This window comes from Phodopus roborovskii, unplaced genomic scaffold (genome assembly GCF_943737965.1).
Source record: "Phodopus roborovskii unplaced genomic scaffold, PHOROB, whole genome shotgun sequence".
In the NCBI taxonomy this organism is placed as follows: domain Eukaryota; kingdom Metazoa; phylum Chordata; class Mammalia; order Rodentia; family Cricetidae; genus Phodopus; species Phodopus roborovskii.
In genome coordinates this window covers 5252918-5325006 of record NW_026126447.1, presented here as the reverse complement: position 1 = coordinate 5325006, position 72089 = coordinate 5252918, and positions in this window count along the sequence as shown.

Here is a 72089-nt window from a genome sequence, read left to right as displayed (position 1 = left end):
TGCAGGATTAATTACATGTCATGTTACATGTACACAATCAGGAGAGGAGGCATTTTATGACAATAAAAGAGCTAAGAGAAAATAAAGGAGCAATCTTTAAACAGTTGCAAAATGTATATGCATTATTCACTTTCTACATAAGGAATCAAACATTAATTTCTACTCAGTCAATCAAGAGACATTTATTGAACTAGCATTGTCAATTTATTTTAACCATGTATCCTACATCTAGCCTTTCCTTTACATTTTCATGATCATTAAATTCATCCATTGCTTGACTGACAATCTGAGGTAATGGGGACAACACTGGATGCAGATGTTCTCAGACTGTACTCTCTTCTAGGCTAATACTGATTTCACCTGCATAGACACCTAACAGATTTCTCTGTGCTAAGGTCAAGATAAGCTTTAAATAACTTGGATTTGATAATCTTCTAGTTGAAGTTGGAGTTGATAAACTCCTAGTTGAAGATCTTCAAATGACATTGTTTCTCTGTTTTGAATGAAGCCTGTCATTCTAAGAATGAACTTCAAGTCTCTATATCCTGATACCTGCTCACCTCTTCTGCTTCTTTTCCACTTACATTCTCCAAATATTCCTCCCATTGAAGTCCAATGAGCACTCCTCTCTCCTGAAGACTTGATGGCACATATCTATCCTTTTTGTAAAGTAGCCTCTTTTTACTCATCTCATAAAACCCTACCCAATATCTCATTTAAAACATTTCATCTCCCAAGAAATTATTCGCTATTGACTTGGGTCATGTTGTATCCTAATACTCTGCCCTGAACTTTCCCACACAAAATATCATCATGATATACTTGGGGCTGGAGTGGTAACTTTGTAGTTAAAAGCACTTTACTGCTCTAGCCAAAGACCTGGGTTTAAATTTTAGCACATATATGGTGGCTTACCAGCTACTGTGACTCCAGGTCCAGAGGATCTATTCTTTCTTCTGACCATAAAGAATCCCATAAACACAAAAATCAAATAAATTTAAGAATAAAACTTCACAATGTCCTACTTAGAATCTCTCATATCATGCTTTCAGTCAATGCCTTTCTCAATCACACTGTTCCACCAAGAATCATATTTCGATATATTTCATACCTCATGACTTAGTAAAACGCTGGCATATTGTGGGACCCAACCAGAGATGATACATCTACAACACACAATGTGACTTTTACATCTGAGATCAAGGAACATTATGGAAGAGGAGGAAGAAATATCAAAAGAGAAAGAGCACTAGAATTTCTGCTTCAAGGTGTTATCTTCTAGACACGGCATGGAGGCCATGAAATTTCCACAATATGGCTACCTAAGCACAACCTGCACAATGACAATATTAATTGAAATGCCAAAGTGGATACTAAAAGGTATTTCTCCCTGAATAAACATCTATTCAGCCTGTCTCTATTTTTCCTGATCCTCATTAAACCACAATATTCTATTTTTTCCAAACAACCCTCTCTTTGGATGCTTATTACATGATGATTTAGTGGGCAAATAAATGCATAAATAAATTGTTTACATTGATATTCAGAAGTTGGTTGCAATTCACCACTGGTTCTTATCTTACATTTAATAATTACTTTATTTCTCCTCATAAAGTTCAATTACATATTTCTCAGGCTCTTAGAATTTTAGCATGACATGATAGAAAGCATAGGCCAGGTCTGTTTCTAGAACTTTATAATAGCCTAAATTTCCCATCAAATTCCTTCAAATCAGCCTTTCCTTCCTTCCTTCCTTCTTTCCTCTCTTCCTTTATTTATAATCCATGCCTATCCATTATATATATAATATTATAAATATATATATTATATATATTTATAAATGTGTGTATCATCCATGTCATCTGTCATCTACCTTTTTTACCATCTAGCTATCATAAATCAACCAATCTATCTGTTCTCTACAACTAATCTATCATTTCCCTATCTACCACTTATATCTTTCTTTGTATCTACCATCAATTCCTTATCATATATCTCTATCATCTATGTTTTGACTATATATCATTATCTACCTGTTATTCAGCTGTCATATATTTATCTACTATTTCTTAAACATTGTTTTGATATATGACTTTGCTCTGTTGCCCAACCTTGCCTCAAATACTTCATGTCATCCAGGTTTACCTCATAATCATATTGCATCATCTTCTCAGCTGCTATGCACCATAATGTCATATATATCATGTTCCAAATTCTAAGTCTCTCTCTCCCTCTTTCTCTCATGAACCAGAAGAATTTTACAATTTTAGTCTTTCTTTTTTCTTATACTTCTCTTTGTTCTTTGTAATCTGATACTTTTATATCTTGTATATAATAGTCAGGACTGAGCGTGATATGTAATGGTAATATTTAAAAAATCAAAATCAATGCCAAAAAATCCATGATGAATAAAATATTAGAAGTTTAAATAAAAGCAGAATCAGTGTTACTGATTTTATTCTTTTGCCTCAGGCTCAAATATGACTTGGCACAGAAATTTTATATAAACTTTTGATGTTTTACTCATCATGGGCTTACTTGAATTGATTGTGTTCTTTTAAAGTATTAAATTAGTATGCTATTTGTCTTGATTACTGAATGTTTTGGCATGCCCTGCCATTGTGCTCCCAAGATAAGTGCCTCACTGATCTCATTCTAGTCTTTGGTGAGATAAAGCAAGGACAACTTTTAGAAAGAAGTGTACAGTAGATTGAAATTTTCAAACCACAAGGACCAAAATTATAGTATAGTTTATCCTTAGGAAAAAAAAAGAGGACTGGAGATATTTTGAGCCAAGAGACAAGGAAAAAGAAAGGAAAGTTGGAATTTCCAGTGTTATTCTTGCTACTGGTTTGGTGCAGAGAATAATGAATTATGAATAGTGTCTATGGAAAGAAATTCATGGATTTGTCATGTGTGAAATGAAGAAGAAAGAAAAAGTGACTTTAGGAAATAACATAGATAATGCAAAATACATTTTTTTTTCTGACCAGAAGGAGAACATGTTACTCTCATTTTTCTTCACTTCTTGGCTCTTCTTGAACTAGCCAGCTTATCATATTGTTTTGTGACAGAGCAGAAAGGGAAGGCACACAGAGGTAGGGCTTGTTAGCTTCAATACCTAGGATTTTAACTACATAAATGTGCCCTGATTTATTTGCAGACCTTCTAGGCATTTTCCAACCCCTACATAAATTAGTTCCCTAGAGATCCATATACTGAATATCATACACATTATTCCCTGAATCATGTTCCCGCATGTGGGTCAACTAATCAAGTTTCTGAAATGATGCTGGGGGAAAAATGTGTTACTGACTTTCCTGCAATATTTATATTTCAAAAAGAAACATGTTTAGGTTTCCTTCATTTGATTAAATCTCATCAAGACCTTTATGAAAAGAAATATCAACAATACAAAGTACCCAGTCCAAGAGGACACAACTTTAGCTTTCAAGCTAAACTGAACATGGACTTATGGACTTATGGATTCATATGAATGAGGGTATGTACGTGGACATTTCTTCCCACCAGCCAGTTCCAAAATCATGACCCAGAGACCTATTTTTAATTATAAATGTCATATTCTGTCGATCTTTTAAGTGTTTAAAGATCACATATTTATCTTAAGTATATATATGTGTGTGTGTGTGTGTGTGTGTGTGTGTGTATGACTTTGGAAATATACCTAACACATCAATGTTTGATAATTATAAATAGCTAAAATTAACTTGTATTTATTATCCTATATAGCTTTTAAAAACTAAAACTTTATATAACCTTTTTGGAATGACCTACATATGTACAATACCTTAAACAAGAATAAAAACATCTATAGTGTAAAATAATCCTAAATTTGTTATCAATATGAAAATATATGCCAATGTGAAGTATTTCAGATCAGTGATTGTTTAAAAGTAGACTCAACAATCTACCCTTTTATCTCATCATTACACTACTATATCCCCCTTTTTGTTCTTCAGAAAGAGATCCCGAGTCTAACTCCCTTGTTTAGATTTTTTATTGACCACGAACAATAGCAACTTATAACCAACTCCCACCAGGACAAACATTAATAATCCATCAAATGTCCAAAAACAATCTATACTACTGCTTGGGAATGTGAGCATCATGTTTTGTATACTGCTTCCTGGTGTCTGCAGAAGTGCTGACATCTTTGGGAGATCCTGAGAAAACTGAGATAGTGATCAAATCTTGGAATAGTTAACTGCATTATTTCTTGTCCACTCTCTGTGCAATGAATAAGTGAAAGGCTTATCTGAAGTCCTGCCTGGAATAGTCTGTGAGGATGGATCATCTCAACCAGCAGTCTTAAAGCTATTTTGGATGCAGAACTTCGAGGAAACTGCAACAGAGGTGTTCTCAGAGGCTGGATCTCCTGGACCACCCATTTTTATTGGTGTCTGGTCCCCTTGCTCAGAAAATTCATAAACGTTCAAAGGTAACATACATATCTTCATAAATATAGGTATGAAATTTTTGGTGTACACAAGTCATTTAAAGATTTTTTTTGTTTCATGTTTGAACAGGTAAAAAGCATATATCATCTTTATAAGTCATTTCATTTCCTGTGGAAACAAAAGCATAACCTCTCTACCAATGCAACATGTTGCTGACTTTTATTTTTAAAGTTAAGACATTTGAAAAATATATAGGTTATTTTATTTTAGCAGTTTCTAAAATCCAGTGTTTCTTAGTAGCTATTGTTTTTCTGTATATTAGCTTTAAAAAATTCAAAGTTAACAAGATACCATATAGGATCCACATTCCCTGTGTATTTTTTACCCTTATTTTCTTGGAAAATATTTGAATTTTTGATTCTAATACTGTGTCCTTTTGACTATGGTAGAAATGTTTCTCTCCCTTTTGTCATTAGCAGGCATTTGCTCCATAATTACAAATGCACTTTTATGTCAAACAAAAGTAAAATTATATAAGAAAAGCTATCTTATATGTTATAATTGAACTTGTCCCAATTATTTTCAAAAACCAAATAAAATTAAGAAGCAATACATATGTATTAAAATAATTTGAGCCTAGTTTGGCTCCTGCTCCCAGTATGAACTTATTAGATAGGAGAATCTGGATTTCAAATGGCTTAATTTTAGGACATGATTTGGTCAAGTTTCTCATTCTGTGTTTTGAAAATGAATCAAATGAAAACTAAAACAACTGGAGAGACTACAGAGCCATGCAGGGTTGTCTATACATGCATCATTCTCCCAAGTCCTCTATAGACCAGCTGACTCTGAAGGTGATCTTGCTTTGTATTCTATTGAGCTAAAATTGTTGTATTTATTAGCTGAATGAACAGAGAAACCCCCTTGGATATAATGTAGATTCCTAGTCTTAAATTAGTGCTTGGTACATGCATGTGTGAATTGGTTAAAGACAGAAATGTCTTGGCCACATGCTTAGCTGTTTCTTAAACTCCAGATGAGAAAATAAAAAAAAAAGAATTATCTAAATGTGTATAATAATTACTAGAAAATATACAAATGAAATTTTATAAAATGCATAAACTCTGATACTTTAATGAAAAATTTAAGTTAAAACATACTAATAGGTATTTCGAACCTGATATGGTCTAGAAATTATGGTTATAAAAACTAGCTAAATAGCATCTCTCTGAGAACAAGTTGTTTAAGATGAAAGATACCTATGTAAACTCTACAGTGTTCTAAACTTATGATAATAATACAATGTTTGATTTCTGAAAGAAGTAAAGTTGGATATTGTTTGGAAAACAGAGAGTCCTACATTCAAATCTTGACTTTAAACCTAGATTCATAGGCTTTCATGGTTTTCTTATAGTAATATATTAATATCCAATCTTCCACCATAGAGTGTTATTAACACATAAACTATTTAGTATAACCCTGGCATATAGCAATGTTGTTACCAGATAGTGTTCACAATGCTAGGAATAGGCACAACATACTCTGTAATTGTCCAGTGTTGAATTGTGTTCTACCTGGAAGTACAAAATTCTGAGAGATGTACAGATGAAAGGGGGTGTGTTCATGAGTAAGCATTGCAGAGAAGTGTGTATAAGACTGATTCTTAGAAAATGAATGGATGGGAAAGTGCTGAAACAGGAAAGTTGCTACACAATGGGTCCTAAAATATGACTAAAGAGGAGAAAGAAGTTTGTGTACCCTAAAGCAAGCATAGGAGAGTGTCAGCAATCAACAATAACTTGAGGAAGTTTATAAAGAAACAGAACAGTATGAAGGCAAACACAAAGAAATGATAAGACAGTATTAGAACATAAACTGCTAATAACCCTGATTTGATAATTGTACATTGAATATATTAGTTATGTTTCAAACTGGGCTCAAAATATGTGAAATTATTTGTTCCACTTTAAAATAAAAAAACAAAAATAAATTAAGAGAAGATGATAGCTGGTGCTTAGAACCAGGAATGTGATCAGCTTTCAAACTTTGTCAAATGCATGGATTGAACTAAGATTGTTTTCTTTTTAGTATTTTGAGTCAGTCTGTTATAGTTTGCTTGGTGGTGAACACAGTGGGCAGGAGAGTGTGACCTAGGAATCACTTCCTATGATGAAAGCATACAAACATTGGATTTCTGTACTAATGGTCAAGGTTTTGTGGAGCACTCCTAAGATGAGGAGTTCTTTAGAATAAAGAAACCTACGGATTTCCTATACATAAGGTAGCATGATAGGTAGGATGTAGTATTTTGAATACTTCCTTAGGGACTTTATATGAGTGAATACTTAGAGATGATCAGTGTTACTGGTGACTGTTCCCAAGCAGGAAAGTGATTCATGCTCCCATCTAGCTCAATCTATTTATCTTTGCTCCCAAGGCATGAACCAAATATCTACATATTGGATCCATTCATCTTTCCTATATTGGAAAGTTGGGGATGGGGTTGCATTTGGCTAACAAACCTCTTTGGAAAAGTGCACTTCTGCAAGTCATGTTCTAATTAAGTTGAGAAATGGCAATTGGTAGTGAACTGTTACTATTTTAGCAAAGTCCCTCAACCTGAGTTATTAGAGAGCTGGCAGCCTTGTAAAGGGACAGGCTGGGCCCCAGATTAACCTTATATTCAGCCTTACCCTTTTCCTATCTCTACCTCCCTTTTAGGAAATCTATGTGTGTCTAAGCTTTAATAACTCCAGTGTATCAAAACTGGGTAATAATGAAATTGTAACTTCAAAAGGTCTATTGTCAATCTGGATTACTATTATGGACCCACAATACTTAGTTCTTCAAGATTAGAATGCCTTGGGACATTCTGTAGCCTGGTCCTTCATATAATCAATTAGCCTGCTTGTCAATATCTCTGTGCACTGGATATAATCTCCTTAAAGCTTCCCCCAAAACAGGTAACTTATCACCATCAGAAAATTCTCTTTTTGTACAGTTTGAAGAGAAAGTTAGAGAGTTCTGATTGATGCCAGACCAATAGGATATGCTGAGTTCCTTTGGGAAATACTTTTAAAACAATAATTATAAAATTTTCATTTATAGAATCCTCACTACCAATTAAAATTTTTAGTAAGAACAATTTCTCATTCAATTCTGTTTAACATACTTTGGTATGCATACTCTTTATGTATCTAATGGAGTAAGAAACTGAGGCCCAATGTTTCCAGGAAGTTTATTGATATGTGTCTACTAGCTATTTATATTTTTGAGTAAACCGGTGAAATTATATTTATTAGACACAACATGGTGTTCTACATAAATGATGATATATAACTCATAAACATATGCATTATATTACATGTTTATCACTTAGGGGGGCCACCTATCTTTTTTCAGCTATTTAAAGTCTATTATTACTACACTAAGTATTATATCTCTTAAACTTAGTGCCATTTAACTATTATTCTATACTTTTATATTGTTTGTCCTGATTCTTTCCTTAAACTTTCCTACCTTTTTGTTAACACAACTCTACTCCTTTTATGAAATCAGCTTTTTTTATTTTTATTTTATGTTGTTGTTGCTGCAATTTAAACACTTAGCATCCTTCATTATAGCCTATACTGAGGTATGTACCCCCAGATGAATCCAGTATTTTAGGTTCTACACTAGATTACAGGGGCATTCCATGTGCCTTGCAGCACAGGAAACTGATTAAGCTAGCTAATCCTAACTCTGCCTATCTTGTTGCCACAAGTCCATCCCACTGAAACCTCAATATAAGAACTTACTGGTGCCTTTTCTCCTTCAAATTTATGCAAGTGACAACCTATCTCTTCATCCTGTCATCCAAGGCTTCTGTGATATATTCCATCATTCTCATGAATTAATTTTAAGAAAAAATAATTTAAAAACTCTTTCTCTGACTTTGGCTTCCTTCTTTCTACATTCTCAAAAGTCATTGCTATCTAAGAACCAAGAACTACATCCAAGGATTTTCACTTCTAGCAGAACCAGAAGACAATGTTTCCTTGTAGATTTTAGATAGCCCATACTTTTGTTTTTTCATTGATAGATACAAATACATGCATATAAACAAGCATATCCTCCCCTATCCTTTAACATTTACCACTGCATCTTTCAACATCACAATTATATGTACATTTTGTAGATCCTAGTCATTTTGGCTTCTTGAAATATACTCTCCATTTTATTTGTAGTTTTATCATTATTTGTAGTCTTTACCTAAGCAGTTTCAATGTTATGGGAGGTGATCCTAAAGTAAGTGATTGTCCTATGTTTGTCATTGAAGTCCTCATATGACCTTTGTTATGGGTTGTCCTGATTGCTTTTTACTACTTGAAACACCACGTACTTGTAGAAATAGTGTCAGGATGGGACCTAACTTACAGTGAACTTGTAACAAATATTACAAGCTTTTTTTTCATTAGTTTAATCAATAAATGAATGAATATGATTCATACTCCTTGTTCGTTTCTCTTCCTTATCCTTTCATGAGTCCTTAGTTACACACACACACACACACACACACACACACACACACACACACACACACACACACCCTATGGCATTTTTCCCATACTGACTCTCCCTTACTTCAAAATGGTGTCCCTATAGTAAGTATATAGTCTGAACAGCCCAAGTGAGCTTTTACATATTATTATAATGATTTTAGACAGTTTGTCTTGAACTGAGTGTCTGAAGAACTCAGTTTTCCTTAATACAGGAAGATATATACAATATGAATTTCAGTTCATAAGAAAGGTGAGTATTGAAAAAAGAATAGAAACTAAGAAGTGAAACAATATAATTGAAGGGACAAAGAGATGATGGAGAGAAAGAAGAAGGAAAAATATGTTGACTGATGACTAGTAAAATATGTCCATTATTTGGTTGTTTGTCTGGTGGGTTGTGATATGGGTCTTACAGCTGGGTAAAATTTCTGCTGTTATAGCTAGGATTTTCTTGAACAAGACTTAGCTTTAGTGCAAATATGCATTGCAGACATATGCTGTGACTAGAGATGGCTTTTAAAATGGATCTTCACTCTGGAGTTGCAGGCATTTGGCTAGGAAGTGCTGAAGTTGTAAATGGCTGATGATGTACCTTTTGGAATCTCCCAGATGAAACCATTTTCTGTGTCATGATTTCACTATACTTTTGTACTCAGTCTCAAAGATAGGTGTAGGTCTAGGTATCCCACTGCTTTCAGCTTCTTTCTCTAAGTCTAAAGAAACATGAGAGAAATGTATGTCTTCTTTAAACTCCATAAAGCAGCTGGAATTGAAACAATGGGCAAGCTTAGGATGTGCCAAGTGAGAAGATTGGGAGCTTTTCCATTAAAGAGAGTTGTAAAGCATTCCAGGCCTTTCACTCTACTTCTGTAACTCATGGATCCAGAAACTATTCCACTAGTCCTGTCCTACCACCTGCAGAGCCACATACCTTTATTTGCTATCTCAACAAAGATGCTCTTTTCTGAAGGAGGGAATAAGGAGATCTAGGTCTTCTAACTCATCTGCTTCCTTAAAAAGAGGAGTTATTCCTTGAGTCTTTCTGGCAATTGTTTATCTCTTTCTTCCCTTGCTATGTTTTGTTGTAATTTTGGTCATGAAGGAAGGAAGAAAAAATCAGATATGGAGATATAACTGCAAGCAAATGACATTTACAGTTAATGTGGCAGCAAACTACCTTTTGTCTGGCTTGGCTATTTTAGCTCTCTTGAGAAAGAACAAGATACTGCAATTCTCTTCTCCAGACCAAAGGTCAGAGAAAATTGTCCACCTGATCATTAACCCTATGCATGATTTCACCCACTGCAATAGTCTGCAGGGAATCTGCAGCTGGCAGTGGTGATAGAAAACATTTACTTACAAATCTTAGGTAGGAATCTCAGTTCCCAACTGCACCACTGCTGACAAGGTGTGAGATGCTAGTCTAACTCTAGAGTCTCAGTTTTGTCATCTGGAGAATGGAGATGATTTCTCCTGTCTTTCTTGGCATGCTGGTGCTGAGCTCATGGGATCCTCTCTAAGATTTTGGAAGCAATAGCACTACCTAAATATAATATTTGTTATTATATTAATATAAGTACTGTATTTACATAATTTCTTTTCCAAACTCTTCTCATATCCCTCCTAAGTTCACTTAAATACATGACCTCTTCATCTTTGAGTATTACTGTTATACATGCACACATGTGTGTAATAGTGGACATGCTGAGTCCACTGAGTTTTTCTAGCATGCATGTCTTTATAGTTCTTCATGTAGAGCTGGGTCCTTAAGAGATTTCCCATATCCTTTTCATGGACATGAGCTGGTATTGTCATTGTCTGGGCCTTACTTTAGCAACCATATTTTTGAGATTTCATGGGTGCTGTTTCTTTGTCAAATGTGGAAGATAAAATTATTCAGGGGATGTCTTGGTTCTTTGGCTCTTACAATCTCTCCATGTCCTCTTATGTGATGCTTTCTAAGCTTTAGGTATAGAGTTTTGTTGTTATGGATATATCAGCTGGGGGCAGGCACCTCACATCTAGTTTTTCTCTTCATTTTGATCAGATGTGAATGTCTGTAATGGTCTCTGTCTGCTGCAAGAAGCAGCATGTTTGATGCAGATTGAGAGCTACAATTCCTTCTTGCTGTTTTTTTTTTTGGGGGGGGATGCCTGCACTTTTATTTTCCTTCCTTTCCAATACCAAGTGTCTATCACTCTTCTAGATTTGGATTTTCTGATAAAATCCTTCTCTCAGAAGAGCTTCTCATCTCAGTCATTTCTATGCCACATCATTCCTTCTCTCTGGTTAGATGGATCTTGTGGTAATCCTGCTGAATTATTTTCCTGAAACACAAGCTTGATCCTGTTCATATATTATCTCTGTGATTCTACCTGCTCAAGAGTTTACTCACTTAATATGGTCTGGCAAATTTAACCATCATCTACTATGCCTGCCAGCCACAGGTCTGCAAGGTGATTGAATTAACACCACTGGGAATTATTGACCAACAACAAGAAGAGTTAATATATAAGCAAGAGGGAACTGGGAAGCAATGCAGATTGGGGGATAAGCAAGGTAGGACCCTGGAGACTAGTGTGAATCTCAATTATGTCTTACTTTCTAGGGAAATGTATTCAGATTATACGGTAGAATGACATGCTCAGATTTTACCTTTGGAATGATCACCTTGGCTGCACAGTAGAGAATGGAAATTTTGTGGCAGAAATGTCAGAATGATATTAGAGCCTTTCAACAGTCAAGTCCAATTCCCATACCCAGCACATGCCTGCTGTGGGTATACCACCTTGTGCTCTTAGTACCATTTTTCTACCTATTAGTATCATCCATGGGTTCAGTTATACAATGGCTGTCTCATCTTTGGACCACACACTCTCTGATGTCCCAGGTGGCCTGATACACCTGGCCATATATTCTGCATTCTTTAATGTCGGCCTATAGTTTGAGTATATTTTCTGAGGTTTCATCAGGGAGATATTTGCAGAGTAGATATTCTACCACTTACCCATCCTATAAGACTGGCACTATCCTTAGGTCCTGAGATACAGGTGGAAGGAGACAGATCTAGTCTTTACCTTCCTGGAAGTTCCAGTCTAAAGGATGAGGGAAAGTACAAAAGAATTCTAAAACATCTTGTGAAATCTTGAGCTAATTGAATCAAATCACCCAGACAGAGAAAAAAATGAGGAATTAGAAAGTAACATTTATTAGGTCTCTGGGGGATGAGTGGCTGTATAAGGTTAGAACTGATAGAAACCACAAAAGCAAAGGCATAAAGCAAACTAGGAAACTACGGCAAATATAACAAAGAATCATATCTTATTATATAAGGAGCCCATGAAAATCAATAAATTCACTAAGACCCTACTAGATAAATGAACAGAGGGCATGAGCAGACGATTGCCTAAAGAGGAAATACATTTCACCAGTTAACAAGTACAAGAAAAAAGAAATGACTCACCCTCTAATAATCAAAGAGAGGCTTACTAAAGCCACGAGATAACATTTTTGTCTTTTGAATTGGCAAACCCAAAGTTTAAAGCAAAGCTGTGAACATGCAATGATGTCAAAATTCATGTGTTCCTGGCAGACATATGGACCAGGGAAATTGCTTTGGAAACAGTTTGGCATTGTGCACAAAGGATCTTAAAATATGATTTAATTTTGGTAATTTAATTTTAGATTTTTTGATAAAATAAGAATCCCCCCCCAAAAAAGGGGGGGGGAAGTACATAGACACGAAGTTTTGTTTTTCCCCTTGAGAACTATTTATAGTAGATAAAATGCTTGTGGAGGACATCCAAATAGAAAACTATAGATGCACATACCAGGAAACGGTCTGTGGCCATTTAAAAGTATGTTTATGAAGTTGTTAAGCTCTGTACTAGTGAAGTAAAAGGAGGAGGACAGAATAAAGAGTCCTTATAGTTACTACGACCATACTCACAGGGAGACATTTGCAGATGTGTTGTTAGGGTTTCAGCCTGATAGATAGGTCTGAGAGTCTTAGTGATACCAATGTGACCTGGGGACAAGAATGAGCTATCTGCAGATCCCTTGACCTAACTTCCAACTGAGGACTTAAGCCTTCTAAATTTTAAGACTGTAAGAAACCAAACTGGGCTGGGTCTTCCATTTTATACACGAAGAAACTGAGGCTCATTATAGTCCCTTACCTTGATCAGGATTGCGTAGCTTTATGCTGTAAATGGGAAAAGAATTAAGATCTTCTGAATGGAAACCAGCAGGACCTGCAGGACCTCAGTATGCATGTGAATTGGGGGGGATGAACCTTTCATTTTTTTTTCTTCGTTTGGTGTGTGTGTGTGTGTGTGTGTGTGTGTGTGTGTGTGTGTGGTAGTTTGTGAATGTTCCCTGTGTGTACATTAGTGGGAATGGACAAATAGCCAAGCATATGATGCGCTTGGAATTGTCTGGGTTTCCACACATATTGTTAAGTCCAAAATACTGAGTTTTCAGCTGTTAGTGCACAGTCTTTGTGGAGTTCGTAAGCATTTCTTGGTGGGTCTGGGTTGGGTTTTCTGCTCCAAACCGTCTGCTCTTTTGACTCTAGGCACTCAGCTGGCTCCATTGCCTTTTCATCTCTGGGTCAGATTTTCCCTGCTTCCTGGGTCCTTAGCGTAAGCAGTGCAAGAGGAGGGGCTCTTGAGAAGGCCCTTGCACTTGTTCCCCGGGGACTGGGCTATGCTTGCAGCCACCAAGGCTCCATCCTGCCGGTTTCTTGGAAGCTGATAATCATCTCTCCCAGCGGATTCCCCGCCTTCCTCAGCCCAGGAGTACTTCTGTTTGCTTTCACGCTGCAGAAAAGCATTTGCCTCTTGTCTCTCGCGGCTTAATTAGCTCTAATGGGGGTGGAGGTTGTCCTTGGACGGCTTCCTGCAGCTGCCCTCTGCTGGTCGGGAGACGCATTGGCGGCTCGAGTCTAGGGACCCAGAAAATCATTGTCTAGGCTACTCTGAGCCAGGGAGGCAGTTAAGACAAAGGCACTTGTTAATGGTCCTGGCAAAATGAGCAGCTACGATTATTCCCCGGGGGCAAAAATATACACAAAACCCTTTCAGTGTATGGTGGGGAATTTGAAAATTAGTCAGTGTTTTGAAAGTCCAGTTCCAATATTTCTCTTCTTTTTTCAATAAATGGTCTTTATTTCTATCACATCCACGTGTCCCTGGCCCATTTCTTTGTTTAGAGACACAAGAGACTGAAAATCACAGCAGGTGCCCGTCTCCACTTAGTTCCACATGTGTAACATTGGCATCCATTGGACTCTCTTAGAAGCATAATTGAGCAAGGCCCCCAAAGAGCTGTGCCCAGTACCTGCCACACAAGTCAATTTAAGGGAATGGTTCTGTTATTATTAATAGAATTATTATCACTGCAATGAGCTGAGTGTAGATGGTGCAATGCTGTATGGAGGAAATATTTTCTAAGCTCAATGTGCAATATGCACAGTAATATCTAAAAGACAAAAAGAGTACAGAAATAATCGATCATCAAGCCAAAATCAGAGTAATAAAAATATTGCAAATAAGGTAGAGAAATATTATTCTCAAAGGAAGTAAGTTAAAATCAGAGGATGCGCAGCATAAAGATGTCCTCCAGACATGACAGGACCATTGCACCCGGGACATCACTATAGCTATAGCTTTCTGCACAAGATTGGGCCCATAGACATTTCATCATGGGTGAGGGGGTCTCCTTAAAGCCCTATAGGATGAGAGGGACTAATGAAATTCACTTTTGTTGGGGAAGCGATCGTTTTCATTGGTGCTGTGGCTACAATTAGGCTGTCCTTGTTCCACTGCCTGGCTTCCCTCCTATGCATTGGGGAAGTAGCTGGTTAAACCCAGCCAACCATTCACAAAACAAAGTCATTCAGGTAGAAGAGGGGCTTGTTGAGTAGGAGTGGGAGCAGGGGTGAGAGAGGAATATAGGGGTGGAAATAACTAAAATTCAACATATAACCTGTTTGAAAGTCAAACAATCTTAACCTAGAGACAGGAGAGAAGTCCTAGTCCGTACTTCAAATGACTTGACAGATTTACATGACCCCACCTGGATGGCATAGCCCTACATGTGGAATGGGAGTGGGGAGATGTGAGGGGAGGGTGGTCAGGGTGCATGTGATGGGGGAGACAGTGTAAGAGGGAGGGAGGGAGGGAAAGAGGGATAGGGGACTGGTATCCACATGTGAAATAAAAAAATAATTTTTAAAAAAGTGGATTATGATATAGAAATGAAAAAAAGAAAAAAGAAAAAAAAAAGTCAAACAACCCTTTCACATATTAGATATCTTTTTGTATCATATTTACAGTAAGATTCAAATTAGTGGCAAAATTACAGTTATGAAATAGCAGTAATTTTATGTTTGGGAAGATCACCACAACAAGGGGAATTGTATTAAAGGGTTCCAGCATTATGAATTTAAGAATTGCTGTTATATGTGTTGTATTTATTGAATGTGGATTACATAATTAACAGGGTAACTGCTACACAGTAACATACACAAGACTTTGATGTATTTTCATGTAGACAGCACATTCTAACAAAAAAATCACACATGAAAATTTTGCTTTTAATAAAATTATATTATAACCAAAATACTGAAAGTAAATTATGGGGGATTAAAGCATATTTTATGTGGGGTATGTATGTGTATATTATAGGAGCATGGCAAGACCTCCTCTACTAGGTCAGGAAAGAATTCTATTGGGCCACACAGGTAAAGAATAAACATTTCTAGAAGTGCCAAGGAAATGATAAGATGTATAGTAGACTCAGATACAGGAAAACACAAGTTATGTGGATTTAGTTGTAAATGAACAATGTGATAAAGAGTAGAAATTGCATGCACTATTTATATTTGCAAGTTTGGATACAAGGAAAGTGAAGACATTTATGGATCTATAAAGGTAAGTATAATATGAATTAGTTTATGTTAACATTATAGCTGCTTTGAGCTCAGAAAAATGGTTTAGCCTCACTGTTAACAGTATGTCCAAAAATGTATTAACAGAATATGCTTATTAATTTCTGAGAAGAACCAGAACATGTGGAGGTGTTGATAATGGAGTGCAAAGTTAGATGATAATGGAGATGTTGAGAAGGAATTTGAATTCAGAACGTAGGCAAGGAGACCTGACATTAGAAGAATGAAGAATTTATCCCACTGTACTGAAGGAAAGAAGTCAATAATAAAATGAAATCCTTACCCAATACTGTTTAAAAGCTAAGGTTATGTTATTAGATAGGTCATGGGTCCCGATCAGACCTTAATTCTATTATTATGCTAAGTGGACACAGTACCAAAATGATTCCTAATGGATTATTGCTAAACCCAAAGATAAACGTATCTTTCCAACATCATCAGAAAAATAGATAGTAATTATCACAGAGATCCTCAACTGGTCTAAGAATAGCCATTAAAAGACTATGCAATGCTCAACCCTATTCGGATGTACAAATAACACCCTTCCCCCAAGTCTCAGGCATCATTGTCAAAGATGAGTATAAAGATTGTAACAACCACAATAGCAGATAATCTCAATGAAATAGTATCTGCAACCCAGCAGTTGCAAATATGAAATCAAATGACTATAACAGCTTGTATAAGACCTATGCAAACTCAAACCATAGGAATCCCATCATAGATGGGAAAAGATGGGTATGAAATTCCACCAGTAGCTATGGAGCTATTGATATTTCACAGGTGCTTTGAGAAGGACATGTATTTATTTTATTATTATTAACATGATTATTATTTACTTGACTTTTTCCAATACAATTATGTCAAATTACCCTCTCCTTTATTTGTTACAAGCCTCCACTGACCCTCCTTCTGCTCTCTTCAAAATTCATGGATATCAATGATGGTACAAATTCTGTAACTAAGCACTGGCACCACAAGAAAACATTAAAACCTGTTTGAATAGTTTAAGATATGTGGGGTATATTCACTTTTCCTGAGTAAGCTTATTCTCTCTACAGTGTTCACAGTTTGTTTGAAATTCAGCTTCCTAGGAAATGACACCATAGAAACAAATTCTACCTTAAATGTCTTGCTAGCATGTCTTATAGATTTCTTATTTCTGTTCAAAATGCTGTGCCCTTATTCTATTAGCTTTTAGTTTTGTTTAGTTTTGCTTTGTTTTGTTTTTTTGTTTTCTACTAGATCTCAGCTCTCCATAGTTGCCTGTAGATTTTTGTTTTGTTTTTGTCTAGGGTTGAGGTCCCTTGAAATTTGCTGCATTTAATGTCCTTGTTCAGGTCATGTATAGACCAAAAATTTGGTGAGAGTTCATGTGGGGTAGATTCTGACAATTCTAGAAGATACTTCTTAGCAAACTTCCTGATCCTCTGGATCATACAATTTTTGACAATCTCTTCTGCAATGTTTTCTGAGATTTAGGTGTGGGAATTTTTTGTATGGATGTACTGGGAAAGGGCTCCACAGTTTGTATTTTCATTTGTTGTGGGTTTTTGCAATGGTCTCTCTCTGTCTCTCTCTCTCTCTCTCTCTCTCTCTCTCTCTCTCTTTCTCTCTCTCTCTCTCTCAATGTAATGCTGTTGACCAGTTACTAGTTTCTTATCTGCTAGCTGTATCTTAAATATTAACCCATTTCTGTCAACCTAAGTATTTCCACATGGTCTCATGTTACCAAGAGAGAGGGCCTGGTGGTCTGCTCTCTTTCTGTCCGACATCTTGAATCTCCTCCCTACTACTTCCCAAATCCTCCTTGTCCACTAGTCCCGCCTATTTTTCTTTCCTATTGGACAACAATGCTTTATTCATTAACCAATACGAGAAACATATTTACTGAATGACATTTCCCATCATCTCCACTTTTCTGTCTAAAATGAAAAGAAGGGTTTTAACCTTAACATAGCAAAATATATAACAAAACACTCATCAAATAAGAACCTCGGTTAACAATATTTAGTCCAATAATATTTAGCAAGATTTAAAGAAAATATTCCATTATCTATCCTATCTTTGTGACTCTAAAGTCCTATTTAACTTATCTTTAATCCTAACTAAGGAAAACTATAACCATAACTATCTGACTTCAACTCCATCAAAGACCACAGAAGGATAATATTTAAACTCCATATAAACTCTAGAAATGACAGAGACATCTTGCTACCTGGTCAGTCACCTGAAGTTTTTCTGTAATATTCTATCTTCAGACCATAGGTCATAATGTCTCTGGGAGACTCCTCAGCAAAGCAGGAAACTGTACTGGCACTTTGTCAGTCTGCTAGTGGAAACCTAGCCAAATGTTTGGTTATGTTATCTCTTTTCGGTTGACCATACTCCAAGACAAGTCCCATCCTTGAGGGTAGTTGAGTAGTTGGACAACAGAAATTGCACTCAATGAAAAAAATAAATAAAAACAAAAACAAAACAAAATAAACTTAAAGTTGAATAGGTATGGGAGGTTCTCAAAGGTAGTTATTAGAGGACTTGCAGGAGGGGGTAAACATATTCACTACATTGTATGAAATTCTCAAAAAATTAATAAAATTATCATGTAAAAAATGAATGGAGGCAGAGAGTATCCAGTCTTAAGGCTTACTGTAATTCAAAATTCAATGTGTATAATGGGTAAAGAAATCTGTGAGAGAATTAAAAACCTGTGAATAACTTTTGATTGATTAATTCATTGCTAAGAAGCAGATTGGTCCTCCCTGTCTTTTGATGGTAGATTTGTGTCAGATACCAAGGGTTCAGGATACAGTCTCAGGTATTGTTGGTGCATGTGAGCAGGCACAGCTAGGTGGGCACTCAGAATAGGGTTTCATAAGTGAGGCACAGCAGTGCACAGGTGATTAATCTCTTGTCTCCATTACTCTAAATGAGCTAAACAAATCCCTCACTGGGCCTGTCACACTGATGTTCTGCATGTAAATTGTTCCTAATGATCAAGGGCATAGGGCCAGTCCCCTGGCTGGTAAAGCCATTCATTTCATGACACTGTGTCTTGATCACACATTTCTGCAATAGCATCCATTTGGCAGAGGAGCTGTGAAAGAAAATGCTGGCCATTAAAAACTGTGCTTAGGGACGGGCTCTCCTGTCACATGTGACTAATGTCATGGTGAGCCTAGACCTTTAGACTGGGTGTGGTTTTCCACTGTACAAATCCATTTTTCAAATCTCTATATTTTTTCCTACAAAAGATAAGAGGCTTGGGCTAGTATTTACAAATGTTCACTGAAACAGTTATGGTTTTCTGTATAAAGCTTTTCTTTAATGTTCACTTGTTATGCTTTAATTTATCAACTTCATGTTGAACAATTTTCTAAGTGATGGGAAGTAAAACACTACTTGTTAGGATTCGTGAAATTTACTATTGGGTAAGACAAAACATGGTAGAAATAAGTAGGAGTGGGAATCAGGACTATATAAATATGAAAACTTGTACCTGTATTCAAAATAAGCATTCCTTAATCTTGACTAATGAGGCTTTGCAGTTTTGATGAGTTGTTTTAATGGTTATGCAAGATGGCAACATTCAGGAGGTACAAGGAGCAATCATGTGTGAATGGCAGGACCATGACAGGATCACCTGTTATTTTTATGCAACACAATTTAAAAACTTTGTGTCTTATATCTACTTATGAGTGAATACATACCATGTTTGTGTTTTTCAGTCTGGGGGTTTCCTCTTTCAGGATGTTTTTTTAAACATTGTGTGAATTTATTTGTTTTATTATTTTATGTATAAGAGTGCTTTGAGTGTGTGTGTGTATGTATCTCTTTGGTGTACACAGAGTTGAGAAAAGTGTACTGAGTTCCCTGAGACTGGAGTTAAACATAGTTTTAAGCCAACCTGTGCCATGTGGGTACTGGAAATTAAACTAAACCTCTACAAGAACAAGAGCTATTAACCTCTAAACAAACTGCCCAGACCCAATATTAACATGTTTAATAGTATAAATTACTCCTATAAAAATTTTATCCTGATCATTTTATGGCAATCTGAAAATTAACAACATATCTGTAGCTATATCATAACTGGATCATTAAAAAGTAAATAATTATAATTTTATAAGAAAATATATTACAAAATCCTAAAATATACATTTTTAAACTTATTTTAAATTAACTGTGTTTACATATATGTGGGTAACACTAACTAAAATTAATGGATTACAAAAAAAGACATGAAGTTGGAATGTATGTTGTATTGGGATATAGGAGAAGAGTTACTGGGAGAGGCTAGGGTTATAAATTATCATATTTAATTGTATACATGCATGAAATTCTAAAAAAAAATAGTTTTAAAATAAATTCCTAAAATGGTCATCTGTTTTTCAAGGGTCTAAATGTAGCACAGATTTTTAAAGATGCTCTAGTGTAATGTCAGAAATAGAGTTGTTTAGGCATGTTTGCTTTGTCTCATATTCTACTTGAATTCATTTCAGAGCTGTTAGTGTGTTAATTAGTATTGCATACATCTGATTAAAGTAGGATAGTTTAAAGTTGAACTTGTTAACCAAATTTTCTTAGTACTGTCTGTTGCAGTACTTACCTCCAACCCTTACCTGTCTATAACTAAAGGCACCTGTGGGTATTAGGCATAATCAGTGGAATAGAACAGAACAAGGTCAGAAAAGTTTACTTCCAGGACATGTATTGGGTACTTGTTCTGATCTGAGTCAGGTATTTTTCTCATCTCCCTTTCACTTCTACTGAATGTAAAGTAACTAAGATTGGAAAAGAAAGGAGGTTCAGACATTTGCCTGATTTTAATGTTTTTGTTCTTATTATGTTTGTACTGGTTGGATTGGATTGAGTTTACCCTCAGCTCTGGTAGCAGATCTTGCTGAGACCCATGTGACTCCCTCACCCCAACCCCCTTAAAATGGTTTCTGGTCTCATTTGTGATACCTTACCTCCATGGGCACAGCCCTTAACCTTTTCATACCTGCCACTGTCTTATCAAGGTCATTTTCATATAAAATTCTGGAAGGTTCTCTCTGACACTCTGAAGAAGACTGAGTACACCAAACAGAGTTCTCATGCAGAAAGCAATGAAGATACATAACTTGATTCCAAGTAAAGCTCTCATCACTTAGCCTTTGTGGATTTCAAATGTGTGTAATTTCTAAAATGTAACTGGAGACACTGCTGCATGGTAACTGAAGTCACAAATAAAGGAATATAATACAACACCATGCAATAGTCCATACTCACTAACGCTGATGGAAGAATATGACATCCAAGCAGAACTAAAATCTCTCATAATGAAAACAAGAATTCTATATATTTCTGTGTGAATTATATGTGACTTCCTTTCTGAGTTTACACACACACACACACACACACACACACACACACACACACACACACACACGAGAATTATGGCAAATAATTTTTAAGATGTGCAAGTCATAATTTTTTCATAAAGTAACTGAATAAAAAGTGATGTCATGGAATGCTCTCAGAAACAGAAGAAATACTGGATGCCCAGGGAAATATTATGTGATCAAATATTTATGATGGATGATAGAGAACCTTGCACGGTGATATAAAGAATAAAGATTTAATAACAATTAATTATAATTACTGATTCAATGACTACTATAATTCTTCACAGAATTACAGACATTGCACTAAACTGTGGGTACAACAATTAATAAGTAACAATGTCTAGTCTCATAAAACATACATGTAGTTATTTTATGTATGTGTGAGCAGATAAGACTGTGTGTACATGTATTAGGAAAGTGCCAAAAGACACCACTCAAAATTACTATCTAAATCTAAATGGCTTTATTTCTGCTTTTAGGAACTAGTGGTAAGATGTGACTGTGATAATAAACATGGGAGAAATAAGGAGCCAGTGTCACTGGCAGGATCCTTCCATATATCATTTTTGTCTGTGTTTTGCCAAGAGTCTGTAAGCTGGTTTACCACTTCTATGGCAGGTCCAATTATCTACAGATCACAGCAGCAAAAATACAGACCACATACCTTGACAAGTGCCATGGCTCATTAGGATGATTATACACTTCAGAAGCTGCACCCATTGGAAGCTCTCTTCTGTGAAATGACGAGGGCCATTCTCAGTTTAGAGAAGACTTTGCTCCCATGACTTCTGTCTGTCACTGCTTCCCCACACAATCCATTTGAAAATCTTCTTCAATTGGAAAACTCACAAGTATTTTATCTGTCCCTAATAGCAAAGAATTTGATGAGCCCAGCATCGAGATATTGTCCTCTTCTCTCTGGATATGTGCTGTGTGGGCCAAGTGGAACTGTGAATGTCTCTGGCTTCCAATCCTGATCTGTTGGATGAGGTCAATGGTATCTGCTTACCTCCCAGAGTTCTGAGGATTACTGTGGAGATTTTTGCACATCGAGTGTACTAATCTGCCAATAGGAAACTCAAAGCTCCAAAATATGCAAAATTTAAAATGTTGGCATTGTTGTATCATTGAAAAATTTCATGTTTGATTTCATATGACTGATTAGAGTCAAAATTTATGTATATTAAAGATGTAATATAAAATTGTTTTTAGTCTGCATATATGAAGAATATTGAAGCACAATTACTGCATTTAATATGCTCCAGTGATGTGCTACTATGCATTTTCAAATGTTTCAAAATAAAAAAATCCAACAACCAAATATTTGAAAATCTGAAACACTAACATTTCCATACTTAAGAATTTGAGACAAGGGATATTCTATGCATTTAATTGCTTATTGTTTGTAACTATATTGTATAATATGGAGTACAATGCATTTATCTTAAGATCTAAAGATTCATACTTACTGACTAAAGATAATTATAGGTTAAAATTCATGGTTAAAGAAATCAGTACTATTTAAAAATATCACTGACTCTATATCTGACATTTCTACTTCAAATAAGTCTTCTTTGCAATCTCCACACAAGACTTGATTTTCATGTCATATAGTGCATACAATAAGATTATCATATTAATATGTATCTATTAGACATGTTGTCTGTCCCAGTTAGGGTCATAATAAGGGATTTAAATTTTTTTTTCAAAGAGTGACACTAGCAGCAAATGCTTAGATAGAGTGAATAATGACTGGGGCTTTAACACTACCTACATTGTATTTTTTATTGTTGAAAAATGCTTGTTTTCATAAAAGATCATCCTAAGGAATTTACCTCCCATCAATTTTCACTAATTTCAGAGTATAGATTTCTGTTTCTCTCTGTATTTTTAACACAAGCCAGACATGAAACACTCTGTAATACCTAACTCAGAAAAGAGAGAACAAGCTTGGTGTACATTAGATTATTATAATGAGATGCCTATTTACTCCACAGAATTCTTTTCATTTGTTGAATTCTATTGTCTAGGCTTATTTTTCAGAAACTCAACCTCAGACCACAAAAACCTGCCAGTCCAGCACAGAGAGAAAGATGCTGTCCTTGAAGCCTGGCTCTGATTCTTTCTGGGATTTATCAAAATAACTGACCATCTCTCTTATCCTGTTTCCCTTAGCTATACTTTAGTCTCTTACTCTCTTGTAAGTAGGGTCAGAGAAGCAATGCCCAAACATCTTGCAGCACCATAATTCAATACATTCTCCATTGATTTCATTTCAATTAATCTAGATTCAATTCAATTTGCTATATTTCAATTCAATTATTTCCATTTAGTTTAGTAATTCCATTTCATTCAGCATGAGTCAATTCAAATAAACTAAATTCTACTGACTCCAATCACATCTATGCATTTTTGGTGTCCTGAGCAATTTGTTGGGCTTGAGAATTTTGGATTGTAAATGGAGACAAAGGGCAGACAGGACCTTCTCCAAAGTCCCTGCCTGGAACAGAGTAAAGTTTCCACAGGATTTCCTGGGCATCTGAAGAAGCTATGGGGAGTTTAAAAACCATGGGAACTGAAATAAAATGTGACTTCAGAGAATAAGAACCCACAATAGGTACTGAATAAATACCTAGTAAATGGATCCTTTTAAACATTTATTGAATGTGAGTGAGTAAATTTAAAAGAACTAATGCCTAAAGTTGACCTTTGCATCACCAAGCAGGCTAACTCTTCAACAAATCATATCACATTTTGATTGTCTGAAAGAACAGAAGGTGCGGAAGGAAGCAGGAAGTTCTAAGCCCCAAGTCTGGGATTCTGTGTGTCTCCCATTTTTCCCATGCTTGCTATCCTGACTTGGCTATCGTCATACTGATCCTCTAAGGAGAAGAGCTGTGTGAACAATGCCCTCTGATTGGCTCTGGCATTTTCCACAAGGGCAAAGCAGCAGGTGAGCAGGTGGAGCTCTGATTGCAAGTCCTATGATGAGTTGAGAGGGTTTGATTAGTTTGAGCCTCTTATATTGAATGGCTCCAAAATTCCAAAAGTGGGCACTCTCCTCCCCTTAGTTCCTGTCCCTGAAGCTCTGTGTTCCTTTTCCCACAATAGCAGTCTCTTCCACTGATGCTCCCCTTTTTATTTACTTAAACTGATTAAAATTTAAGGAGTTTACAAAAGAAAGAAGAAACATATACAGCTCTAACACTATCCTGAGAGAATTCTCTGATCTTCATAGCATCCTCATTACAACTCCTTCATAAGATGGTTTTTTTAACACCCCCAGTGTATGAGTGTCTCATTGACGCAAAGTCACACAGTTAATACTTAAAAAAAAAATCTTCAAAGATAAAGATATGATGCACACCCAACAGGGTGGCAGGCATTGTTTCTTTCACCATATTCCTCTGGTAAGAAATATCCTGTGGCCTAAGTCCACCATGCATGGCCTTTGGACGCTTTCCAGGATAACACTCATGATCTTTCTAGCTAGGCAACTGATTCTCTGTCATGGACTCAGAACCAATTCAGCCCAAGAGGCAAGTTCCAGTTAAGAACTCCTGTCCGTCCTCATGGGCAATCAACTCTGTCTGGCAGAGGGTGAGCCTACCTTCCAACACCAATGGGCTTATCATTCTTGGACCTAAATGACAAGTACAGCTTCCATCTCAAGAATCTTAGAACACATGGGCCTTGTCTACCTAACTGTATGCAAACAATGCCTAAGAGACTCCAAGAATTATTTCATCAAAATACATCTCTCAAAACCTACCCTCTGCAGCTCTGTCATTTCTACAACTGAGGATGGATTCTGACAGGTTCATCAAATGTAACTTTCCATCTTAGAGCTGTGTATCAAGCAGAATTATTGTGTGCTTTTAGACTAGTTAAAAATCAAACAAAGAAAATTCAAACAAATAGAAATAGACTGGAATGCTGATTAGTCCCGGTTAGGGTGAGAGGGGGAACAGGGAGAAGTAGGTAAAATGTTTTCAATGTCCAGTTCGGTAGAATGGAGAATCCTAGAGATCTAGTATACAGAGCTCAGAATTTACTTAGTCATACTGTGCCATGTTATAAAAATTGTTAAGATACTAGAACTTAGTTGTTCTTACCACATGTGAGCATGCTGTCAGAAACAGATAAAGTGTTTATAAGTGTCCATGTTCATATTAGCTAATTTTATGTCAACTTGGCACAAGCTAGACTCATCTGAGAGGATAGAACACCATTTGAGAAAATGCCTATAAGATCAGGCTGTAGGCAAATCTTTAAGATATTTTCTTTATTTAGTAATTGCAATATGAAGGCCCTGCCCATTACGAGTGATACCATTCATGGGCAAGTGGTGCTGAATTTTATAAGAAAGCAAGCTGAGAAATTAATAACGAGCAATTAAGTAAGCCACATTCCTATATAGCTTTTGCATTGGAGTCTGTCTCCAGGTTTTGCCCGAATATCCTTTAGTAATAAACTTCAACATAAAATATAAAGAAAAAAATCCCTGTCTTGTTATCTGTTTTTTGTCATGGTATTTCATCAGAACAGTAGTAATTCTAACTAAGGCAATAATGTCAGAATTTAATGAATAACAATAAAGTCACAAAGTGTGATTTTCATTGGTATAAATTTATGAAGTAATTCCAAATCCCTTGATAATCAATGGATGCAAATAAAACAGATTTTTTGTTATAATCTTAATTAATATTAACTCTTACATCACACATTACATATCACACACACACACACACACACACACACACACACACATATATATATGCCAGAGTACAAGAGGTTTCAGACATCCCAAGAAGCAAAGATATTGAATTAAATGCAGATAATTTGTCTTACTTTTCTATTGCTGTGAGAAGACACCATAAGCAGGATAACTTATAATCTAAGAAATTTATTTTGATCTTATACTTTCAGAAAGTTAGAGTCCATAGTCAACATGGTGGGGATCATGGCAGCAGGCAGGTATGGAGCTAGAGCAATAGCTGGGGGCTCACATCTTGACATAAATTCAGGAAGGCAAGAAAGAGAAAGAAAGAGCTAATTGGGAATGACATGGTCTTTTTAAATGTCAATGCCCACCCCAGTGACAAACCTTCTCTAAAAAGGTTCCCAACCTTCCCAAATACTTCTAACAAGTAAAAACCAAATATTCAAATATAAGACCTATGGGGGGTCATTTTTATTCAAACCATTACAGAATCTATGTAGGTGTGACAACTTACCAAGCCTAAGTAAGCCGCAGAGGCTAGAAAATCTGCTGTCACAATGAATCTGCCCATTGGCCTCTTGACTTACACACTAGTTCACCAGACAGAGGATCAGTGAGGGCCACTACTAACCCTGTGAGTCTAGTTTGGTTGATAATTCCCTGGGTCTAGTTTCCCAGAAATATTTTTTTTTTAATTTTATTGATTCTTTGTACATTTCACATCATGCATTCCAACCTCATCCATCTCTTTGCATCTGCCCTCTGCCCTTGCAACCCCTCCCCAGTCAAAGCCAAATTTAAAATAAAAGCCAACCAACGAACAAATAAAAGAAGAATCTTGTCATGGGAGCTGTAGTGAGACCTGCTAAGTCACACAATTTGCCCTTTCATCTATTCATCATTACTTGTGAGTTTTTAGTGCCATGATCTATAGGTCAGACTTCAGGCATCTGGTTAGTGCTATACCACTAATAATAGGCTAATACTGTGTCTCCTCCTGGATGTCATGTAATTGTTCTGTGTCATGGGCATCCTGCTGTTTTTGATCTTCAGTTTCATCCTGTTAACATACTCTATCAGTTCATAGATATGTTGGATATTGGGGTGGGGCCAACTCATAGCCCAGGTTCTGGGATTAGGTGATAGCTGAGTTGGTTATATCAACAGCTTCCCTCATCCATACTTGTTTGGTTGCTGTGGTGGGAAGGTAAGTCTTACCATACAACAGATCTCACATGAGAGGTTTATTGGGGGAAGGGAGAAGAGACACAGAGACAGGCCTCTAGAGACAAGAGCAGTAGAAGAGAGAGAGAAGGAGGGGTGAGAGAGCCTTGCCTTTTATGAAGGGATATAGCACATGCACACAAGGAGTGGCTGTAGCAGATGATTTATCCTGTCAGCACACTTAGTGCTCAACGTGTAAATGCTTGAGTACTAACAAGCACATATGCACAAAGAGTGCTCTTAGTGGCTGAAGTTGAGGACTCTAAGGCTCAGCCAATATAATGCCTAAATGCAAACAGACATTACCTGGGCAAGCTCTCCAACACTGCCTAGGCTAGTTCGCCCAATGCAACCTATAGCAAAGAACGAGGGCAGTTCGCCTGCCCCTGGGTACTCAGATCAAGGTTTCTGTCACTCATATCTCCAGGACTAAGTCAACTGTTTTGCCCAGGCAATGTGCAGAGCCCTGTCTCTGTATTGCTTTTAGGAGTATATGAGAAGGGTGGGACAACAAGTCAGCTTTCCTGCTCTCACAACCTCAGGGCAGACTCACCTGCATCCCCAACAACAGGGTCAGTTCTAGTATGCTGCCCAGTTGAGAAACAGAGGCTACTTCCTCATGTGCTACAGTGGGTGAGGGTCAGACCTAGCTCTTCCACAATTATGATCCTAGGATCAGCTCTCACACCTGCCACAGGTGGTAGTAGGTTAGGTGGGAAGGGCATTTTCCCTTATGCATGCCACTACATGGCAGACAAGGCAGGGTCAAGTTAATTATCCTGTTCTCATGCACTCAGGGTTGGCTCACCTGTGTTCTCCACCACAGGGTCAACTCTAGTTTCTTTCCCAGGTCAGGTACACACATATGGTTAGTGTGGAGGAACTTCTCTAAGAAGTAGGGCCAACTCACCTGCTGCAATATCCAGTAAGGAGCAGGAAATCCATCCCAGGACCAGCTCAGCATAGCACAATTCCAAGACTCCCATTTTAACATGGGCCATTGACATTATCATAAACCCCAGCAAGACCATGAACCCAGACATGGTCTTTAGCAGGAGCTCAGACCCAGATGCCATCATAGCCCCAGGGACAGCATAGTACACCGAGATAGGCATGGTCCTGATGTCAGCATGGCTGCCAGGAACCAACATGATCCAAGGTGGAACCATGGATACCACAGGGCTGTGGACCAGACATTGCCTTAGGCATCAGCCCATACAAAGATGTCTCCATAGCTCCAGGTGCAGCACTGCCTACTCAGATCATCATGGCCTCAGGTATGGCACAGACCTTGGACACCAACATAATCAAAAGTGACTGACCAGACCCTGCCATCCACATGGCCTTTAGTGCCAAAAAGAGCCTTTGACATCACCTCATACCCTGACTGCTGAAGGACCACAGAACCACACATGGCCTTATATAGAAGCTCTGGAACCAGATGACCCCGTGGCCACAGTTGACACTGTAGGGAAATCAGGATGTTCCTGGTGGCAGCATGGACCCCAGATGCCCTCCCTGAATTACTTGGCCACCTGGCCATTGATATCAGCTTGTTCTTCACCACCCTATTTCTCCAGATCTACCTTCCTCTTCATGCCCTGAACCATTCTAAATCTCTCTCTTCCACATCCTCACCCATTACTCTCTCACCAAAATAGTGCACAACTTCCCAGAACCAAGGCTCTTGGAAGGTTCATAGGTGGCATTTGGTTGAGTACTTCTTGTCCATGAGGGATGATACAGAATTAATGCCTTTCCTCTCTCTCATATCAGGCCTAGAGACTTTGAACAGTACTGGGTTTGATGGTACCTCTGTCACCAGGCAGGCTTCTGGTTGATTGTGACCCACAGAGCCAAAAGACTGGGGTGGGATGGAGGCCACCAACTTTATTGATTGCAAATTCAACAAAATAAGATTTTTAAAAAGATTTATTTTTATTTTTATTTGATATTTTGTGTGTGTGTGTGTGTGTGTGTGTGTGTGTGTGTGTGTGTGTGTGTGTTGTTATGTTATTTGAGTTCAGGTGTTATACAAAGCCAAAGAAGTTACCAGATGCTTGTGCAACTAGAGTTGCAAGTAGGTATGAGCTGACTCATGTGGGTGTTCGCACTAAACTCAGGTCTTACATAGGCAAAAAAATTCTTCATTGTTTTAATCACCAAATTGTCTCTCAAGCACATTCTGATATGATTTTGCTATGCCTCCATTCTTGTAAAGACTTGATTTACTCAATTAGTCAAAGAAATAAGGCAGTTATCAGTCTGTACTGCATTGATGGTGCTTGACAGTGCTATATGAATGTCCACTCAGTTACAGGATCATCCTCCACATGTCAAGATGGAGTCAAAACTGTTTATAAAATGGAGTCACAGGGCAAGGCACAGCTACCCCCAGACACACTCACAACAAAGTTATGGTTTGTTTGTAAGTGATATAGAATAAGTTAGAATAGGGCACAACACAATCTCAATACCAGAAAGTACAAACACAAACAAAATATCATTCTCCATGAATCTAATCATGAACTAATGGATTTGTAAACCTGATTACCTATGGCAATTTCACTACAAATATGAAAACATTGCTGTGAGTTATAGTTATAAGATATAAAATATATCTTTTTGGAGACACTTGAAGTTGGGGAGGGACCTTGTAATCTAAGAGTGCTCATTGCTCTCCCAAAGCAGACAAATTTACTACCCAGCAATATTCTCAGCACACAACCATGTGTAACTCCTCTTACCAGGGCTATAATTGGCTTTTCTAGTCTTTGCAGGTACCTAAAAACATTTGGAATACACTCACACAGACAAACACACTTACTCATAAAATTATTTTGTTAATGAAATCCCCGAAAGAAGTAGAGGGGAGAAAGAAAAATATCACCCATTGTGTAGCTTTCTTACAATTTCTCAAATTGAGAGTGTGTGAAGATTCCTCTGGAGATTGAAGGCTTCCATTCATATGTTCCCACTCATTCATTTCATCTTTTGTTCCTAATAAGGATGTACTGCTAAGAACTGGAAAGACATAGCCAAGGTATCTGGCACTGTGGATATCACATAAATATAAATAAAAGACAGTACAGAAGCAACAAGAAAAAGTCATCAATATTGTGGGGAAATAAGTTTTGCTCTTCTTCTTCTTCTTCTTCTTCTTCTTCTTCTTCTTCTTCTTCTTCTTCTTCTTCTTCTTCTTCAAAAATGCCTCATAGTTGGCTTAGATCTTACTGATTAAGTTGGTTAGCATAAAGAGTCATCTGTTTCCATCTTCCAACAGCTGGGATTACACCTTTACACCACCAAAACTAGCTTTTAAAATGTGGTTTCCATGTCTGGGTTACCTCACTCAGAATGGTTTCTTCTAGATCCATCCATTTGCCTGAAAATTTCAAGATGTCATTTTTTCCCAATGAGTAATACTCCATTGTGTACCACATTTTTCATCCATTCCTCAGTTGAGGGGGATCTGGGTTGCTTCCGGGTTCTGGTTATTACAAATAGTGCACTTATGAACATAGCTGAACAGATGTCCTTATGGTATGAGTGTACATCCTTTAGATATATACCTAAGAGTGGAGTTGCTGTGTCTCAAGTTAAATGTGACAGACTTTAATGTTTACGCATGGGAGGCCTCCCCTCTCTGAGGAATTGATGGGAGGTGTGGGATAAGGATATGGCAGGTGGAATGGGAGGATGGGAGGGATAGGGAACTGGGATTGGTATATAAAGTAAGATTGTTTTAAAGTTAAATTAAAAATAAAGATATGTTTTCTGAGGATGAAACACATATCCTCTTGAAGTCAAAAGATCATTTTTTTTCCTGTAGCCTGGTTTTACCTGCTTTTTTGATTCTCTCATCACTCTACCTTGATGCTAGTGTTATCATACACTCATTCACAGTTATGCCAACACAGTGTTATATCCTGCCTGCAAATCTCTAAAAGCCCCATACATCCCAAGATAAATCCATACTCTTGGACATGGTCAGATCTGGATATAGACAAGTAATTTTTGAAGGACATGAGAAACTGAAAAAAGAAAACTTTAGAGTTATACATAAGGGAACATTAAAGGAAACAGAAGAAATAGTACGATTTCTCCTCTTGTCTCCACATTCACAGAGATCCAAGCATGATTTGGGACATCTTCCAGACATTCCCAAATCAACTTCTTTTCAAGCAAAGTTAACAGGAAAAAAAAATAGGACATAATACTCTAAATACTGTCCCTTCCCATGCTGGTAAGCAGCTTATTTAGCCCAGTGTGTGGCCACCTTAAGAGGCTAGAAGAGAAAGCCTGCTGCTGGGAATTATCTCTGGGGGTGAAGAGGGTTTACCTGGATGAGTGAGTCCCTGAGATGATCAGAAAAGAAAAGCAAATAGAAATAGATGGCTTTGAAAAGACAAGAATCCCTGTTGGGTAGGGTGAGGAGGTGGTGGTATGGAGATGCAAAGGGTGTGTACAAATTTTCAGTAAGATGGGAGCTGGAGGCATGGAACATGAGAAGTGGAAAGGGATAAATGTTTTAATTCAACTCTCATAATTTCACAGATGAGAAAAATAAGCTAGAAGAAGAGGGAATGGAGAAGACTGGAAAATTGAAAGTCTACCCACAGTAATTGTTTTAGCATCTAAATCACAAAGATCAAAGCCCACATTGCTGTAGATTATAGGTACTCTTTATTTTATTTCAAATAAGGAAAGTGGGCTTCCAAGAAAGAAGCACACTGCTAAGAAATTAATTTGAAAGTAAAACTTAGAGCCAGGAGTTAAGTTTCTTTATTTTGTCTCTTTTACACATAGAAAGCCACAGGACAGATTAGCCTATACTTGACTCTCATAACAATGCTTTCCTCTGAGATAACAAGGATGCATCAATTTTCAGAAGTTAGAGCACACGTGTCTTTGAGAACAAGGAAAATAAGGGTAAAAAAGTGTGAAAATTATAAGAGTTGAAATTTTAAATTGAAAAATATATTATTCTCTTGAAGGAGTCAGTACCCCAAAAGGCAAAGTAACTATGCTTCTGGAAGGCCAATTCACATCAAGAAAAGAGCAAGGGCACATTGCCTTGTAAGAATAGAGGCTCACTTTTTAGCCAAGGCTAGACCAGATCAACAGCATCCAAATATCTCATACAGGCTACTAAATTTCCTCAAGAATTAATTTTTATGTAAATAGGAACAAAACAATTAATTTATATGTTCATTTTGGCAATTAAATGTAAAGCAATTAACATGTAGGAAGCTTCATAATTTTTCTCCTTATAATGAGAATCCAAGATATAAAACAGATCTTCTTAGTTACAATTCCTATGAAATTATCATTCCTATGTAAGATATATATATAATTGCCCTTTGAGGGGGTTCCACTTCTTAATTTATGTAATTACATATTAGTCAAATAAACACCCAGTCCATTACACTTCCTTTACACTGACCAATTCCTCAGCATATCTCTCTGGGGTGAGATGCTGATGGCTATGTGTGGTCTATTTCCTAACTCATAACTAATAGGCCCAGAATATATATCTATATCTATATCTATATCTATATCTATATCTATATCTATATCTATATCTATATCTATCTATACATATCTATATATCTATATCTATATCTCTATCTCTATCTCTATCTCTATATCTATCTCTATCTCTATCTGTATCTCTCTCTCTCTATATATATATATATATATATATATATATATATGCTGAGTCCAAGAGTTTGCATCTCCAATCTTTAAATAAGAAGAAAAGGAAAAGAAAATAGACTCAATTTCTCTATGCTGTAATGCAGTCATGACCCATGACACATGTAAACCAACCATGGAAGAAGCCATCATAAAGGAATGGGACTGACATGAAAAAAAAAAGACAAAAGGAGAGGCAATTCACGTTAAATAAATGGAATCCATGATCTGAAGCATCTTTAGGATCCAGATATACATATTACACAAAGTTTGCAAGATGATCCTGTTTCCTACTAAATTAATTTCAGGTTGCCTAAGGCAATGTCTCATCTAAGAATTTATCTCCATTGAGTTGATCATGAGATAATAATGTCTTCTTCATATGAATCAACTCTGACTTTAAAGATCCATAAAATACCTACTACACACTCATCTGGAAGTCCTAAGACATAAGAATAAAAGAAACATTAGCGATTCTGGGATAAGAAAGTCAAAAACATTTCTAGCATATTTTTACATGAACTTTCCTGTCATCTTGTCCTATCATCTAGTCTCCATTTCCTTTTTTTTTTTTTTTTCCTTTTGACTTTTATCTATGAGTAACAACCTTAGATAACCTGGAACCCACTTTGTAGACCATGTTGGCCTTGGTCTTTGCCTCCCAAGTGCTGGGATTAAATACATGTGCCACCACTGCCTGGCTTAGTCCCCACTTGTAAAGCCAGCTTAATCGTCCTACAATTAAACAGCATTTTATTTTTATATTGGTTACTTTGATGCTTGCTGTAACAAAATATATAATAAAAATCAATTTACAAGGAAAGGGATTGCTCTCTGTTCTCTCGGACCCAATACCCAGTGCTAGAACAGAGCACAAGCTGCAGCCTTCCTTCAGCCCTACTTACATCTCCTCTGGATCTTACGAACCGTCTGTTCTGAACCACCATTCCCCAATTCATCCCTATAGCCCAGTCCTCAGCTCAAGGAGATGATTCCTGCTCAACTGCAGGTCATGCCTGCCAGAAACCAGGAGGGATGACTGCAGAACTTTTCCACTCTCTTAGTTTCCTTAGAACCAATCCCTCAATATCCTCCCTAGCAATACAACAGATCAGCAGCTGTACTTTCCCTTCCAAGACCCACCTGACTCCCTTTCCTGACCTCCCTTTCTTCACTTATCACTGCATCCCAGCCACCAAAACCAACAGGCATTCCTTGTGAACACACTGGCTAAGTAGGTCAGTAAAACAGACAACACACAACAACCACACTCTCTGATAATCCAGAAAAGGAACATAAACCTAGGAACAAAACACTAACCCAGCAAGAAAAAACCAGAAATCGGTACCTATATTTGAAATCACCACAAACCCTAATGTCTAGACACCAGCATAAGAACACTATCAATAATAGCCAGGGAAATATGTCACCACTAGAGCCCACTGTCTTATCACAGCAAGTCCCAAATACTCCAAAATACGTGAAGCACAAGAAAAATTCCTTAATTGAAGATTATAGAGGTACTTCTCTTAGGGTTTCTATGACTGTAAAGAGACACCATGACCATGACAACTCTTATAAAGAAAAATATTTAGTTGTAGTGGTTTTCTTATATTTTCAGAGATTTAGTCCATTATTATCATGGTGGAAAGCCAGGCAGCATGCAGGCAGACATGGTGCTGGAGTTGACAACCCTTACATCTTGATCAAAGGCAACAGGAAATGAAATGTCTTATGAGTCATGACTTGAACATACACGAGACTTCAAAGCCCAACCCACAGTGATACACATCCTTCAGCAAAGCAACAGCTCCTCCAACAAGACCATATATTGTAATAGGACCACTCTCTTTGGGAGCCTTTTTCTTTTAAGCTACTGCAGTCTTTAAAGAGGAAATGAGTAAACCCCTCAAAAAAAATTCCAGAAAACACAAACAATTGGATGAAATGAATAAATGCATTAAATAAAAAAAATAAGCAAACAATTGAAAAAACAGAATAAAATTGTTCAATATATGAAAAAGAAATTAGTAGTGTTGCAAAAAACAGCAAACTGAGAGAAGTTTGGAAATGAAAACTTTAGGGATTCAAACAGGAACTACAGAAGGAAGCTTCACCACCAACAGAATACAAGAGATGGGAGAGTCTCAGATGATATGATAGGAAAAAATGTTGGACACATCATTCAAAGAAAATGATAAATCCAAAAAAATTGCTGATACAAAACATCAAAGCAATCTGGGAAATTATGAAAAGACTAAGAATAATAGAAATAGAGGAAGGGGAAGAATCTCAATCAATGGCCCAGAAAATATTTTCGGCAAATTCATGGTAAAAAAAAAACCAACCAAACAAACAAACAAATCTCCAAATCTAAAGAAAGAGATGACCATAAAGAAACAAGAATAAAGGAGATGCCTATAAAGGTATAAAAAACATACATAACAATAAATAGATTGGACCAGAAAAGAATGTCCCAACACCATATAAAAATCAAAATACTAAAGATATAGAAAAAAGGAAGACTACTAAAAGTCGTAAGAGGAAAAAGGCCAAGTAACATATAAAGGCAGACCTATTAAAATTAAACCTAAGTTCTCAATGGATACTCTAAAAGCTAGAAGGCCTTGACCAATATCCTGTAAATTATAAGAAACCAAAAATTCTGAGTCAGACTACTTTCAACCTTCATAGGAGAAAAAAAGGAATTCTGTGATTAAGTCAAATTATAGCAATATCCACAATTCTAGCCCTAGAAATGTTCTAGAAGTGAAAATGAGAATATCATTACCACAAGCAAAGAGTAAACAACCACAGGTCATTGATATCTCTCAATATCAATGCTCTCAATTTCTAATAAAAGGACACAGACCAGAAGAAGGGATGCAAAACCAGGATCCATCCTTCTGCTGCATTCAAAAAATATATCTCAACATTAAAAATCGGCATTACCTCAGAGTGCAAGCTTGGAAAAAAGATATAAGCAAATAGACCTAAGAAAAAAGTTTCTGTAACCATTTTAATATTTAACAAATAGATTTCATAACAAAACTAATCAAAAGAGATAGGGAAACACACTACACACTCATGAAAGGTAAAATATACCAAGATGACATTTCAATTATTTTTTTCTTTATTATTTTGTTCTTAGTTTACATATCTATCCCAGTTCCCTCTCCCTTCCATCCTCCCATGTCATCTTCTTGACCCTCCCCACATCCAATTCCCCAACCACTACCCAGGGAGGATTATTCCTTCCAGGATGGATCATGAAAATCTGTCAAGTCATTTGAAGTAGGGCCTAGGCCCTCTCTCATGTTTCTAGGCTAAGGGAGTGTCCCTCTATGGTAAATGTGCCCCTGAAGTCCTTTCTTGCACCAGGGATACTGGATCCTGGTTCCACTGACAGAGGTCCTATAGACTGCCTAGCTCTTCTAACTGAGACCTGACTTCAAGAGTTCTTGGTCAGTCCTATGCTATTTTCCCAGCTATCTGTCTGGGGGTCTATGAGCTTCCCCTTGTTCTGGTCAGCTGTCTCTGTGGGTTTCTGCTGCCTGGTCTTGACTACTTTGCTCATCACTCCTCTGGCTCTGCAACTGGATTCCAGGAGTTCAGTTCAATGTTTAGCTGTGGGTTTCTGCTGACGCTTCCATCAGCTGCTAAGTAAGGCTCTAGGATTGCATATAAGGTAGTAATAAACCACATTATCAGGGAAGGGCATTTAAAGTAGTCTCTACACTATTATTTAGATTATTAGTTGGGGTCATCCTTGTAGATCTCTGAACATTTCCCTAGTGCCAGTTTTCCCTTCAAACCTATAATGGCTCCCTCTACTATGGAATCCCTTTTCATGTTCTCCTCTATTTTTCCACCAACTTAATCTTCCTGCTCCCTCATGTTCTCTTTTCCTCTCCTCGTCTCCTCTTCTATTTCTCCTAACTCCCTCTCCACTCATTGCCTCCCCACCCGCTTTTCCCATTCCCTTTCTGTTGGGGACCTTGTATGTCTTGCTTAGGGTCCTCCTTGTCTCCTAGCTTCTCTGGCAATGTGAATTGTAGGCTGGTTATCTTTTATTGTATTCTAAAATCCATATATGAGTGAGTACATACCATGTTCATCTTTTTTTGTCACTGGGTTACCTCACTCAGGATGGATTCCTATAGTTCCATCCATTTACTTGGGAATTTCAAGATTCCATTATTTTGCTTTTATTCTTTCCAGCTGAGTAGTACTCCATTGTGTAAATGCACCACATTTTCTTTATCCATTCTTCAGTTATGGGCCATCTAGGTTGTTTCCAGATTCTAGCTATTACAAATAATGCTGCTATTAACAAATTTAAGCAGATGTCTTTGTTGCATGGATGTGCCTAAGAGTGGAATTGCTGGATCCTGTGGTATACAGATTCCCATTTTCCTGAGGAACAACCATAGTGATCTCCAAACTGGCTGTACAAGTTTGCACTCCCACCAACATTGGAGGAGAGTTTCCCTCTCTTTGTATCCTTTACAGCATAAACTGTCATTGGTGTTTTCAGTTTTAGCCATTCTAACAGGAATAAGATGCTATCTGAGAGTTCCATTGATTTGCTTTTCCCTGATGGCTAAGGATGTGGAGCACTTTCTTAAGAGTCTTTCAGCCATTTTGGATTCCTCTATTGAGAATTCTCAATTCAGTTGTATATCCCACTATTCAATTGGAGTATTTGGTGTTTTGGTCACTAGTTTCATGAGTTCTTTCTATATTTTGGATATTAGCCCTCTGTTGCTGAAGATCTTTTCCCACTCTTGTTGACTGTGTCCTTTCCATTTTTTTTTTATCTTGTTGACTGTGTCCTTTCCCTTACAGTAGCTTCTCAGTTTCAGAAGGTCCCGCTTAGTAATTGTGGATCTCAGTGTCTGAGCTACTACCGTTATGTTCAGGAAGCAGTCTCCTGTAGCAATTTGTTCTAGGGTACTTACCACTTTCTCTTCTAAGAAGTTCAGTGTGGCTGGATTCATGTTAAGGTCTTTTATCTATTTGGACTTAGGTTTAGTGCATGGTGATAGACATGGATCTATCTGTAGTTTTCCACACACAAGGATCCAGTTAGGCCAGTGCCATTTGTTGGAGATGCTTTCCTCTTTCCATTGTATAATTTTAGCTCTTTTGTCAAAAAATCAGGTGTTCATAGGTGTGTGGGTTAATATCAGGATTTGCAATATGATTTAATTGGTCTACCTGTCTTTTTGTGACAATACCAAACTTTTTTCAAAACTATAGCTCTATAATAGAGCTTGAAGCCAGGGGTGGTGATGTCTCTTAAAGTTCCTTTATTTTACAGGGTTTTTTTTTTCTTTTCGTTTTCCATATAAAATTGTGTATCGTGCTTTGAATGTCAGTGAAGAATTGATCTGGGGTTTGATGGGGATTACATTGAATCTGTAGATTGGTTTTGGCAAGATTGCCACTTTTACTATGTTGATCCTACCTATCAAAGTGCATGGGAGTGGATAGCATTCCCCAAGATATTTTATTTTGTTTATGGCTATTGTAAAGGATTATGTTTTTCTGATTTCTTTTTCAGCCCCTTTATTGTTTTTATATATTGGGGTTACCAATTATTTTTTTAATCTTGTATCCTGTCATTTTGCTGAAGGTGTTTGTCAGATGTAGAAGTTCCCTATTAGAGTTTTTCAGGTAACTATGTAAAATATTATGTCATCTGCAAATAGTGAAAATTTTATTTCTTCCTTTAAAATTTGTATCTGTTTTATCTCCTTTTGTTGTCTTGTTGGTCTAGCTAGACCTTCAAGTACAATATTGAAGAGATATGGAGAGAGTGGACAGCTTTGTCTTGTTCTTGATTTTAGAGCAATCACATTAAGATTCTCTCCATTTAGTTTCATGTTGGCTGTTTGTTTACTATATATTGCTTTTATTATGTTTAGGTATGTTCCTGTTATCCTTGTTCTTTCCAAGACCTTTATCATGAAGGGTTGTTAGATATTGCCTAAGGATTTATGTGCATCTTGTGAGATGATCCTATGATTTTTATTTTTCTGTTTGTTTATATGGTGGATTACATTGATAGATTTTCGTATGTTGAACCATCCCTGCATCCCTGGGATGAAGCCTACTTGGTTATTATGTATGATTTCTCTGATGTGTTCTTGGATTTACTTTGCCAGTATTTTATTGAGTATTGTTACATCAATGTTCATGAGAGATATTGTTCTGTACTTCTCTTAGTTTTGTCTTTGTGTGGCTTGGGTACCCAGGTAATTGAAGCCTCATAAAAAGAGTTTGTCATTGAACCTTCTTCTTCTATTGTGTGGGACAATTTGAGAAGTGTTAATATTAGAACTTCTTTGAATTTTTGATAGAATTTTGTGCTGAAACCATCTGGCCCTGGCCTAGTTTTGTTGGGAGAATTTGAAGACTGTTTCTATTTCATTGGGGGTTATAGGTCTATTTAAATTGCTTATCTCTTCTTGATTTATCTGTTTTGGTAAGTGGTAGCTAACCAGAAATTTGTCCATTTCCTTTGAATTTTCAAATTTTTTGGAGTACAGATTTTCGAAGTCTGGCATGAAGATTCTCTGAATTTCCTCAATGTCTGTTTTTTTGTCCCCCTTTTCATTTCTGATTGTGCTAATTTGCATGTTGTCTCTCTCCATTTGGTTAGTTTGCATAAAGTTTTGTCTATGTTGTTGATTTTATCAAAGAACCAACTCTTTGTTACACTGGTTCTTTGTATTGTTTTCCTAGTTTTTATTTTATTTATTCAACCTTCTTCTTTTTGTTCTAGGGCTTTCAGTTGTGCTATTAATTCTCTAATGTGACTAGCCTCCATTTTCTTCATATAAGCACTTAGTGCAATTAACTTTGCTCTTAGCACTGCTTTCAAAGTGTCCCATACTTTTGGGTATGTTGTGTCTTCATTCTCATTGAATTGTTGGAAGTCTTTAATCTCTTTCTTTATTTCTTCCTTGCCAAGTATATGGTCAGTTTTAGAGAAGGTTCCATGTGGAGCTGAGAAGAAGATATATTCTTTTGTGTTTGGATGGAATGTTCCATAGATGTCTGGAGCATAACTTATGGTAGTTCTTTTTTGTTGTTGTTGTAGTTATGTTTCTGTGTGGTGGTCCTGTCTAGTGGTGAGAGTGGATATTGAAGTCTCCCACTATAAGTGAGATTTGAGTTTTAGTAATGATTCTTTTACAAATGTGGTTGCCTTTGTATTTGGGGCATAGATTTTCAGAACTGAGACTTTGTACTGAGTGGTTTATCCTGTGACGAATATGAAATGACCTTCATCTCTTTTGATTGATTTTGGTTGAAGTCTAACTTGTTAGATATTATGTTATCTATTCCTGCTTTCTTTTAGGTTCCATTTTTATTGGAAGATTATTTTTCAACCCTTTACTCTGAGGTAGTGTCTGTCTTTGAAGATAAAATATGTTTCTTGTATGCAGCAGAAGGATAAGTTCCAACTTCATATCCATTCTGCTAACCTGTGTCTTTTTATAGATGAATTAAGATCATTAATATCATTAATATTCAGGGAAAGTAAGGACCACTAATAGTTAATTCTTGCTTGTTTTGGATTTATTGTTGGTGGTGGTATTGTGAGTAGATTTACCCTGCTTTTTCTTTGGGGTTCTGGTATAGTGAGATTTGTCTATTGTCTATGTTTTTGTGAGTTTAGTTAACTACCATGAGTTGGAGTTTTCCTTCCATGACTTTCTGTAGGGCTGAATTTGTGGATATGTAATGTGTAAATCTGGTTTTATTATGGAATATCTTCTTTTCTCCACCTAAAGAGATTGGGAGTTTTGCTGGGTATAGTACTTTGGGATGTCATCAGTGGTCTGTTAGTGTTAGTAGAACATCTATCCATGACCTTCCAGCCATGAGAGTTTCCATGGAGAAGTCAGGTGTAATTTTGTTATGTTTTCCTTTATATGTTACTGGGCCTTTTTCCTTCACTGCTATTAATATTCTTCTTTATTTATTTATTCTCTATGTTAGGTGTTTTGATTATTATATGGTGAGGAAACTTTTTTTCGTCAAGTCTATTTGGTGTTCAGTAGGCATCTTGTACTTTCACAGGCATGTCCTTCTCCATGTTGGGAAAGTTTTTGTCAATGATTTTATTGAATAGATTTTCTACACCTTTGAGCTGGGATTCTCTTCTACTATGTCAATTATTTTTAGGTTTGGTCTTTTAATAGTGTTCCATAATTCCTGGATATTTTCTGTTAAAGACTTGTTGGATTTAAGATTTTCTATTTCTAGTATTCCCTCAATGTTTTCTTTATTGTATCTATTTCAATTTTCAGATCTTGAACTGTTTCAATTGTTTCCTTTATCTGTTTGATTGTTTTTTTCTAGGCTTTCCTTGTTTTCTTTAAGAGAGTTATTGATTTCTTTCATTTATTGCTTGGTCTTTTCTTCTATTTTTTTCCCAATTTTTTGTTTGTTTTTTCTTCCATTTCTTTAAGGAATTTTCCCATATCATCTTTGAAGGCCTGCATTAATCTCATAAAGTTGTTTTTTATGTCATTCTTTTCTACTTCATCTGCTTTGGTATGTTCCAGTCTAGTTCAGGTACCTTGATTCTGGTTGTGTCATAGTAGTCATTCTATTGTTGAGTATTTTCTTATACTGCAGTCTTCCACTCCCTTCCTACAGTGGGCACTCTCTCTCTCTCTCTCTCTCTCTCTCTCTCTCTCTCTCTCTCTCTCTCTCCTGCTCCCTCAGTGGTTTTAGGTAGGTCAGGACTTCGATGTTAGTAACTCTGGATAATCCAAGTTTTCTTGGAGGTTTCTCAAGCTGTGACAGCACCAGGGCCATTGATGTGGGGAGAGAAGTTTCTGAAAGGTCTCAAGCAGAAGGCAAAGGAGTCTCTCTGACCCAGGAAATTCTAAGTAAATGATGTGGCGGGGGGGGGGGGTCCAGCCTAGTCTGGTCCCAGACTCACCTCAAACAGAAGGCACCCAAAGGGGCCCTAGGTGATATTTCAATTCATAATATCTATGACCCAACAACAAGTACACACACTTTTGTAAAACCAGAAACACTACTCTAGCTTAAATCACAAATTGACTCTCACAACTCTCATTAATTTACAGGTTCTCCACACAAAAAAATAAACAGAGAAATACTAGAGCTTATAGATGTTATATACCATATGGACATAACAGATATCTACAGACCATTTTACCCAAACATAAAAGAACATGCCTTTTTCTCAACACTCAATGGAGTCTTCTGCAAAACTGACCATGTACTTGAACACAAAGCAAAATTTAATACACGCAAGAAAATTTAAGTAACCTCTGGCAAGTTATGAGACTACCATACACTAAAGTTGGATTTAGATAATAGAAATATCAGAAAGCTTACTACCTCACGGAAACTGAACAACTCTCCCCTGAATGACTACTGGAATAAGACAGAAATGAAGGAATTCAAGAGTATCTGAATAGACAACATGTTCAAACTTATGAGACAAAGAGGAGAGTTCATAGCACTACTTGCCTACATGAAAACATTGGAGCAATTTCAACAGCACACCTGGCAGCTCTTGAAGAAAAAAAAAATGATTTAAGCAAAATTAAGAAGAGTAAATGATAAGAAATTATCAAATTGAGGGCAGGCATCAATAAAATGAAAACAAAGAGAACAATACAAGTAACCAATGAAACAAAGAAATGATTATTTGAGAAAATCAACAAGACAGATAAAGTCTTTTCCAAACTACCTAAAAAAATGGAGATAATGTCAAATTTACAAAATCAGAAGTGAAACTAGGGCATAGCAACTGACACTAAAGAAATTCAGAGAAATATAGGGACATATTTTAAAAAACTGTTCTCTACCAAATTGAAAAGTCTAAAAGAAATGAATAATTTTCTGGATAGGTACTACTAATCAGAGTTTAATCAAGATCGCATGAATAATTTAAGTAGACATCTAGTTCTTAGTGAATAGAAGCAGTCATTAAAAGCATTCCAATGAAAATAAATAAACAAGTGCTCTGAGCTCACTAGACCTGCCAATCCACATGCGACTACCCTGAGTCTCCACCTACCTGCTCTTTGACACCTATTACTGGGCCTCTCCTTGAGGAGAGACCTCCTAGAGAGGTTGGACCACCCAGAGGCACAGACATCAAACTCCTGACCCACCTAACACCACCAGGTGAGTAGCATATATAGAGAAGCCCACCTGTTCTCACTGGAAGAAACAATGCGAAGACAGTAATACACGAAATCACCTAACAATAGAAAGACAGGCATGACACCACCAGAATCTAAGGAATCTATACCATCTAGACCTGAACACACCATAACAGATGAAGCAAAAAAGAAGGACAAAAATATCATCATAAAAATTATAGAGGTCCTCAAAGATGATGTGAGAAAGCCCCTTAGAGAAATGGCAGAAAAAAACAAATGAAATTTGGAAGAAATGAACAATCTCTTAAAGAAAGAGGGAAAGCCAAGAAAAAACAAACAGGTGAAGGAAACAATTCAAGACTTGAAAACTGCAATAGAGACAAAAAAAAAAAAAAAAAAAAAAAAAAAAACAGAAGGAATGCTGAAAATAGAAAAACTGGGCAAATGATCAGGAACTACAGACACAAGCTTAACAAAGAGAATTCAAGAGATGGAGGAGAGAATCTCAGGCACTGAAGATAAACTAGAGGAAGTAAATTAATCAACCAAAGTAAATCTTAAGTCCAACAAATCCTTAACACAAAACATCCAGGAAATGTGGGACACTGTGAAAAGGCCAAACCTAAGAAAATAGGCATAGAAGAACGCAAAGAAGCCCAGCTCAAAGGTGCAGAAAATATATTCAACAACATCATTGAAGAAAACTTTCCCAAACTGAAGAAGGACATGCTCATGAAAGTACAAGCAGCATACTGAACACCAAATAACTGGCCCAAAGTACAAAGATCCCTTGACACATAATAATCAAAACACCTAACATACAGAATAAAGAAAGAATATTAAGAGAAGCAAAGAAAAAAGGCCAGATAACATATAAAGGCAGACCTATCAAAATTACAGCTGACTTCCACATGAAACTCTCAAGGCCAAAAGATACTTGATAGATGTTCAACAATTACGAAGAGTCCACAGATGCCAGTCCAGGCTACAATACCCAGCAAAACTCTCAATCCCTATAGAGGGAGAAAACAAGACATTTAATGACAAAGCCAGATACACAATATGTATCTACAAATCTAGTCCTCCAGAAAGTTCTGGAAGGAAAACTCCAACCCAAGGAGTTAACTACACTCACAAATACATAGGCAATAGGTAATCCCACTTCACCAGAACCCAAGGTTAAAGCAGGGCAAGTGTATTCACAATACCACCACCAACAAAACATCTAAAAAACAAAAGCAAGCATTAACAATCAATTGTTCTTACTCTCCCTCAACATTAATTATAAAGACACAGGCTAACATAATGGATACAAAGGCAGAACCCATCCATCTGCTGCATACAAGAAACACATCTAAGCTTCAAAGACAGATATTACCTCAGGGTAAAAGGTTGGGATATATCTTCCAATCAAATTGACCCACGAACCAAGCAGGTATAGGTATCTTAATATCTAACAAGTTAGACTTGAAACCAAAATCAATCAAAAGAGATGAAGATGCTTATTTCGTATTCATCATAAGAGAAATCTATCAGCACAAAGTGTTAATTCTGAATATCAATGCCCCAAATACAAAGGCACCCACATTCATAAAAGAAACACTGATAAAACTCAAACCTCACATTACACTTCACACACTCAGAGTGGGAGACATCAATACCCCTGCTTACCACTAAACAGGACCACCCGAATTTAACTTAACAAAGAAACAAGAGAACTAACAGAAGTTATATCTCAATTGGGTTTAACAGACATCTATAGAACATTCTAACCAAACACAAAAGAATATACCTTCTTCCCTGCTCCACATGGAACATTCTCTAAAATCAACCAAATACTCGGAAACATAACAAAGCTCAACAGACAAAAAAATAATTGGAACTGTCCTCTGTATCTTAATGGACCACTATGCTTTAGAGATGGAATTCAACAACAACACAAATCTCAGGAACCCAACACACTCATGGAAACTGAACAATGTGCAATTGCAAAGAAGAATTGCAAAAAATAAATAAATAAATAAATAAATAAATAAATAAAAAATAAGGACTCCCTAGAATTCAAAAAGAGTGAGGACACAACATACCTGAACTTATGCGATACCTTGAAAACAGTGCTACAGGGGAGTTTAGTGCAGAATTCTACCAGATATTAAAAGAAAAGCTAATACCAATACTCCTCAAATTGTTCCACACAAAATAAGCAGAAGGTGCAATGCCAAACTCTTTGTAGGAGGCCACAATTACCTTGGTAGCCAAGTTATACAAAGTCTCAACTAACAAAGAGAACTACAGACCAATATCCCTCATGAACATTGATTCAAAAATACTCAATGAAGTACTGTCAAATCAAATTCAAGAAAAAAATAATAGACATCAGTTATGACCAAGTAGGCTTTATCCCTGGGTTGCAGGGATGGTTCAACATAAGAAAATCTATAAATGTGATCTACCATATAAACAATCTGAAAAGGAAAAACCACATGATCATCTCTCTAGATGCTCAAAAATTCTTTGACAAAATTCAACACCCTTTCATGATAAAGGTCATGGGGAGATCAGGGATAACATGAACATACCTAAATATAATAAAAGCAATATACAGTAAACAAATGAATGGAGAGAAGCTTAAGGTGATTCATCTAAAATCAAGAACAAGACAAGGCTACCCTCTCTCCATATCTCTTCAACATTGTACTTGAAGTTCTAGCTAAAACAAAAAGACAAAAAACGGTGATCAAGGGGATACAAATTGGAAAGGAAGAAGTCAAACTGTCACTATCTGCAGATGATATGATAGTTTACATATGATACCCCAAAACCTTTATAGAGAATTCCTATGGTTGATAAACACCTTCACCAAACTAGTAGATACACAGATACAAGATAACCTCAAAAATATCAGTACTCCTACTATATACAGACTTCAAAGGGGCTAAAAAAGAAGTCAGAGAAACATCACCCTTTACATTAGCCACAAACAACATAAAGTTTCTTGGGGTAAAACTTACCAAACAAGGGAAAGACCTATATAGCAAGAACTTTGTGTCTTTAAAGAAACAATTTAAAGAAGATACTAACAAATGGAACAATCTCCAATGCTCTTGGATATGTAGGATAAGCATAGAAAAATTGTAAATCTTACAAAAAGCAATCTACAGATTTAATGTAAATCCCATAACAATCCCAGCACAATTCTGCCCTGATCTTGAAAGGATAATAATCAACTTGATATGGAAAAACAAAAGATCCAGGATAGCCAAAACAACCCTGTACAATTAAGGAACTTCAGGAGGCATCACCATCCCCGATCTCAAACTCTACTATACAGATATTGTCCTGAAAAAAACCTGATATTGGCACAAAATTACACAGGTAGACCAATGGAATCTAAAGGAAATCCTGATATTAACCCACACACCTATGAACACCTGATTTTTTACAAATATCTAAAAGTTTACAATGGGAGGAAGAAACCATCTTCAACAAATGGTGCTGGGACAACTGGATGTTGGTGTGTAGAAGACTGCAAATAGACCCATGTCTGTTGCCACGGACAAAACTCAAGTCCAAATGGATCAAGAACCTCAACCAAATATAGCCTCACTGAATCTCTTAGAAGAGAATTGGGAACTACCCTAGAACAAATTGGAACAGGAGACTGCTTCCTGAACAGACACCGATATCAACAATTAATAAATGGGACCTCCTCAATCTAAGAAGCTTCTATAAGGCAAAGAACACAGTTGACAAGACAAAATGGCAGCCCAAAGACTGGGAAAAGATCTTAACCAGTTCTACATCTGACAGAGTGCTGATCTCAAAAATATACAAAGAACTCAAGTACTAGTCACCAAAACACCAAATAACCCTATTAAAAAATGGGGTACAGTTATATGATAAAAATTTCAAATCTTTATAATTATTTGAAAAGATATCAAAAGATGGAAAGATCTCCTTGTTCATGAATCAGTAGGATTAATGTGGTAAAAAAGGCCATCCTTACTATCAATGTACAGATTAATTGTAATCCCTATCAAAATTTCAACAACAAAACCCAAGGATAGCTAAAACAACCCTAAATAGTAAAATAACTTCTGAAGGTATCACAATCCCTGATTTCAAATTATACAATAGAGGTATAATAACAAAAGCCAATGAGTATTGGCATAAAATAAACACATTGATCAATGAATTTGAATTGAAGACCCAGACATAAATCAACACACCTATAGATGCCTGATTTTTGATATAGACACCGGAAGTTTACTGTAGAAAAAAGACAGTGTCTTCAACAAATGTGAGTGTCAAACTAGATATCTACATGTAAAATAATGCAAATGGATCCATATTTATCATCCTGCACAAAACTCAAGTCCAGGTAGATCAAAGACATCAACATAAAACCAGATGCACTAAGCCAGATAGAAAAGAAATTGGAGAATAAGCTTGAGTACATTGACTAAGGAAGACTGTTTTTCATATAACATGGTTAGAATAGACACTAAGATCAGCAACTAATACATGGTACCTTATGAAACTGGAAAGCCTTTATATAGCAAAGAACTTCAAAAAAAGACAAAATGGCAACCTACAGAATGGTAAACTATTTTAACCAACCCCACATTCAGTAGAAGATTAATAGCCAAAATTTGTAAAGAATTTCAGAAACTGGATCTAATCAAACCAAATAATTCAATTTTAAAAATGAGGTATAAATCTAAATACAAAATTCTTAATAGAGGTCTCAAATGTATAAGAAATACTTAAAGTAATGTACAACATCATTATTCATCAGAGAAATGCAAGTCAAAACTGCTTTGAGATTCCATCTTCCACCTGTTACAATGGCTAAAATCAATAGCACAAGTGTCTGCTTATGCTGAAGATGTTGATAAAGGGGTACATTTCTCCATTGTTGGTGCAAATGTACAGTTATATAATCATATTGAAATCAATATGGCAGTCCCTGAGAAAATTAAGAATTGACTTACCTCCAGACACAGTTATATCACTCTTAACCATATACCCAAAGACAAACCATTCTACCACAAGGACACTTGCTCAACTATGCTCAGTGTGGCTTTATTCATAATAGTCAAAACTGGAAACAATCCAGGATTCCCACAACTGAAGAATGGATAAAGAAAATGAGGTACATTTACACAGTGGAATTTTACTCAGCTACTTTTTAAAAATGACATCATGAAACTTGCAGGCAAATTCATGGAACTAGAAAAAAAATCATCCTGAGTGAGGCAACCCAGGCCCCAAAAGACAAATAATGGTGTGTATTCACTTTAAAGTAGATATTAGCTATTAAATAAATGATGATCAAATGACAATCCATAGACCCAGAGAGGTTAGGTAAAGAAGAGTGTTCTAGGGGGGGACATATGACTCTCCCTGGGAAGGATAAATAGATTTTTGCAGATAAAGTGTATGTGAGTGGGGAAAGAGAAAGAGCGTAAAGTTGTGTGAGAGAATGGAAGGAGAAAGTACAGGGAGAGACAGCTGGAGTTAGGGGGCATTTGAGGCTGTGCTGTGGAAACAGAATCTATATGGGTTATAATACTGAGGACACCCAATAATAAGGATAAGTTGTCTTAACAGGCCATCTCTTGTAGCCATGTAAGGCTTCCAGTGATGAGCCTGAGTTGCATTAGATAGAATTGTTGACCAAACTGCTTCCACAGAAATCCACAAACAACATATGCCAATGCAAGATAAAAAGGGCCACATTCCCAAGGAAAATATCAGCACATCTTATTGAACATGGAAAACATAAGCTGGCACCTACATTCCTTCACCCTTAAGTTTCATCTCTTTGGTGTGGAAAAGTACTCTGCATGCTACTGAAAGAGAAACAAGGACACCAACCCAGCCACAATACATTTGACTAACAATCTATCCTGCCTGAAAGTTGTGTTACAGCAATGGTGGTACAGTATTTATGGGAGTGGCCAACCAATATCTGATTTAAGTTGAGGCACTTTCTAGGAGAGGGTTCCTATGCCTAACTCTGCTTGAATGTCCAGGAACTGGGGAATGGATAGTACAGAACCAAACATGATGGGTGTAAAAAACAAACAAACAAAAAAATTAAGGAAATTATTTCTAATGATATTTAGCTATCCTCATAGATTGGTGCTTTGTCCAGTTTTTTATGAGAGAGGCCTTCCTTAGGCAGCATATGGGATCAAATATAAATAACCACATGCAGACATTATGCAGAATGTGAGGCTTGATTAGAGATCTCTATCAGGTGCCTCCCTTGGGGAATCCTGCAGAATAGGGAACAGAAAGATTGTAAGACTCAGACAAGATGGAGGAGAGTAAGAGAACAAGGCCCACTGAAGCAACATAGCAGGGAACATATGAGCTCACAGAGAGCAAAGGGGCAAGCTCAGAGCCTGTTTGGGTCTGAACCAGGTCTTCTGGGCTTATATCGTGGGTGTTAGCTTGGTGTTTTGTTGTACTCCTCACTGTGGGAGTGGGTATGCCTCTGATGGTTTTGTCTGTTGTTGAAACTCTTTGTCTCCTATTGGGTTACCTTGTCCAGCTTCAGTGTGGGGACTTTTGACTTGTCTTACTGAATTTTGATTGACGTTGTTTGGTGTTTGTCTCTTTGAGGCCTTCTCTTTTCAGTGGGAAACAGAGAGGGAATAGTTCTGGGAAGGGGAGGTGGGAAGGCAACTGGTAAGAATTGAGGAAGGGAAAACAGTGGTTGTAAATTGTTGTAAGAAAAGAATATATTTTCAGTTTTGTTATTTTAATGGAAACAGGTTTATTTGACTAGCAGTTTGAGTATATAGCCATTGTGGTTGATGATGATGACAAGAGGATGAGGGTGTCTGCTACATTGTGTCTGCAGTCAGGAAGCATAGATGAATGAATACTCTTATTCAGCTAACTTTCTTTTTTTCATTAAGGCTGATGAATGGGAGTCTGCTATTCAGATTTAGTGATGGTCTTCCTCTCTTACACTCTCATAGACATACCAAGATATGTATTCCTATAGTGATCCTAAATCCATAAAATATTATATTATATTCTTCATCATATGGCAAAGTTATTTCACCCTCTACATGCATTAAAGTCTTCAAGTCTTCAATATTTTGGTAGAAATCAGCATTTATCAATTAAAATTTCCAATCTTCTACAGAGAGACTTGTGATGGAGGAACTTGTCCCATTTCTATGATAACCAGGTCAATAAATTGTACAGAATGTTTCAACTTCTTAGAATCAGAAACACAGTTGTGTCGTGAAATATTATTAAGATGTGTTACATTTGTTTATGCTGTGAACATTTGTTTTAATAATGCAAAGATATGCTAAATTCTTTTATGTTGCACTTGTTTAATTCTGTGAAGTAGTGCTACTTTGCCTGTCTAAAACACCTGATTGGTCTAATAGAGAGCTGAACAGCTAGAAACAAGGCAGGAGAAATGACAGATGGGACTGGCAGACAAGGAGAATAAATAGAAGAAGAAAAAGAGAGAGAGAAAAGGATCTAGGAGCAAGACAGGAAGGAGGGCATTCAGGGCCAGCCACACAGTCAGCTTGGGAGTAAGAGTGAAAAGAAGATAAACAGAAAACAGAATAAAAGAAAAAATCCCAGAGGCCAAAAGTAAATGGGAGATTCAAGTTTTAAAAAGCTGGCTGGCAAAGGTGGCTTGGCAAACCAGTCTAAGGCCAAGCATTGATAAGTAGTAATATCACTCTGTGTATATTTTGGGGGAACTAGGTGGCAGGCCCCCCCACAAAGAGAAAAGCACAAATAATTTTGCATTTTGGTGACCAATGTGTGGCTCCCAAATAGCCACAGGGTCTGAGAAAGTAAAAAAAAAAAAAAAAAAAAAAAAGACACAACCCCTTTAAAAGGTATTGCTGTTCATCAGGCAACACTGAATAGAAATGGTAAGGTAAGAAAAAATGCTTGTGGCAACACAGGTACTGTTTTCTTACAGCTAGGAAGGTTGAATACAGTTCCCAATAATGCACCTCGGACAAGGCCCTTGGCTTTAGGCTTGGCTTGCATGACCTGAGAAACAGACAGAGCTGGAGTCAGCTGATAGCGCAGCTAAGAGGACCTGAGTCTAGCAGTTTAAAGTTTTCTCACATGGTCAAAAAAGTCTAAAAGCTATACAGTAACAGTAAAAGTGGTTCAGGCAGGAAAAGTCCAGACAGGAAAATAAAAATTAAAAAAAAAAAAAAAAAAAAAAAAAAAACAAAAAAAAAAAAAAAAAACTAAACAGGTGCCAGTGTGTTTTACAATATGCACAGGCTGAAGAAAAACAAAAAGGAATGGAGATATAGGCAGTAATAGAAGTAAACGATTTAAAAAATAACAAGTCTTTAAAGAGAGGGTAAAACTAACATAAAAAGAAAAAGCCAAGTAAGATAGGAAATACACAGGGAATCTGGATCCTATATAGTATTGTGTTTACTTTGAAGTTTTTGAATACTGATTAGCAAAAGACAGCTGCTAGGAGACATGGGATTGTGAACAGAACTACAAAATTGAAGCAAACTGGGTACTTTAGGACTATCTTAACTTTTAAGAAGTCAAAATTGTATTTTTTTTTCAAATGGAAATCAAAAATGCTTTAGAAAAGAGCTTTTGCTTTTGTTCCCATCGTAGAAAGGAGGCCGTGGATTCCTTCAGGAAAGAGATTGGTCATGTTTGATCAGGGACACCTCCTGAATCTTGATGGGTAATACCTATCAATGAAGGTTATAGTTGGACTTCTTGGGATCTTGCCATTATCTCAAATTTTCTGAGGGACCCTAAAGATGTCTTTGCCAACAGACAACAGGAAGCAGTCTAGAGAACATGATGCCAATATTCCAAACAAGTGGTATGGGTTGTCTTTGGTTGGTCCTGGATATGCATTATATTTAGGGGAATATAGGATAAAAAGACAACTATTAATTTCAGATATTTTGCCTTGGCATGGATTTTAGTACATTAATAAAATTCAAGGTTTATTTTGTTACATGTATATATGTTTCTACTCTTGTTTGGAGTGTTGTGTTGTAGTTCATTTTAAAAGGCAATGTATAAATAACAAATGAAGCTACTATTCCATCTATAATAATCAAACTTGTAGTCACATTAGGTATATTGTCAAGGTTAAATAGGTATATTTTAGATAGATAAATGGCTCTCAAACCTTTCAAAGACCTATAGAATATGTCATTTAAAATATTTTGTTAACCTAAGGTTTTTCATGGCAATGAGACACATTTGCTCCTAGTAGTACAGTTTATATCATAAAAGGATGACGGGCATTGAAGAAACTTCATAGGTGTTTTCTTTCATTTTGATCAAATTATCCATTTGGGCAAGAGAATGCTTTTGCCTTGACTGACTGTGTGCTGCACAGACTGGACATGCAGGACCTACAAGAAAGTGAATGTTGAACTTTGCTGAAACAAAGTAGGACTTTCCCTCAAGATTTCTGCTTCACAGAAGAGTCTGTCAGAAATGCTGAAGGAAACAGAGGAAAGTTACTGACAATGTGGGGCAGTCCTTCAAATTCCCTGCTTCACTCAAAAGTTTACCAGATATTCTGGGAATATAGTCTAAAGATTCATGCCCAATGCTGCAAAGGAATTTTGAGCACCTATCGAGGCAACAAGATGTCTCTGTTTTTAGGTAATACTACATCTTTCCGAAGGTCTTTGATGGAGTTAAGCACTAAATAATTAGAGTTATAGTTTTCCTTACTTATGACAAAAAGTAAATTAGATATAAAACTTTGGAATCACTAAGATAAGTGTTACTATGGAGTAATTTCTCTGAATTTGCTAAATGCAATTGGACTGAATATTGTAAACGTAACTTTTTGTACTGTATTTTTGCTATGTTAAAGTTAAATCTTTTATTTTTATTTAGACAAATGGGGGAAATGACATGTAATACATTTTTAAGATGTGTTACATTTGTTTGTGCTGTAGAATATGTGTCTTAGTAATGCAAAGATGTGTCACATTCTTTTATGTTGCATATGTTTAATTCTGTGAATTTGTGGTACTTCTGCCTATCTAAAACAACTGATTGGTCTAACAAAGAGGTGAGTGTCCAATAGCAAGGCAGAAGAGGAATGGGTGGGGCTTGTAGGCAGGGAGGAGAAATAGGAGTATAAAACAGATAAGAAGGGATCTAGAAGCAGGAAAAGGAGGAGAACATAAGGGACCAGTCACCCAGCCACACAGGCAGCCATGGAGTAAAAATAAAAATGTAAGAAAAGGAAAATGCTCAGAGACAAAAGTCGATGGGATAATTTAAGAAAATCTGGCTAACAACAAACCATGCCGAGGTAGGGCAATCATAAGTAATAATAAGACTTTGTGTGTGTTTATTTGGGAGGTGGGTGGCAGGCCCTTCAAAAAGAAATGAGTAAAACTCAACCAACTACGCAGTTTCCTCTCGGGTCATTCACTTCTATGTTTAGGCAGAAGGTCATCCAGGCTGAGTACCAATGTTCTCCATAAGCAACCACTTGGTCCAAGTATGGTAGATCTGTACATTTAATTCATTTGAGCAGCTTTAACAGTATGATAGCACCAGAGAATGGGATGTGTATAGGGATGATGTGATAAATGTAAATACAGGACCACTGGTCCTAGAAAGCCAACTTGTTTGAACTGTGCTACTGTTAATGTGGGCACTATGCTATCTGAGGTTTATCCAACATGGACACTCTCTTGGAATGACTCTGCTTCCTGCCTGCATCTTCCCTCAGAAGATGTGCCAAGTTCTTGGAATTTCTAATTTCCTACATTCTCCAGTTCAGCTTTGGCTTCCTTCTAAAACCTTCATGGCTGTTTTGTCAGCAGCACCTTGCAGCACCTCTAACTCTTGCACATAGTGCAAAACCTTCCAGGATGTCTCTGCAAATCTTGGTGGAAAACCTGTTTATTTCATAACTCCTTCATTGTGCCTGCAAAATAAGTATCACATCACTGATAGAAAAGTTCTAATTTTGGCTAAACCAGTACCAAGGCCTTTTGAAACTACAGTATTGTAACTTCTAAATACTTTGATACTTAACACAGATCAACAATATAACACATGGGTTTATAGCAGCCTATGATTGTGTTGGGCTCATGAACCAGGTCATCAGTTCCTGCCCTAGAAAACAGGCTATATTATAGAGGACATCACAGGGCTTGCTAAAATGACTAATATTCTTTAGACAGGGAAAAGGATATGAGTTTAGATAAAAATTCAGACTTACCTCTGACAAAGCAGCATAAGTAGTTGATTGGTATTGAAGAGGAAAGAGAAAGTTTAAGATGACAACCTATTAAAAAATTACTATCTTTGCAGTGGCTGTGATATTTGTAGAGGTGCTGTATTAATGAGGATGCTGGAAGGAATTTAAGGGCAAAATTAACATAACCAGTGTCGAATTGAGGCTTTAAGAGGGAAAGTTCATCAGAACCCTCAATGTATCTGCTTATCTAATGACAGATTGACATCTTATCCTGATACAAGTGAGTGTCCTGTCCCCTGGAGCATTCAAACACAGTACAGACTGACATGTATTCCATAAACAGCAGCGAGTGGATAAGGGAGCAGATAAATCTCCCAACCCTGAAGGTCCATGATCCTTTTGTTGCTGTGATTGTCTTTATCACTAAACTCAGCAAATGGTTTGTTTAGTCAATGAAGAATATAGACACCCTTCGATACAAATTATTGATGGGAGATGTCATTCTGTAAATATGCTTCTCGTATTGGTTAATGAGTAAAGCACTGTTGGCCAATAGGAAAGCAAGATAGGAGGGACTAGGAGACAAGGAGGAGAGAGGAAGTGGAAGGGAGGAGATCCAAGATGGACGACGGAGAGAGAAGAATGCCAGCTGCTCTCTCCGGTAAAATGAGACCATGTGGAAATACTTAAATTGATAGAAATGGGTTAATATTTAAGACAGAACTAGCCAATAAGAAACTAACAAGTGGCCAACAGAATTATATCAAATACAATATCTCAGTGTGTTATTTGGGGCTAGTGCGATTCTGGGACCATGGCTGGTGGAAAACCTTACTCATAGCAAAATGGCATCCTACACGGACCTAAGAACTTCCACTTAAAACTTAACAAAAGATTTAAAAAAATGGTTTTAGAAACAAAAGAACAGAGACAAGCAAGGCTTCTTAGTAACATTTTTTTTCTCACTTGTACTCTGTTTTGCTAGAGACAAGCAGAGACTTGGGTGGCTCCTTTAAGGGAGATTTCCTGACTCAGCATTAGTAGCAAAGAACCACATGGCTTTTAAAGAGCTCTGTTAGCAACTGAATGGTGTGTACAAGAGCTGGAATTGGCAGTGACCACATCTCCAGCATGCTGCTGGATGGCAGCGGAGACCAAGGCTGTGAGCACAGCTCTCAGTTCTTGCGGTAAAAATGCATACCACAATCTTGGATAGACCACAGCTAACATAGCTATGGCTTTCATTTTAGCATGTTGTTGTTTACCAGATAAAATAGATTAATGGCCACAAAAAGATAAAGATTTACAGTAAAGACAGATTCACATTAAGAAAAACCTCTAAAGGTTTACAGTGTATTTTAAAATATACGTAGGCTTGGGAGAGAAAAAGAATAAAATTGTTTTAAAAAGACAGATAGTAGCTGGGTGTGGTGGCACATGCCTTTAATTCCAGCACTCAGGAGACAGAGGCAAACAGATCTCTGTAATTTCAAAGTAAACCTGGTATACAGAGTGAATTTCAGGACAGATAAAAGTTACACAGAGAAACCGTCTCAAAAATTGAAACAATTGAAGTAGAAGAAATAGAGTAATAAAAAAGCCATGTAAAGATGAAAAGCACAGAGGAAATCTGGATACTGTATGGTATTATATTGTCTTTGTATCATTTGACTGCTCAGGAAACAACAACTGTTAAAAGAAATGCTGCTGGATTAATTCAATTTATATATTTTAAAAATACTTTGACTGTCTAAGGACAGGTTACTTGGGAAAAGGATTTCTATTTTTGTTTCCACAGAAAATAAAAAGCTGTGGATTCATTCAAGATAAACCTGGTTTGATCAAGCCAGACCCCCTGAAGCAGCATCTCAATGATCTAAAATTCAAAACAACTGGGACAAGGCAGCCTTGCAGACCAGTAAAGCCAGAATTTCAACATCATCTTAAGATCCCCATGACAGCGCCCCCTACCAGCAGGAAGCAGTTTGGAAAGAATGAAGTCCAAATTCCCAAATATTGTTTATAAATATTTGTTTTCATTTAAGTGGGCTTGGTTATAAATGGTCAATGACCACAACCAATCTTTTTGAAGGTAAAAAGGTATAGATATGAACACTTTGTTTTAAAATGGATTTTCATTTATTGACACAAATTTAAGGTCAATTTTGTGATATGTATATTTCTCTAGTTTAGGTATTGTGTTTTTATAGCTCATTTAGAAATGTAATGTATAAATTAGTACAGATTATAGATAGTTATGATAGTCAAAACTTAGAATTAAGTTAGTTAGGTTTTCAAGATGTATTTGAGATAGATAGGCATTCTTCACACCTTTCAAAGAACTACAGAATATGGCATTTAAAATGGTTTAGGGTTTTTCTTGACAATGATAAATAACTGCTCCTGGCAACACCACCTACATCAGAGAGGAAGATGGATATTGAAGAAACTCTATGGAGTTTGTTCCAATATAGCAAGACTAGCTATTTGGGCAAGATACTGCTCTTGTCTGAACTGTTTGACTTTATGCTATATAAACTGGACATGCAAGACCCACAGAAAAGTGACTGCTGACACAGGATGGGCATTGCTACAAGGTTCCTGCTTCATGGAAGTGTCTGCCAGACCTTTTGCAGGACACAGAGAAAAGTGACTGACAAACTGCCAATAGAGGTAGACAGATTAAAATTTCTTGCTTTGCTGAGGAGTCTGCCAGACACACTGTGGTCTATAGGCTGAACATGGAACATTTCAGAAGAACTTCTGGTGACTGACCAAGCAAGCTTTCTCTGTCATTTCTAAACTTTATAAATTGTCTTTCTGTGATCTTTGAAAGGAGTTGAAGACAGATAGTAGTTATGGTTATAGTTTTCCTTAGGATCAAAGATAAGTTACATATAGTACTTTAGACTCACAAAGATAGGATAGACGATAGAATATTTTCTTTACTAAATGTTAATGAATGGAACATTGTTAATCATGCTTCTTATTTGATAACTGTTTTGTTATATATTTTGCTATTTTAAAGTTAAAACCCTTCCTTTTATTTTAGACAGAAAAGAGGAGATGATAGGAGATATCATTCTGTAAATATGTTGATTCTTAACCATGATGTTGATAAAGTAGAATTGTTGTCAGCAACTATTCTTTCCTTTTCTGTTTGGGGATACTACATAGCATACTACCCCACTTTGGATTTGGCTGTGTGCTTTGGGGAAGTCAAAGCTTTTGTGAGATACTGAGTTCTGAGTTGGTTTCATACATATTGGACTGGTACAATAACTAAACGACTTACCATCACTTCTATAGATTTTTTTATTATTTTTTAATTTATTTTATATAACAAAGTCCATTTAAATGAAAACAAACATTTATAGACAATATTTGGGAATTTGGGCATTGTTATTTCCAAACTACTTCCTGCTGGTAAGGGGCACTGTCATGGGGGATTCGAAGAAGATTCAGATATCCTGGCTGTAGTCTGTAAGGCTGCTTTGTCCAGCTGCTTTGAATGTAGGATCACATTGTCTGTGAAAATTCTTCTTACAATAACCTATTCCTCTGAGGCATCCCTTTTCCTTAATCACTGTCATTACATGTCTAAAACATAATTTTAAAGGAAGTGCATAATAAATATAAGATAACACAATAAAGAAGGTGAATAATCAATATAACACTGGTTTAATTTCAGTCCATCTTGTGATAATTATAGGCTGATTGTTTATAATCCAGTAAAAAAGGATATAATTGTGAAGAATATTGCAAGAATTTACTATATCAAGAATTTAAAACTTGACATTTAAAATGTTCTCAGTGGGTGCTTCTAATTTATATTACATGTTTTCTTAAAAAAATGTTACAACTACAGTTTGAGATAGGCTGTTGTATTTATGCCATTTTAAAGATAAGAACACTGAGGTTCCAGTTTGATAATTCATTTCTCCTAAGTTAAATGTCAAGGTACAAACCATTGTTTGGACCTTCACCATTCTGTTGTGTTTCTTAGATGATTGCTGAAATTTCTTTCAGCTTTCTGCTAGATGGCTCTTTGATCAGCTAGGCAAGAATCTAAGTAACACAAATGCTTTATCCACCTTAGCTCTTTCCAAAGTGTAAGGTGTTCATCTAGGATAGTCCAGCATGTATTAGTGATGGAATAATTCTCCAAAGATACTAAGTGCAAAACAACATTTCTTTCCAAAATATGTTCAAATGTCATGGGAAAAAAATCTCCGTTTTGTTCTAGCATCTTCAATCAACACTTCTAATACATGCTGAGCTCCTTGTTTCTCCACTCTTTCTTAAAAAATAATAAAAACTATAACAGAGCAGATTCCTTTGTTAAAACCAACCTCTCATAAGTAAGATACAATTAGGATACAAGGAGGGTTCTAAGAGATTCATATAAGGTCCCTCACAGAAGGGGGAAATGACAAGTTCTTCAGAGCACATGGGGAGTAGGGGGACAGTGAATGGAGAGGGAACTAGGAGAAAGAGAAGGGGAGGATAGGAAAGCACATGGGACTAGGAAGATTGAGTCAGGGGAGGAAGAGAGAAGAGAGAGAGACAGACAGAGAGAGATAGAGAGAATAAAAGAGAGAATAAAAGAAGAAACCATCCAGAGTGAGGTAACCAATTCACAAAAAGAGGAACATAGTATGTACTCACTTATAAATAGATTTTAGATATAGAGTAAAGGATCACCAGCCTACAATTCACACCACCAGAGAAAATAGGATACAAGGAGAAAACTAACAGATTCATAAAGGTCCCTCACAGAAGAGGAAAAGGACAACATCCCCTGAGCATACTGCAAATGGTAGGGCCAGTGACTGGAGAGGGGGTCAGGAGAAAGAGGAGGGGAGAAGAGTAGAACATATGAGACCAAGAAGATTAAGTTGGGAGAATGAATAAATGAGAGCAAGAAAAAAAGATACCCCAATAGAAGGAGGCCTTATAGATTTGAAAAGAATACTGACTCTAGAGAAATTTCCAGATGCCTACAAGAATGACCCCAACTAACAATCTGAGCAACAGTGGAGAGGCTACCTTATATGCTCTTCCCTGACACTGAGATTGATAACTAACTTATATGCCATCCTAGAACCTTCATCTAGTAGCTTTTGGGAAGAGAATTAGATACCCACTCCTTGAAACCAGCTGCAGAGAGGGAGAAATGATGATCTATGATTCCTCCTACTACAATATTTGTCTCATTGATAAATATATAGATATAGACATAGATATAGCTATAGACGATATATGTATAGATACACACACACACACACATATATATAATATATATATATATGTCCATCTATCTTGTATACTCCTAATTTCACATTGAGACTTGTGAAGAAAAGCCATGTTTAATTATACTGAAAATCTTCTAAAAGATCTCATTCTACATGCTAAAAATGTGAACAGCAGGGTTAAGTTGCATTTAATAAATATTTATTGAATGAGAATAGTTTGCAGGAGATCCAAATATCTCATTAGAGATAGTCCTATGAATATAAATTTTCTTTTCCAATATAAAATGTATGGTATAGTTAGCCACACATTCAGATAAGGCCCCTAATGTTTGGAAAGGGGAGTAAAGATGAAGGGTAAAGACACCCAGAATCTCATTGATATCTAAGCTTGCAGATATCCTTGACCAACAAAAGAATCAGGCACAGATTCACATGCAATCACATCTGGAGCTATTCCATATGCTTTGACAAAATCCCTATGGCTTTTAGCAGACAGTACATGAGGGTATCTATAAATAATCACACAAATGTAAATTCATCCATCCTGCTGGGTTAAATATAGATATTAGATTAACTCCATGGAGGAGGGGACAAGTGGTTTCCAACTCAAAGAAATTTTTTATAAATTCCATTTGGTACATGAATATGCACAGTGGATATTTCCTTCCATAAGGACACAAAAATAGCAATTAACTCAAAGCTAATGTTAAAGCTGTTGCCTTCTCCCATGCTCAATGTCTCTGCATCTGGATCCCTATCTAGATGCTCATGTGTCTAAATGTGTCTGTCAAGTGACAGTTCCCACAACTGTTCTGTCCTGTTCTGTATATATCTGCCCACTACTTACTACCAATAGTTCTCTTTCATGAGAGTAGGTGTTCATTTGGGTTACCTAAACTTTATTTTTTCCATTTTATATTCTGTTTCAGAATAGAATAGTGAACATTACTGATCTATGACTCCAGTCGAAAGCATGTCTTCAGTCTCTACTTACTAGTTGTAGACTCTTAGGAAAGTTATTCTGAGTCTCATCAGTTTCTATTTTTATTGCATAGTGATGATCTCATATACATGGTAGTGAATGAAGAATATTTAATAAGATGATGCATATAAAACTGAAAATTTATTCCTGCTTTTATTGAATAGATGAGGGAATCATGTATATTAAGGGAATAGTATGTTGTAGAGAAATTGTATGGAAGTTGAGCTAAGACTGACTCCACAAACATCAGATATGAAAAGGCTTACTACAAGTCTAAATCTTAGACATTTGTTTCTATCTTGCCTTTAGAATCACAAGACTGACCAGCATCATGCATGTACCCATAATACATGTGCATATCTTTAATTTTGGTTGAGTGTCTACCGAGAAGTACACATTGAAGATAAGGAAATGAGAATAATGTGATTATCCCTGAAGATGTTCTCTAGGTGGCACAACAACAGAGGTAATATTAGCCAACAGTTTCTAGTTTTTGATATATCTTGTTAAGTGATATGAGCTATGCTAAACATTTCATATATTTAACTAACTTCATGCTCTCCTAATCACATGAGATATCAATCTAATTTTTCTGCCCTGTTTTCCTATGAGAGAAATTGAGGTGCAAGTAGGTTAAATAATCAGCATACATTAAAGCATCTAGTAAGTAGTTATTAGTTTTTTTCACATGTAGTGGTTTTTTTTGAAATAACACTTTTCAACTGTAAATTATTCTATTTCAATAAACACATAAGACTGGTGATAATATCATGACAATCCAGAGAAGCACAAACGATTTGGAAGACCAACACTAGACCTGCCATCCCAATAAAACTTGAGGCTCCAAGAAGATCATTTTGGGATACTGTCCTTGTAATATTTTAAATAACACGGGATATTGTTAAGTGAAGAAATGAAAATTGGGTAGAATTACATGGAAGTAATATGGACTTCTAATGAATCACAGAGAAGTAGGCATTAAGAAAAAAACTGCAGTTTGATGGTACAGTGTATTGTTCAATATCTTTGCATATAATTTTTTGCTTAAGCTATTCAGTGCTAAATCTGTGATGAGGCCAGAATACCCGTTAGTATTTCAATTTCACAATTAAGAAGCATCAGGTCAAAGAGATGATCAATGAAATCTCTCCTTACTTGTTGTGAAGTCTTCAGAAAGTTGTTCCCAGTCTCATAACTTTATATTTTTATGGCACAGGATAATCACATATACATGGTAGTTGCATAGGGAATATTTAATAAGATACTGCATGTAAAATTGAAAATTTATTCCTGTTTTTATTGAACAGCAGAGATCACAAAAAACTTAGAGTTAGTTATGTTTCTAGCTAGTCATAATGCTTTCTGCCTTTCACCTTGATTTTTCTCATTCTATTTAATCAGAACAAAAGAAACTTTAGTAATTCTTAGAAAATGAGAAGGGATCTTTTTATTGGACTGCTTACACAAGCATCAGATGTCATTAAATATTTAATACAAGTCTAAATCTTAGACAAATCACAACAAAATACTCAAATAAGAACCTATGGTATAGATAGTGAATATTTTTGGCTGAAGTGAGAGGTACTTAGGGCCAGAAGTGGACGACTTGACTTCTTCTCTGGGGTAGAAATTTACCAGCCTTGGAGTAGCTGTGAGTAAAATAAGGACACATATAAAGCAGTAATTTTTCAAGTAAAATGTCCCTTGAGTTGTGTAGAGTTTATGCTCTGAACAACACAAAAAGTGATAGTATTACCTATTGGAAGCATTTAAAAAGACAGCACAGGGCTCTGATCTTTCACCACACAAACCTTCGTGAACTTATAAGATGCTCTCATGTGAAAGACATCTTAACTGACTTAGTCATGAAATAAACTCCTACATATAATATAGGGCTCTTTAAGCAGGTTTATGTGACCATTGTCACCTCTAGCTTCTGCATATCTTCTAGGGCATATTTTCCTTCAAGAACAAGTAAAAAACCAAGGATATTTGTATTAAAAATGAGTATATTCATTTGAAATTTAAATATATATCTCAGATATATCATAGTGAAACAGATATTCTCCTTTGTAAGTGAATATAAAATCTCATTTTAGTTACCTAGTTATAATTATGATGAGTTATCTTGTGATATTCATAAATAGGAAGGGGGACTGTGTATTATTCACCATTATACTCAAGTTGATCTGGAACCCATTTAAAATAGTTTAACAGAACTGAAGTAATCTGCTATGTAGGTTAATACTTTATCTATTAGCTATTGCTGCATAATATATCTAAAACCTAAGGACTCAGAGAGTAGATACTTTTAACCCCATAATACTTTAATAATTGACAGTGGGTGTACTTTTTTTTTTCTCATGTATTTATTCATCATAACTCTCAATTTTCTACAAGTGTTTTGTTGGCATTGGGCAGCCTTTGTAACACATTGGTTCCCTTGACTATGGCAACTACATTGATTTTTCTTGTTTCTCATGTATGTTATCTATCCCTTTCGATCTTGTCACATGAGCTAGTCCATATGGCAAAGTCAGAAGAAAAACACACATATAGGCTTAAACTAGTATCTTAGCATCTCATTTCAGATATAGACCTGCTGTGCTTTAAGTAAAGACAGTGCTAGCTGTCTCTGATACAGTCTTTCATACCACATACTGTCTTCTTTTTGCCCTCAGCAATAGAAGAACAGAATCACTCAATTCAAACAATTGTATTCACTCTGATCTCCCGATTTTGGGTCTTGAAGTCAAAAGTAATGCTATCCATGACTAGCAAGAAGGTTAGCAGTTTTCTTTGGGGAAAAAATGGGTTCAATGAAAAACAAGAGGACAGAATAGAGGATGGATGATTAGTGAACCAATTAAAGAACATTAGGCTTCCCCTCCCATTATAAGTTAGAGTAACTTTTCTATCACTCTTCTTTCACTGTCAGGAATTCCTTAATGGTATCACAAGGGAAGAAACAATTCATTCTCCTAAATGACTATGGAGAGTCAGTCTAAAAGTGTGGAAATTTTGGGCATTGCTATTGATAGTGAATATGTACAAAACCGATACACTGGTAACCTTCTGACCACCCATCTTCATGATTGTGTTCCAAACTCCCATGGTCCTTAAATTTATTACATTATCTTCATTTTGCTTGCCTGCTTAATTTACCTTATTTCTCACAGTTATGTGGGGGCAGTGTCTTCATCTGTATAATAGTTACTCTCATTCCACTGTCTTATGATGGGGGTCCATAGGTCTTTACTGATTCAGTTCACTTACAACTCTATAACACATGCAGCATGTTGATAAAAGAACAGTTTTAGGATATAACAGTAGGATTCAGCCTTTCTAATTGTGTCCCCAGAATTCTACAATCACAAGACAATGCATCTATTACTAAATGTTCTGAATCCCTTAGTTCAAGGTCAAGGTCAAGTGTTTGTAGAAACACTCATGTTACATATGATGGATTTATCAAAATGTAAGCAATTTTGATGTGGGCTGGAAAACTGGTGATAATTGCAGTTATCATTATGAAAAAGATGTGTTGTTCTTTTCAACTCCTATTAACCTGGATTTTGTTTAAGAGCTTTCCAATTAGCTTCTTGTATCTGCATAGTTAACCTTTTCTAAGGTTTCCTCTTCAGGCCCTCTCTCTCCAAGCCCTAAGCCCCCATTTCTGCCCATGAAGTCTCACAGGACTAGCTAGAATTCAGCCTCCTGAACAGCTTCTGAACATAGGATAATTGCAATATAATTAATGAATTAAAAAGAATGAAATGTTTTAAGTGCTTTCAATATTCCCCTTCCTATAATTATCTACAGGAAACATATTCATTAACAATCTTGTGCTGACAGGCCCCAGGCTCTGTTACACTAGCTCAGTTTCCAATAAGAAAATGAATTGATGACCTCCTCAAATCATGTCTCCCATTTTTTTTTTTATGGAAATCAAGGAGGCAAACCTGGGCAGCATGTTGGAAGCTGTTTACCAAATCAGACTCCTTCCTCTGCTCTTATTCTAGGTTATACCTTGGTTAGTTTCAAATGACAAAAGCACCCTGTCTGTCTCCCCCAGCCCTGTTTTATTTCACCACTAAAGGAAACATAACGCCAGTTATGGCTTATATTCAGTTTCAAATTTCTCATATTACCTTACCTTTAATTTCAACTAAAAATGATGCATTATTAATTCATGCAGGTGCACTAGCCACTCAGGTCTTTTAATGCTGTACTCATAGATGCTCATTTATGATGGGGAGTCACAGGGTATTCAGAGTGATAGGATATATCTGGTACAGATAAGTGCCTTGGGTAGAATTTTACTTGGTACTTTTGGGGGGTCTATTTATATTTAATTAAATATTTATATTTATAATATTTATATATATGGATTTTATATAATAATATTATATTAAAATAGTGTTATGGATATATGACTTCAGGCTGTGATTTTGAGTGGCCAGTGATATCTAGTCATTGGCCACTTAAGTGGAGATATTTCTAAGTATGGTCTAATGACACATCCCCATCATGTTACTTTATGTTCATCTCCTGTAATTAACCTTGCAATGTAAGACTTAAATTAATATAAAAAACATATAGAAGGAACATTTTGTATGAGGGTCCCATCCAATATTCATTTTGCATTATTTGCTTATTATGTATGTGATTTTTCTAATATGTGAAGGGTGTTAATCCAAGTGGAAAACACTGATGAATGATGAATGAATGTTGCACTCAGAGATTTAAAAGACTAGGGACGGAATGAGATTTCAATCTATAAATAACAGAGACTATAATAGACACAGGGCAAGAAGCTGTGTACAATGGAGGGCCAGAGGAAATGGATATTATATTCAGCCAAGAGAATCTCAGGATATGTTATAGACAAGGGAAGCTTTTGGCTGGAGCTTGAAGAATGGATAATGTTTGGATAAACAAATGCTAAAGAAGAATTCTTAGCAAAGGTTCTGAAACTGAATCCAAGAAAAAAGGGTCTAGCCAGATAGACAGGGATCTAATAGTTCTCAAGTTCTGTATCCTTGTGAGGTGGCTACAAAGGTATATAGCTATAATTGCAGCTTCAGAGAAATCTGAGGATACATTTACATCTTATAACAAGAGCCTGAACCCCATGTTTTTTAGTTGATGGCTTAATAGAGTCTTTTCATTTAAAAAGACAACATTGTGGTAGGATAGTAAATAGTTTATGTGTATGGTGTGAGGCTAGAAATAGGAATTCAAGTGATAGGGTTAATATCTTTTTTTTTAAAAAAAATAATCACCATGACCAAAATCAATTTTGTGAACAAAGTTCACACAGATATTTTTACAAGCCAGTTTTCAAGAAGCATTATCTCAGTTGAGGTTTCTTCTTCCTAGATGATGCTGGCCCCTAGAAAGTTGACAATAAAAATCTAACCAGCATAGTTAGTGAAAGAATTATATCAGGTAATAAAAAATGATTAATCACACCATCCCAGATCAAATACCATGTATAGTATATACAAAAGAGGACACAAACATGACATTTTACGTTGGCACAAACACAAATGAATAGAGATTAAAGAGCAGAACAGTGGAAGAACACAGGGAAGTCATGAAACAAAGTGCACATTTTTAAGATGGAAATACTCATGATCTATGAAATATTTATTAGTGTCAGAGAAATTCTAATTTAGTCATAGGTTTTAGAGATAATTTGGGATTCTAATTACATAAGTAGTATATACCACCCATTTTGTCATTTTTCAACATAAGAGAATGATTTTTACAGGTGAACTTCTAAAGGGATAGTTGGGGTTAAAGCAGGTGATGATTCAGGTATCATCTCATAAGATCACGTCTCTGAGTTTTTAAGGCAGCCCTGCATAGTCTGTAGAATTGACAGAGGTGTCTGATTCTAGACATTCAGAAGATGCCACAAATATTTCTCTTGTATTTTGAAGTGAGCTTACAGAGGCTCTTTCAATCATTAGAGCTAAGTTGTATTTATATTTTCTTGCATTACTAAAAGGCCTCACCACTCTTACAAGCACAGAAACCAAGAACTGACATCATATCCTTAAGATGATGTGGCCTCACTTAACTGAAAAGTCAACAGTTTTCAATCTCAGATTTTATTTTATTTTGTATATTTAATAGTTTTTAATATAAATTATATGTTGCAATACAAGCTTAAGGAAAAATAACATTACCAAGAACAAGGTTATGACTTTTATTTTTACAATGATCTGTCAATAACAGAAAGCCTATGCTATCTAAATTAATTATTCATATAAAAAGATGATACTAACACATTCTAAAACTTTACCTCTGTATTGTTTTCATTTTATATTTACTTATGAAAAGTGAACAGTTATTTCCTTTGTACAGAGATATGTGCCTGTAACTGTTTTGGTATTGATAAAATACTTTTGTTTTTTGCATCCTTTGATATTATGTTATACATTTGTATGATTTACATTCTACAATTTCATAACAACATTGTTAAGAAACAGGAAAGTCATCATTCTAGAAAAGACACAGGAAAGAAGGGATCTATGGTGTATCTACCATGATAGAACCATCTGCAACATGTGAGAGTACAAGTTTCAATTGTTTATCACAAGATAGTACAATATGCAGTTATTTGTGACACAAGAAAGTAACTGTAGACTACATATGACTTCTCAGATTTTATAGGTGTGGGTTGAGTGCAGAGGATACCTTCTGACATTCTGAGGTTCTTGTGTTCCAGTGACTGAAATAGGGACCACATATTAAAAATGACAAAGGTACTCTGGAGGATGGAAATGAGTTAGGGAGTCTAGACAGAGCTAAGGCTATAAAAACCTCTGGATCCCCATAGTCATAACCCTTGATAGTTCACTTACCTCCCAGCCACCTTTTCCCAGAATCAGAGATCAAAGGCTTTTTTTTCTTTCTCATGCTTTGTCTGTTACATGTATCTTTGGTATCGAAAGGGATACCAGTGAATACATCAACTAGCTTCTTTCATATGTTTATTTTGACACCTCCTTTTCCTATTCTCCTGCTAAAAGTACTTAGCTTCTCAAATCAGGCTGCTTGAATTATACCCCTTCTTCTTGCTCTACTGGGCAACATTGAGCCAGTTTTCTTATATTTTGTTTTTTGTTTTGTTTTGTTTTGTTTGATAATTTGTTTTATTTAAATTTGAAACAAGCTTGTTTTAACATGCCAATTCCAGTTCCCTCACGCTCGATCCTCCCATGTCCCTCCCCCACCAACCTCCACCCCCCCCCCCCAGGGAGCAGACATCCACCAAAAGTCTTCAAAGTCTGTCATATCACTTGGAGCAGGGCCTAGGCCCTCCCACATGTGTCTAGGCAGACAGAGTATCACTCTATCTGGAATGGGCCCCCAAAATCCATTTTTATACTAGGGATAAATACTGATCAATTACCAGAGGCCCCAAAGACTGCAGAGTTCTTCTAACTAACACCCATATTCAGGGAGTCTGGGTTGGTTCTATGCTGGTTTCCCAGCTATCTGACTGGAGTCCATGAGCTCTCCCCTTGTTCAGGCCTGTAGCATGTATAAATAAGCCATTATAGGTTTCAAGAGAAAAATGACTCTAGATAAATGTTCAGAGACCTACAAGACTGACCCCAACTAACCATTTGAGCAACAGTGGAAAGGCCCTTCCCTGATATGAGATTGATGACTAACTTATCCACCATCATAGAGCTCTCATCTGCCTCTGATGGAAACAGAGGCAGACACCCACAGCTAAACACTGAGCCAAACTGGCATTCAAATGCAGAAAGGGAGAACAAAAGTAGGCTACAGAAACCCACAGAGACAGCTGACCTGAGCAAGGAGGAGCTAATGGACCCTCAGACTGTTAGCTGGGAATCCAGCACTGGACCTACTCAGACCCCCTGAACATGGGTCTCATTTAGAAGGCCTAAGCAATCTAAGGGACCTCTGACAGTGGAACCAGTATGTATCCCTGGTGCACAAAAGGACTTTGGGAGCACATTTCCCATGGAGGGATACTCCCTTAACCTAGAGGCAGGAAGGCGGACCTAGTCCCTACTCCAAATGACTTGACAGTTTTAGATGGCCCCTCAAGGAAGGCACCACCCTACATGTGTTGTGGGGGATGGGTGGGATAGGAGAGTGGCCAGGGGTATGGAAAGGTGAAAGAGAGAGATGGAGGGAAGGAGAGAGGGAACTGGGATTGATATTTAAACTATGAAAATTAAAAAAAAAAGAATCTGGGAAAACAATCGGATGATGGTTATTTATTCTGGGAGAAATCACTTACACAAGAATCAGATGGCTGCCAGCAGTTTCCTGTCCCAAGGATGCCTCCAGATGCTCTCTGTCTCCAACTAGGTAGCAAGAGAAAGAGCCCACACCTACTACCCTCAGGTCATACCTACACCTGTCCCCATGCCCCAATGTGTGTGGTCAGTACACCAGGTGTGGACAGGGTGATAGCTCACTATAATTCCCCTTTTATTCTAAAGGAAAGACTCAGGTATGAAATAAAACTATATACAAAGACAGTAAATATCAAGAATGCTCTAGGTAAAGGAAAATTAAGAACATACAATGTAAGACCTACATATCCAGTCCTAGGGTGAAGATATAAGAGAGATCACTATAGAATTGTCCTATGCTGGGATGCTTAAGTCTTGTACCTAATATTTCCATCTAGGAAGGGAGAACAATAATTGTGCAAGTCTAATCTTCAACCCCATCAAAGACCTGAGAAGAAAGATAACAATACTAGTATAGGCGGGAAGTACAGGTGAGCAGCTTCCAAAAGGGACAGCGAAGACAAAAACTTCAGGCTACCTGGACAGTCATGTAAAGCCTCACAGCAATGCTGGGGCAACCAGTTTTGGCAAAGGCCTAGAGTATCTGACAGACCACTTGTAAGGAGTACAGGTTTTTCCAACCACTACAGAAACAGGGAGGTAGAAAGGCAGTCTTACACTGACTTGGCAAGGTTCAGCCAGTCTTCAATGTTTGTCTCCTGCAAGCAGTAGAACGCCATGTTCAAAGTCAGTGGTCGAGGTTGGGGCAGTTCTTTGCCAAAGAGGCCATTAGCCATGGAGAGGACAGACTCCAGAAGGAGTGACATCAGTGTCCAACTTATTCTCAGGGAACGCTCAGTGCTTTCAGGAGCAATAGTGTCTCATGTCAACAGAGTACTAATATTAAAACATTTAAATGCCATGTTTTGGATGTCTATGAAATACTTGAAGATCAAACATACAATTTTGATACAAACACTTTCTCACCAGCCTTGTCCTGGAGCCATGTAAGTCCCTAAATAACAGACAGAGACAGTGTATTAATTATGAAACTGTTGGCCTGTTACTAACATTTCTGATTGGCTAGTTCTGTTTTAAATATTAACTCATTTTTATTTAAGTGTTTCCACGTGGTCTTATCTTACCTGAGAAAAGGACCAGACCTCTTTTGACATGGGTGCCTTCAAGAAGACCTTCAATGAGTTTCCAGATTGTAAAGAATTTCCTTGCTTGTCTCTGGTTGATCTATATTCTTTGGCTCAGTGTCAGTCTTTGCCACATCTTCTACATAATCCAGAAGGCTGAGGTCTTCTGTTAGATTCTACTTCATGAAGTAGTATGTATAAATAACAGTCTGGGAAAACAACAGGCTGATGGATGTTTATTCGGGGAGAAATCACACCAGAAACAGTTGACTGTCAGCAGGCTCCTGTCCCAAGGATGCCTCTGGATGTTCTCTGTCTCTGACCAGGAAGCAAGCGAAAGTGCTGGAGTGGGCAGGGGTGATATCTCACTACAAATTCCACTTTTAGTCTAAAGGAAATATTGAGGCTGCTTGAAACAAAACTATAAAGGGAGCAAAAAGCTGAAAGTGTCACTATATTATGCAGAATCCATGAAATCACCCATGACATACTTTATAGTGCCATAGAGTTTGGAATCATCACCTAAATTACATACTCATGCTTTGTAAGCTTAATAAATTAATTGGTTTATCAAGATGGATTTAGTAGGCATCCTTATTGTGATGTCTTCCATACCTTCTGTAGAATGAATACATGTTTGTTCACATCTCCATAGTAAAAGTCAACACAACAAACCATTGTGGTTTCATGTTTACATTCCACTTGGCATGCATTGAAAGCAGAAAAAAAATGTTCTACAGTAAAGTGTGAAAGTGAATTTCAAAGGCATTATGTGGGTCTTCTGGACTCTCTAGACCCTTTAGAGCAGAGTAATGAGAATAAACAAAAATAATTAATTAGACTTAATTAATTTTTCCACTCTTAAAGTCTAGACAGAAATTAACTTTTGAACTCCATGCATTGTCAGAGGCTAAACTTCCTGCAGTTATTATCAAAATGTAATCTCCTGATGAATGACTTTAGAAAATTCTGAAAAATATTACCTAAACATAAAATCGCAAACTTTGTGCAAACATTACAAAAACCAGAAACATGGAGATTTCCAAAAATCCGTTTTAGCAGCCCTTTACATAATTCTTACATATTCTTAAATTTGACAATCTTCAGGAAAAAGTTTGTCAGAATGCAAAGTAAACAAAAGAAATATCTGCCAATAAGAGCCAGCAACTCAAAAATCATACTGTCCATGTTGCCTTCAGGAATTTTTACTATTGAGAATATAATAGACTAGACCAAAGTCTTGTTGAATACACCCAGAAGCAAGTCTTAGATTGAGAGAGCACTGTTGCCAATCAAGATCCTTTTTATAAGGGAGATGAAAAGAAAGCAAAAGAAGAGGGCCATTCCTGTTTCAAGGCACTTAAGTTATTGTGTAGACTGTTAACTTTTAAGGAGATTTGTCCACATCAGTAACCACTGCCTAATAAAGGAATGTCCAAATGCATTTTCAAGATACTAGCCTCACTGCCACCCAGGAAGAAATCAGGCACTGGTAAATTATAAGGATAATGAAGATACCCCTACAATTTCATACTTGTACACATCTCAAAAAGTTTCCCATGTTAAGAGATTTGTCATGGCAAAATCACATAGTTTTCTGCAGTTGTAACTGATTCCAGGGCCAAGATCTCCCAATTTTACTTTTTAAAATTATCTCCTGCTGAGAACAGAAAAAGTAATCTTTACAAAATTAATTTTTATTTTTTTATTCATTTATTTTTATTTTACATATAAATCCCAGTTCTGTTTCCTCCCTTTTTCTTTCTCTCCCACACTCACATGCACCCCGACCACCCTCCCCTTCCATCCCCCCACTCCAGGAGGGGGTCATCTAAATCTGTCTCTCCTGTCTCTAGGTTAAGGGAGTATCCCTCCATGGAGCATGTGCCCACAAAGTCCTTTGTGCAACAGGAATACATCCTGGTTCCACTCTCAGAGGTCCCTTAGATTGCTCAGGACTTTTAGCTGAGACCCATGTTCAGCGAGTCTGAGTCAGTCCCATACTGGATTCCCAGCTATCAGTATGGGGTCCCATTAGCTTCTCCTTTTTCAGGTCAGCTGTCTCTATGTGTTTCTGCAGC